We start from the raw sequence: 64,474 nt of genomic DNA, 5'->3' as shown, positions 1-64,474 counted from the left end.
ATGTTTGTGAGTTTTTTCTGAATGCGGGAATGTGTTATGGCGGCAATAGCGGCTCTAACTCCCTGCACTGATTGCCTACTTTTGATGAAGCCAAGTTGCGCGGGTGAAATCAGACTAGAGAGGCATGTCTGGAGTCGGTTGGCCATCAACTTAGTCAGGATTTTAAAATCCTGGTTGAGGAGTGAAATGGGTCTGTAGGAGCTAACTAGTGAGGGGTCTTTGCCAGGCTTCGCAAGTACTATGATTTTGGCTTCGTTAAAGCGGAGGGGCATTTCTCTGGAGTGGAGAATGTGGTTGTAAAGATTGGTAAGGGTCGGGGTTAGCTCATCGCTTAGCATCTTGTAGTACTCCGCTCCAAATCCATCTGGGCCAGGACTTTTATTATTGGGTAGGGATTTAATGGTGTCTTTAACCTCCTGTTCAGTAAATGGGCTATCTAATAGGTCTCTATCCTCCTGGGATAGGGTAGGTAGTTGGGCTTTCTCCAGGAAGGATAGGCCTGCCTGTGCATTATCCGGACCTTTAGTGTAGAGGGTTTTATAGAACGCCATGAATTCCGAGCATATTAGGGAGGGATCGGTTATCTTAGCTATTGTAGTGTTTATCACATTGACCCACGTTCGGGGCCTTTGTCCTTTAGCCAAATTGGCCAAAAGTTTGCCCGATTTATTGCCCCATCTGTGGAACTTATTCCGTTGGAAACCATAAGATGTCTGAGCATGTTCAGTGAGAAAAGTATCATATATTTGTTTGGCAGAGAGGTATATCTCTTTGTTAGAGACGGTATCATGTCGCTTGTAGTTCCTGTAAGCCGAGGTGAGTGTATTGCTTAGATCCTGCAGGCTAGTCTGGAATTTCTTTTTTTTTGAATGGATGTAGGACATGATGTGACCTCTAAGAACAGCCTTAGAGGCCCCCCAGAACAAAGGCGTATTAGGGTTTTGGGCTTCGTTGTCAGCAGAGTACAGCTGCCACATATGCCTTAGGTGTAATAAGAAATCGTGGGAATGGCGGAGGTATGCTGGGAACCGCCAGCATCTAGAGAAAATTTGAGGTAGGGAAAGCTGTAAGGTCATAGTTATTGGGGCGTGGTCTGAAATCACAATGTTGGTAATGGTTGTCTGAGATATTTTGGGAAGAATACTTGGGGAGGTGAAAAAGTAGTCAATGCGGGAGTGTGATGAGTGAGGGTGAGAGAAGAAGGAATAGTCCTTTACTGTGGGGTTGTGAATGCGCCATGGGTCTATTATGTCAAGTTGGGAGCAGAAGGAGGAGAGGAGATTCGTAGAGGAGCCAGCTTGAGTATTACATACCCCAGATCTGTCCATGGATGGATCGACGACCAGGTTGAAGTCACCTCCAATTATTAGCTTCCGACCTCCCCAAGATATGAGTTTCTCTAGGACGGCTGCAAAGAAAGAATGTTGTGAGACATTTGGTGCATATACGTTCAAGAGAGTATAGGTAGTATCATCAACCAGGATGTCTAGCAATATGAATCTACCCTCCGGGTCTAGAAATTTTCTTTGTACTGAATACTGTAAATTTTTGTGAAATAAAATTGCCACCCCCCTAGATTTATTACTATATGGTGCAGATATGCATTCCCCAATCCAGGGAGCACGGAGTGTATTGCGGGTATCATCTAGCCAGTGCGTCTCCTGGAGGAGAATGATATGGGGGGATAAGCGCTTTAAATGGGAGAGCACCTTTTTACGCTTTATGGGGTGGTTTAGCCCCTCTACGTTCCAAGAGACAATATTAATGGACGTAATTTGTGAGTCCTCTTCAGTAGTTAGTTGGGAGGATGAATGAAGTGGCATCTCAGCCTATACCTATGGACGGATGCATCACAATAGGAAATTGTAGGGTATATAGGGCCCCCCCCCTGTCCCAGCGAGCAGGGAGAGGGTAACCCTGGATAGGGCAGCAACCAGAGCACCGGCAGGCAGCATAACAAACAAACATATAAAGATTAACCAACAGCCTAAACATAACAGTATGTGTAGGAGTAAACAGTGCGTGTACAAACACTCCGCACATGCGGCCCGGACCTTAAGAAAAGGGGGGGATACATATCACAAGCGGAAATAGTTGTATGGATTAAAGGCAAAGTCAGGTGTCGGGGCGGGAGAAGTGGGATTTGGCTGCTTCAGGGTCTTCAAAGAAGAGCGGTTTGCCATTCTCATACACCCGCAGCTTGGCTGGGTAGAGTAGTGAAAACTTGACTTTAGTGTCAAATAGCTGCTTGCAGATGGGGGCAAACTCCCTGCGCTTGTTGGCAACCACGGTAGAAAAATCCTGAAAGATGAGCAAACGGTCTCCTTTATAGTTGACAGCGGCGGTTTTGTGATAATGATCCAGGAGCCTCACTTTGTCAGCGTAGTTTAGTAGTCTCATGATCACCGGGCGTGGGCGGCCAGAGGAGGGTTTTCGGTCTGGGCCGATCCTGTGCGCTCGCTCTATCGCCAGTGGGGTCCCCTTCAGGTCCAGGGCTAGTTGTTCTGGGAGCCAAGTGGATAGAAGATCTAGGAGTTCACACCCCCTGACCGCCTCTGGTATGCCAATGACCCGTAAGTTGTTCCGTCTACTGCGGTTTTCAAGATCATCTAATTTAGCGGCGAGACCGTTAAGTTCCTTTTGCTGGGATTCCACCGTTTGTTGTGCGGTATGGAGATCATCCTCTAGTGAGGATATTCTGTGTTCCGCCTCATCTAGGCGACCAGAGTGGTGTTGTAGTTGAGTCAAGGTGGATTCAATTGCCTCCTTTATACCTGCTAGTTTTTCGTCCAGCAGGGGGCCTAATACCGCTGCTATGTCAGTGGGTTTCATTTTAGGCATAGGGGTGTTAGACTTGGTTTTGCGTCTCCGCTGGGAAGCAGATCGGGATGTAGAGTGGTCAGAATCAGATGAGTTGCCACCTGTGGTACCTTCCTGAGAGGCCTGGACAGAACCAGTGGGGGTCATGGAAGCAGAGATCAGGAATTTTTTCATAGAAGGCTATATAGAAAAAGATAAAAAAGGTGGGATGCCAACAGTATGCAGGGAGCAGCTAAAGAGATATCCGGGCCTCACATCGGCGGCAGCGGGGGCAGCGGCAGTCACATGTTAAAGGAAAAGAGCCAAAACGGCGTAAATGGTTATCCTCAGTCCAGGTCAGTCCGTGCAGATCTACATGGCAGGGAGTGTCATCATGGTAGAGTAGATGGTGGTGGTGGTGGGGGGGGTGGCGGGAGACCGCGAGAGTCGCAGTAATGCAGTGGACTTAGGGGGAGAGCACCTATGCGGCGAATGCAGACAAGAGGCACACAAGTGGCATCCCAGACAGGCCACGATCCAGTGCAGGCAGGGTGCAATGTGCAGGGCTCACTGTCTGCCGCAGCAGTAGGGTACACTATAGTGTAGATGTTGGGTGCAGAGTTCCCAGGGGTGTCTGGCTGGACTTAGGGATAATGTCCAGGCTGCCAACAGTGTCCAGTATCGCGCACACACTAATGGGGGACTCTAATATGGGGGGACAAGTCCCAGCCCCATGTTATCTGTGTTGTTGTGGGATGGCTGCCGGGCTGCAGATGCAGGAAGGCTTAGAAGCCTAGTCAGGCCACGTCCCAGCTCCCAAGATCTTAATAATTGTCCCAGTTGTTATGCCCAGGTAAGCGGAGAGAGTGTTTCAACTATGCAGTGCAGCGTTGCAGGCGCCCGGGAGTTCACTGAGCCTGTGCTGCCGCCTGTGCCCCAACCAAGATGGCCGCCGGCAGACACAGGGCAGCAGCCGAGTCAGTGGGGGTGTGAGTGAGGAGTACCTGCTCTCGCCGCACCTGTCCAGGCTTAGAGGGGCTTCTGGACGTGCCTGAGAGTGTCTGGCCGGCCCCCTGGAGGTCCTGGTGAGGATCCGGCGGCGTCTCCCGGTCACGGAGCTCAAACTCCGGCCGCCGCCTGTAATCGAGGTCCCGGCTCCGGCGCCGCGAGCAGGCCGCAATCCGCGGAAACCTCTGAGAAGGTCTCCCGACTCCGCTGCCGCCCGCGGGTGATCACCGGAGGGGTGAGTAGGCGTGGGGGGTCCCCCAGTTGTCGGCTGGTCCAAGAGGGCTGCCCGGGTGTCCACCTTTGTGTGGATGTCAGCGGGAGCTCAGGCTGGGTGCTGCTAATCTAGATGGCTGCCAGGCCACGCCCATAGTGCTGCACTTGTTAATAAGTATACCCAGCTTCTCACTGTGTACTTTCCCTGGCAGATCTCATGGTTGGAAGAAGCAGCAGGTAAAGTTTGTGATGAACGTTCACACCCCCTCTCTACATGCCAGGGGGTAGGGATTGGATGTCTTAGACACTTTGGTACATTCTAGACCAGCAAGCAGTTTGTAATGGTGTGCTTCAATTGGACAACAAACAGTTTTTTTAACAATCTTTCCCCTTTGTACTCCTTAGCAGTTCATGTTGGGAGTTCAGCGCATAGAAACACTTCTGGTTTGTCTGCTTTCTGTAACTCCTCCTTCATTTTCAGTTAAAGTAACAGTAACAAGCTGCACTCACATTTTTTGTCTAGAAACAAATAACAGCAACATTTTAAATCTCACCCTCTTCTCTTAACCCTTTCGCTGCCGCATACCTCCTAACTGTCCCAATATTTGTGGGACAGTTCAATTTTTTAGAGTACTGTCCTACTCACAGGCTGCAGTGTTATGTAGTGTAGGGGCTGCAGTGTTATGTAGTGTAGGGGCCAGGGTTGGCAACAGAAATCTTGGGGCCTGGTACACTGAGATCTCTGCTCTCCAAGCCCCCCCCCACACACACACCGCACATCCAGATTTTTCTTACATTTAATGTGTTTTTCTTATTAAATTGTATGGTTCTCTGTGTTGCTGGATGTCATTTAACGCATTACTACTGGTAGCCGGACTGGTGACCAGACCGAGGGGAGTTACTGGATTGGGATCCATATAAGTTTCCTCCCAGGAACCCAGGTGGGCAGACAGCACTGTAATAAACCTAGGACTCCACTACTGCAGCCATGCTTACCGTTCCAGAGCCTCTCAGAGCCTTGGGGCCCCTCACAAGGTTGGGGCTTAGTATGAGTGTTCTCTTTGACCTCCTCTGTCCTGGTCGAGGAGGGGGGGATTGGGAGCTTAACCCTTTGCAGTCCAATTTTTTTTTTGCAATTCAAACAGTCTGGTTTAAAGTAATTGTAATTTCTGTTTTTTTTTTTTTAAATTCAAAGATGGTCCACATTGAATGTTAAATGATGTTAATGTTCTTATTTTAAAGTGGCTCACCACTGGATCTGCTACTAGCGCTGGGGCTGTAGAACCGGACTAGTCGTTGGACTTGAAAGGGTTAACGATGGCCATACACTAGAATAACCTGATCGATCGAACAAGCAATCCTATGTGCTTTAGAAGCACATACGATCTGCTTAGGACTGCAAGCAAAGCCAGCCAGTCATACGTGCAGCACGATGTGCGCACAATCGATCAATGAAACTGTGCAGATCAGCCAGATATCATTCTAGTCACAGTGTGTGGCCATCTAAAAGCCATACATATAATATAAAAGCCATTCCAGTAACTAACTATACATGGTTTCTCCCAGCTCACTGAATGGTATTATTAACCAGTCTAGAACACTACATGATAATAGTATTCAGAGATATTGGTTACATATATTTGCGCAAATTTATGTGTAAGCCTCTAAGCTGTCATCAAAGCTTCTCTGTATATTGGGGATCCCTAGCGCAATATCTAAGTGCAGGGTGCGGCACCCCAAAAAACAACACAAGCTAGAAAGCCCAGAGTATCACACCGGTGAAAATACTATAGTGTTAATAGGTAGGAAGCCAAAGCTATATATAGATAGCTTTGGTTGCCACTAGCTACATTCCAGTAACTGACTGATAGGATTTTTATGACAATCTATCACTGACCAAATAAAATGTTAGAAAATCATTTTGTGGCCAACGACAGAGACTGTAAATTACCTTTATGGCTAAGGAAAAGGCACTTGTCTTGCTGACTTCAGACTGCAGATACAATGGCGTTCAAACTTTAAGTTTGAACTCCATTGTATCTGCAGTCTGAAGTCAGCAAGACAAGTGCCTTTTCCTTAACCATATAGGTAATTTACAGTCTCTGTCGTTGGCCACAAAATGATTTTCTAACATTTTGTTTGGTCAGTGATAGATTGTCATAAAAATCCTATCAGTCAGTTACTGGAATGTAGCTAGTGGCAACCAAAGCTATCTATATATAGCTTTGGCTTCCTACCTATTAACACTATAGTATTTTCACCGGTGTGATACTCTGGGCTTTCTAGCTTGTGCTGTTTTTTGGGGTGCCGCACCCTGCACTTAGATATTGCGCTAGGGATCCCCAATATACAGAGAAGCTTTGATGACAGCTTAGAGGCTTACACATAAATTTGCGCAAATATTTGTAACCAATATCTCTGAATACTATTATCATGTAGTGTTCTAGACTGGTTAATAATACCATTCAGTGAGCTGGGAGAAACCATGTATAGTTAGTTACTGGAATGGCTTTTATATTATATGTATGGCTTTTAGATGGCCACACACTGTGACTAGAATGATATCTGGCCGATCTGCACAGTTTAATCGATCGATTGTGCGCACATCGTGCTGCACGTATGACTGGCCGGCTTTGCTTGCAGTCCTAAGCAGATCGTATGTGCTTCTAAAGCACATAGGATTGCTCGTTCGATCGATCAGGTTATTCTAGTGTATGGCCAGCTTTAACCCTTTCAAGTCCAACGACTGGTCCGGTTCAACAGCCCTAGCGCTAGTAGCAGATCCAGTGGTGAGCCACTTTAAAATAAGAACATTAACATCATTTAACATTCAATGTGGACCATCTTTGAATAAAAAAAAAAAAAAAAAACAGAAATTACAATTACTTTAAACCAGACTGTTTGAATTGCAAAAAAAATTGGACTGCAAAGGGTTAAGCTCCCAATCCCCCCCCTCCTCGACCAGGACAGAGGAGGTCAAAGAGAACACTCATACTAGGCCCCAACCTTGTGAGGGGCCCCGAGGCTCTGGAACGGTAAGCATGGCTGCAGTAGTGGAGTCCTAGGTTTACTACAGTGCTGTCTGCCCACCTGGGTTCCTGGGAGGAAACTTATATGGATCCCAATCCAGTAACTCCCCTCGGTCTGGTCACCAGTCCGGCTACCAGTAGTAATGCGTTAAATGACATCCAGCAACACAGAGAACCATACAATTTAATAAGAAAAACACATTAAATGTAAGAAAAATCTGGATGTGCGGTGTGGGGGGGGGGGGGGGGGGGGGGGGGGCTTGGAGAGCAGAGATCTCAGTGTACCAGGCCCCAAGATTTCTGTTGCCGACCCTGGCCCCTACACTACATAACACTGCAGCCCCTACACTACATAACACTGCAGCCTGTGAGTAGGACAATAAATTGAACTGTCCCACAAATATTGGGACAGTTAGGGGGTATGCGGCAGCGAAAGGGTTAAGAGAAGAGGGTGAGATTTAAAATGTTGCTGTTATTTGTTTCTAGACAAAAAATGTGAGTGCAGCTTGTTACTGTTACTTTAACTGAAAACGAAGGAGGCGTTACAGAAAGCAGACAAACCAGAAGTGTTTCTATGCGCTGAACTCCCAACATGAACTGCTAAGGAGTACAAAGGGGAAAGATTGTTAAGAAACAGTTTGTTGTCCAATTGAAGCACACCATTACAATCTGCTTGCTGGTCTAGAATGTACCGAAGTGTCTAAGACATCCAATCCCTACCCCCTGGCATGTAGAGAGGGGGTGTGAACGTTCATCACAAACTTTACCTGCTGCTTCTTCCAACCATGAGATCTGCCAGGGAAAGTACACAGTGAGAAGCTGGATATACTTATTAACAAGTGCAGCACTTTATGCAGCATTTGCCTACTTGGGTTACATATTATCAGCTTTGACCACTTCCACTGAACACAGACTACTTCCAGACAGAAGGTATAGTATCGATATTACGTTTTCCCACTATAGAAGCAGAAAGGTTTTTTTAGCGGGCAGGGAACACATACACACATAGGACCTGTTTCATAGTGTACATAAATAAAAAGATAATGTAACTTTGTATCTGTCAAATACCATGTTTCCATGCAAGGGAAGCAAATATACAAATAGTATATGCTTTTGTGCAGCATAAATACTGGCTGTATACATATATAAAGGTGCATACATGCGGTGTGATATTGGCTATGTATGATTTTGACTATGCAATTTCCCTGAAACTCCCAGGAGCCCAGAACCACACAATCGGTCTATATTTACTTGATATTTTGTCTACGGACAATTTTAACTATACTAGAACACTAGACTGTTTACATTATAGGTATATTCAAATAGTGTTGGATCCATTCCGACATTCATTTGTCGGAATGGATCCTACATCACCCATTCAATCTGCGAGCAAGCCTGATTATCGGATTTGGAAGCTGCGGCTCACCCGGGACCAGGTGAGCGATGGAATGAGGCGGGATGGCCCCAGGTTAGCTGCTCTTACCTGGCTCGGTGACAGGTTGAGTGAGCGACGGAGAAGGTGGCGGGAAGATGGCAGACGGCGCCAGGCAAGCCACCTCAATCTGACTTATTTAAAGTCGGATTGAGATTGTCGGAAACGTGGCCAAAACCTGTTGGATTTGGCCGCGTTTCTGACAAAAGCAGGTGGATCGGTGGCTATTCCGCCAATCCACCTGGTTTCCAACAGGTCAAAGCATTTTTCAATAAGGGCAGAAAATAACCTGCCCTTATTGAATAGGTCGGAACCCCTTACAGCCTTTTCAAGTCAGAAAATGCTGTCTTTCTGACAAGACAGCAGTTCCAACAGCAATTGAATATACCTAGGGTTAAAATTGGCTTGCCTGCACAGATAATTTTTTCTTTTGATGCTAATCCCACAGGGACACACATCGGCATCGCAAGCTGTATGCACACTGTTCAATTTGTGCTAACTTTTCTTCTGATTTTGACTATAAAGCTCAAATCGCACCGTGTGTTATTCTTAAGGTCCATACGCACTGGGCGATTTTGTTCAGGTGTATGGACAACAATGATGTGGAAAATTGCTGGGCTGAAAACCGCTCAGTGAATACACACTGAGTGATTTTCGCCCTTCTGAGTGATTTTCCCGGTGGAGGATGACTTTCCACAGGAGGACGTTATGGAAAGACGCCCACCCCGTCACTCATCTGCTGGTAATACTGCCGCCGGGGAGTCATTGGGGATCGCCGCCTGGAGAAGCGTAGTATAAATATAAACCACACCACCCTGCTCCCAGTGCTGCCTACTGTATTAGCACGGCGCCGGCTACGCTGACAACGTAGCTTAGCCAACGTTGAAAACGTAGCGTAGCTGGCCGCCGTGATAATACACAAGTGCCTTTTTTTTTTTCAAACTGCGTTGGGTCCCTCCTCAAGAACCAACACTGGGCCCAACCAGCCAGCAGGGTAATGCCACAGCCAGGGGGAGACTTTTTATACAAGTCGCCCCGGCCAAAGCATTACCCCCCTGACCGGTCAGCATGGGCAGGGATCCTGGGGAAGTGGGGACCCCCCCTCCAGAATTTTCCTGCCCATGCTGAAGCCCGAGGCTGCTCACGGTGGCCCTGGGCAGTGGCCACCAGGCTGATAAATGTGTAAAAGTAGAATAAACGATTGTGTATTGTTGTGGAACTACAAGTCCCAGCAAACCTGCACCGCATGCAGGGACTTGGAAAACCACAAGTCCCAGCATGCAGGGCATTAAAGGGCCCGCAGGGACTTGAAGTTCCACAACAGTACAAATAGTGAAAAAATACACACACACACACACACACATGGGCAGCAAGAGTTTATTACACACATAGCCCATTCAAACAATACTCAACTCTATGTTGACACAAAAAATCGGTCCCCTTGTCCAGTAGAATCCATGTGGGGTTCCTGTTGAAAAAAAACATACTCACCAGCCAGCGTCAGTGCTTCTCTGGGACCTCTGGAATGCTGTAGACACAAGACGGACTTGTGTTTACATGTGTGGCTCCAGCACACAGACCAGCAGTTAAACCCGCCCACCAGCCAATCATGTTCAGTCATCGGGATTTCTCCAAACAAGATACCCCTTTAATGCCCTGTATGCTGGGACTTGTGGTTCTCCAAGTTCCTGCATGCAGGGCAGGCTTGCTGGGACTTATAGTTCCATAACAATACACGCAGTAGTGGCGTAACTATAAATTTTGCTCCCCCAAACCAAAAAATTTGTGCCGCCCCCCCCCCCACTAACTATATATATATATATATATATATATATATATATATATATATATACACATACATACATACATATACACACACACACACACACACACACACAGGGATCCAGAAAAAATGACAGTGGGGGCACTACAATAAATAAATGGGGGGGCAGTTTCGTGCAGGTTCCTAGAAAAGTGTGTATGGTCTAATAAAACGGGTTGTGGACTCCAAGGAAATACTGTTCCCAGGAGCCACAAATTAATTTTCATCATTCCGGGTGCATGGGATACAGTTCTAGCTGGGGACAGATGGGTATATGCTGGGCAGAGAGAGGGAGACAGATGTGGGGAGAGGGGAGATAGATGTGTGATAAAGCCCAATCACGTGTAGATGTAGGTGGCTGGTACCTGAGACTCCGGACTCCTCTTCTGGCACTGCTCTGCTGGATCTTGCCGGCTTCACTCGCCTGCAATTCGGAGGGTGGAGGGACAAGGCTCCCCGGGAAACAATACCTCAAAACAACCCCACAAACCGGCCAGCACTCGCTAGGGCGATGATCAGAATATTTTATTTGGATTACTAGGAAGTGCAAAATCACCGTCACCACAGGGGAATTTATCAATGTAATAACAATAAAACAGGAGATCAATAACAGGTACACAACCTGTACATTACAGTTGTCAAGTATTACAGTAAGAACGTAAAGTGTCCCGCAATGAAAATATTGTGCGCAATGGGGCCTGTTGTAATACCCGTAGGCCACAAGTCGCATAATATACAACTTCAGCAATACCACTATTAACCTGGACACTATAGAGAGCAAGGGTCACACATCAACAGATTTGTAACTACACTTTGATAACGCTGTAAGACTATACAGTTAATACAAACAATAAGAAAATGTCCATAGATCCAGGAAGGACACTGAGGGGGAAATTTACCAATATGAAAAACCTAGTTTTTCGTATTGGTTGTTTCCCTACGACTGCATACGACTGTTTAAGTCGTATGCAAAGTCGTGTTCCGGAGGGGGATTTACAAAGCAGTCAGATACGACTGCTTTGTAACCCTCCGATGGTGTAATGATTCGTATTAGCGGCCGTATATACGGCCGCTAATACGAATTATTTCTAGCAGTCTGCACGGATCAAGTCAGATCCGTGCAGGCTGCAAGGTGTAAAAAAAAATAGAAAAATAAATAAATAAAAAAAAAACCGGCGTGGGGTCCCCCCCACAGCCATAACCAGCACCAGGCTGAAGGAGCCGGGGCCGGTAATTAAAAATCAGGGAACCCGACAAATAGGGGTTCCCCGATTTTTAACAACCAGCCCCAGGCTCCAGGTCCGGGGCTGGTTCCCAAAATACGGGGGACAAAATGAGTAGGGGTCCCCCGTATTTTAAGAACCAGCCCCAGGCACAACCAGCCGGCAGGGTAATGTCACAGCCGGGGGACACTTATAATATAAGGTCCCGCGGCCAAAACATTCTCCCTACCGACCAGTCAGCCTGGCCAGGGGCCCTGGGGGAGTGGGGACCCCCCCAATAAAGGGGTCCCCCCCCTCCAGGACTTACCTGACCAGGCTGAAGCCTGGTGCTGTCCCCGGTGACCCTGGAGCGGTGGTCACCGGGCTGATGGTATTGTGTAAAAAATAGATAAACCATTGTTTTTTACTGTGGCACTACAAGTGCCAGCAAGCCTCCCCAGCAAGCTGGGACTTGGAGAACCACAAGTCCCAGCCTGCTGGGCATTAAAGGGCCCGCTGGCACTTGTAGTTCTACAGTTAAAAAAATAGTGCACAAAACACACTGACACACTTTTAAAATAAAACTTTATTACACACAAAGCCCACACATACTGATACTTACCTATCTTCTTCCCATAGGTCGCCCTGATGTCCTGTGTCGTCTTCGGGATCCATGTCGACGTCCTTCTTCATGTCGACGTCGCTGTCGGCGATGGTGTCCCCGTCCGGATCCGAAGAAATCCATTTGGGAAGCTGTGGAAGGAAACCATACTCACCTGTCCCAGCGCGACGTAGTCCAGGTAAGGGTCTTTGCAAAAAAATAAACCGAAAACCCCGAAACCAAACCGGACACGACGGAGACACACGGTGTGTTTACATCGTGCGGCTCCGCCTCCCGAATGCCGCTATTGGCCGCCTTGCGGCCTAGCGGCCAATCAGGAGCCGCTAGGCCGCAAGGCGGCCAATAGCGGCATTCGGGAGGCGGAGCCGCACGATGTAAATAAACACACGTGCGTCTCCGTCAGAGTCCGGTTTGGTTTCGGGGTTTTCGGTTTATTTTTTTGCAAAGACCCTTACCTGGACTACGTCGCGCTGGGACAGGTGAGTATGGTTTCCTTCCACAGCTTCCCAAATGGATTTCTTCGGATCCGGACGGGGACACCATCGCCGACAGCGACGTCGACATGAAGAAGGACGTCGACATGGATCCCGAAGACGACACAGGACATCAGGGCGACCTATGGGAAGAAGATAGGTAAGTATCAGTATGTGTGGGCTTTGTGTGTAATAAAGTTTTATTTTAAAAGTGTGTCAGTGTGTTTTGTGCACTATTTTTTTAACTGTAGAACTACAAGTGCCAGCGGGCCCTTTAATGCCCAGCAGGCTGGGACTTGTGGTTCTCCAAGTCCCAGCTTGCTGGGGAGGCTTGCTGGCACTTGTAGTGCCACAGTAAAAAACAATGGTTTATCTATTTTTTACACAATACCATCAGCCCGGTGACCACCGCTCCAGGGTCACCGGGGACAGCACCAGGCTTCAGCCTGGTCAGGTAAGTCCTGGAGGGGGGGGACCCCTTTATTGGGGGGGTCCCCACTCCCCCAGGGCCCCTGGCCAGGCTGACTGGTCGGTAGGGAGAATGTTTTGGCCGCGGGACCTTATATTATAAGTGTCCCCCGGCTGTGACATTACCCTGCCGGCTGGTTGTGCCTGGGGCTGGTTCTTAAAATACGGGGGACCCCTACTCATTTTGTCCCCCGTATTTTGGGAACCAGCCCCGGACCTGGAGCCTGGGGCTGGTTGTTAAAAATCGGGGAACCCCTATTTGTCGGGCTCCCTGATTTTTAATTACCGGCCCCGGCTCCTTCAGCCTGGTGCTGGTTTCGGCTGTGGGGGGGACCCCACGCCGTTTTTTTTTTTAATTTATTTATTTTTTCTATTTTTTTACACTGCAGCCTGCACGGATCTGACTGATCCGTGCAGGCTAAAACGCAAATAGAACAGGAAAATGGTGTTCTATTTTCCTGTCGTATTTGCGTGGGTGTTTCACACCACTAAGCAGCCGTATTGTCAGTACGGCTGCTTAGTAAATCAGAAACCACCATTCTTTTGAATGGTGATTTCTGTCGTATCCTATCGATGGTGTAGACATTCGTATTTGTAACTACAAATACGAATGTTCCATCTTTAGGACTACGAATTGTTGTATTTTTGGGATTGTAAATCCCGAAAATACAAATTCGTAAAAAAAAGGTGTATTTCTCCCTACGAATACACCTTTTTTCTACGAATCCATTTTGGTAAATGTCCCCCTGAGTCCCTGGGGTTTGGCACTGAGCCAACGAATACAACTGTCCCAATGGTAGTCACTGGTTAAATGCGGCAGCGAATGGGTGAACACCACCCAATCGCAGGGGTTTAGGCTGCAAGGCAGAGGCAGGCTGTTCTGAATTAGTCCCTAATAGGGAAGGCACACGTGGTGCAATGGAAGGCAAGAAATCTCTGTCAAGTTAGGGAGCTGCGTTCCTTAGTGGCCTCTTTCTCCCCCCTTGTACCGGTCCCAGCCGGGTACCGTTAGATGCGACAGTGATTATCAACCGGCCAAGTGTGTGTGACGGGGTGCCTGGGTATTGGGCCCAAAGGGGTAGTGGCGCTAGGGTGGTAAGTTAGCCGGATGGTGGGCGCCAGTAAGGATAATGGCGCTGGGGACTGGCAAGCTGGTTGTACCTGGTGGTAGTGGGGTACTGCACTGGGGCTGGTGACCTGGCTGAGTGTATACCTGGTGACCGCATCCAGTTGCAGGCTCCTGCCCGTCTCGACCAGGAACTCCGCTCTCCCCACCGCGGGCGTCTCCACCGGACCTCGACCTCTTCACCGGGGACACTAGTGGGGGCGCTGCAGGCGCGGCGTTGCCCCACTCAGTGACTCCGCCGGCTCTCTGCTGTGGCGTGGCGTGCTGCCTCTCGGTCCTCTTCTCCTGCTGTCCGCACGGCGTCTCTCTTACCCGGCAGCGACGTCACTCTTCTGCACCCGGGTGTCAGCCGCCTCGCGATCTCTCTCCTCGGCTGCAGCAGCGCGCTTCCCCGGCTCCTGTTCTCACACGCTGTCGGGTCTCCTCTCTCACGCTGTTTCCGTCCGTCACCTCCTTCCTCTGGGCGTTCCCGTCTCCTCTTCGCGCCACCAGCCTTCTCCTCCCCTCTTGGTTCCCGCTCCGTCTTCTCTGAGTCCGGATTGGTGGACGGGCAACCCGGTCCTTGAATGGCCGTCCGCCATGTTGGTTGAGGGCACCGCTGCCCACCAATGTTAAACAAGCAAACCCCTGGCGGGGCTCCAAAACGGGGCACCTCCAAGTTCTGGGGTGCCACATGCCTCCCTGCTAGAAAAATGCCAGTCCGCAGGCATTATATCGGGGTTGGCAGTAGTCCAGTTCCAGTCTTTTGGTATAAAACAAAACATTTAAGGCCTGGGCCTTTCTGCATAACTAATACCCGTACATTCCGGTGAGGAAAGGTTAGGGCACAATTTGCAATATACAATAATACTGAAAGAAAGTGCTTTACATTCTATACCTCAAGGGTAAGATACCCTTGGTTGGGCGCTCCGATCTGCGTGGCTGTACCACCGGTGGACGGACCTCCGGGGAGTCGTGACCGGACACTGACGGGGGTCCCTCCGCCACAGGAGTGGGGGATACCCCTGGAAGGAAGGGTGCCGGGGCACTCATGAAGACTAACATATCAGTGGGGCTGTCCCAAGGCATGCCCCCCCAGGCCCCCTGCCCCTCCACCTCAGGCGAGACTCTCGATTCCGCTGGTACTTCGGCAGTGCAAAGCTTGAGCTGGTCCCTTGCCACCACGCTGATGGCTCCTCCAGGGGTCTTCCGGATCTCGTAGGTGTATCGGTCACCCGCGGGCGTCCTGACGACTGTGTACGGTTCATTCTCCCACATGGCGTCGAGTTTACTTGAGCGGTGATTCCGTTTCTTCCATACGGAGTCTCCTACTTTCAGGGGTGCGGGCCGGTTGTTAGCGTTGTAGTCCCTGCCTTGCCGGCGTTGGGCACTTTCCATCCGCTGAGTAACGACCTCTCTAGCAGCGTCAATCCTCTGCTGGTGCTCACGGACCCAGTCGGTCTGGGGTCGGATTGGTGGGCCTTCTCTCGGGGCCAGTTCCAGGTCTTGCGGCAGCTTGCCCTTGCGGCCGAACATTAAGTAGTACGGGGTGAAGCCGGTGGAACAGTGTTCGGCGTTATTGTATAGATACGCCAGTTCGGGAAGTAGGGTCGGCCACTTATTCCGATCTCCGGCTGACAGACTGCGGAGCATGCCGATGACGGTCTGGTTAGCCCGTTCGCAGAGCCCGTTCCCCTGGGGGTGGTAAGCCGTAGTCCGGATCTTTTGGCAGCCGTAGTAGGAGCATAACTCGTGGAAGAGTTGGGACTCGAAAGCGGGCCCCTGGTCCGTGAGAATGCAGTCGGGATAGCCATAGGGTCGTGCGAAATGCTTGAGGAACTGTTCCGCGGTGGTCTTGGCGGTGAGATCTCGGACCGGGACGACCACCAAGAATTTACTGTAGTGGTCGGTAATGGTCAAGGCATATTGATGGCCACTGGAGCTGGGTTCGAGCTTGACGTGGTCGAGAGCCACGATCTGTAGCAGGCGTTGGGTGGTTATGGAGTGCAAGGGGTCCCTCTGGGAAGCGTCAGGGGATCTCTTTAGGCTGCAGGGGACGCAGTCTCGACACCATGTCTCCACGTCTTCCCGCATACCCACCCAGAAATATCGGGTGCGCAGTATGGCTTCGGTCTTCTGCACCCCAAAATGGCCAGACTTGTCATGATACGCGGTCAGAAGCACTGGGGCCTGTCTTCTGGGGACAATTATTTGAACCACGGGGTGGTGCGTGCCGGGATCTACGCTGTCCCGAATCAGGATACCTTCTTCTTCCCGAAATCTGTCGCGGTGCCTCAACAGTTTCACAAGCTCAGGGTCAGCGTCTTTACGTTGGTGCCTGTCTAGCTGACGATGTTGGCGTAGTAGTACCAGGAGTTCTTTCAATACTGGGTCTTGGCGTTGGATCTTCTCCCAGTCGGCAGTGGGGGTGTCTAGCAGCCCACCTCTCTGGAGACGTGGCTCTGTGACGGACAGGGGGTCTGAGGTGACCACGTTCCTCGCTTTGTACGTCCCGAAGGAGGGCATCTCCACCTCTTCGCTCGGGTCCCCTTCTTCTTCTGGAGCGTCGATGACCGGCAACCTGGAGAGAGCATCGGCATTAGCGTTGGCCTTGCCACTGCGGTAGTGTGTCGTATACCGGTAGTTAGCGAGGCGCGACATCCACCGCTGTTCCAGGGCTCCCAGTTTGGCGTTCTGCAAGTGGACTAGCGGGTTGTTGTCGGTCATGACCACAAACGGGGTGGCAGCGAGGTAGTGCTTGAATTTTTCCGTCACGGCCCACACCAGGGCAAGCATCTCTAACTTGAAAGCGCTATAGTTTTCACAGTTTCTTTCGGTCTTGCGAAGGCCTCTGCTGGCGTATGCTATTACCCGTTCGTGCCCATTCTGGGTCTGGGAGAGCACAGCACCGAGCCCGCGGTTGCTGGCATCCGTGTAAAGCTGGAACGGCTTGTCGTAATCGGGGTAGGCCAATAATGGGGCGTCTATCAGGGATCTTTTCAGCTGGTCGAAGGCCTGCTGTTGGTCTTCTCCCCAGGTGACGGAGGCCGACCCTCTTCGTTCCTGGCCCGACTGGCCTCTCAACAGCTCGTGTAGGGGGGACGCTACCTTCGCAAAATTCTCAATGAATCTTCGGTAGTAGCCCACGAACCCCAGATAACTGCGGACCTCCCTGACGGTCTTGGGCGCTGGCCAGTCTCTGACGACAGTGATCTTCTCTGGATCGGGCATCACGCCTTCCGCGCTAACGACATGCCCGAGGTACTGTACTCTGGGCTTCAGCAGGTGACATTTGCTGGGTTTCAGCTTCAAACCGCTCTGTATCAGTCGTTTGAAGACCTCGTCCAGGTGCTGCAGGTGGTCGTCATAGCTCCTTGAGAAAATGATCACGTCGTCTAGATAGAGGAGCACCATTTCGAAGTTGTGCTGCCCAAGGCAGTGCTCCATCACACGCTGGAACGTGGCGGGGGCGTTACAGAGTCCGAAGGGCATTCTGTCGAACTCGAACAGGCCCATTGGCGTCGTGAAGGCCGTCTTCTCTCTGTCTTCTGGGGCCATCTGGACCTGCCAGTACCCGCTGGTCAGGTCAAGGGTCGAGAAGTATTCCGCCGTTTTCAGGGCCGTGAGCGACTCCTCGATCCTAGGGAGCGGATAGGCGTCCTTATGGGTTACGGCGTTCAGTTTGCGGTAGTCCACGCAGAAGCGTAGACTACCGTCCTTCTTTTTGACGATCACAAGGGGGGCCGCCCAGGGGCTATGGCTTTCTTTGATGACACCAGCCTCTTTCATTTCGGTGATCATGTTCCGGACGGGCTGGTACATGGCTGGTGGGAGGGGTCGGTGCCTTTCTTTGACCGGGGGAGCCGATCCTGTAGGGATGTGGTGGTATACCTTCTCTGCTTTACCGAAGTCGCTCGGGTGTTGACTGAACGCGGCAGCATTCCGTTCCACAACGCGGAGGACCCCCTCTCGCTTCTCGGCCGGAGTGTCCCCATCTCCGATCTGTATGGCTGCGTGCCAGGGGGATTCGCTGTCGTTTCTCTCTCCCTCCGTCACCCCTTGTTGAGCCGCCACGGCGCTTTGCCCCAAGATGTCCTGGAAGTCCACCCAGCTGATCCTGGCCACTTGACAATACTTGTATAGTCTGACTGCGTATGGGTGTGGATTCAGCAGCCTCACTGGTACTCTCCCTTGGACCACCTTCGCCAGGGTCCGGGCAACTGCGAAGGGCTGTCGACCGTCAGTATCGCAGGGTTCTATCAGGGCTTCGTAGTCCCTGCCTCCTGGGCCTGTCCTGGCCTTGCACCAGACGACTTGCTCTGAGTTTGGGTGCAGGAGGATCGGCCGGCGGTCTGCGATTCGGGCCTTCCCCACTTCTCCTTGCTCGTTGACGAACCTCTGCTGACCCGTGATCAGTCGCACTGTTTGCTGCAAAGCCCTCTTCTCTTGGGGGGGGCTGTTCTCATTTCCCACTGTAATGCTTCCACTACTTCGCCCGGGCAATTCTTTAGCACATTCATGCCCAGTATTATCGGCGGCAAGTATTCGTTGGAGTTGGTGGTGACCAAGAACCCCTGTTGGCCTAGGGTGGCTTTTCCCACTTGGACATCAGTTTCCCAATATCCTTGGAAGGTGATAGGCTGGCCGTTACTGGCTAGTAGGTGTAACCAGGTTGCGGGGGGAGACACGATGTCCTTCTGTGCCCAATGCTGTAGGAAGTCGGTGATCCTGATGGTGGACACCTGTGACCCTGTGTCCAACAGGGCTGTCATCTGTACCCCGTTCACTCTGATGCTCAGGTGGGGGCATTCCCCGACATATCGGGGCCACCATTCTGCTGGTGGTGTCGGACCGGTTAGTGCATCTCCTCCCGAGGGTCGGTCCCTTGCCTCGGGGTCCCCTCGTTTAAAGCCGTTTCTGGGCAATTTCTCTCGACGTGTCCGCTCAGCCGGCACCTCCGGCAGATCGGTCGCCCTTGCTGATCGAATTGGTCAGATGGTCTTCGGCCGGACTCGCGTGTGACTTCCCATCTTGGGCGATTCCTTGGGCCACGGTCTTGCCGCCATTCCCCTTGTCGACTTCTGCCTTGGTTTCTGTCTAAGTCTTCTAATTTCTGTGACATGCGCGTCATATTATTAGTTAGCTCGGACATCTGGCGAGTCAGCACGTCGAGCGGGCTTGGTTCTGCGGGGGCTTGTGCCTGTTGTGTAACGGGTCTACTTGGGTATAGGGTGTCCGTGATTTGCCCTTTTGGGGCCTGTTGGTAGACCTCTCCTTCTGCCGACTCCTCCTCTTCATCCCGGCCACTCTGGTTCATGCCCAGGATCTGTAGGGCGGTCTCTTTGAATTTGGCGAAGGAGCTGTCAGGTTGTTGCCGCCTCCACATACGTAATTGTGACTTGACTGCCTCCTCCCTCGCTCCTTCGATGAAAAGGTTGGTCAATGTTTCATCTGCTAGTTCTTTCGGTGTCTTTTCTCTCAGTTGTATGGCCTTCATGGCTTCCTGCAAGCTTAGCGCGTATTCCCGCAGAGGCTCGTTCGGCCGCTGCTTTCTTGAATACAGGCGGCTCTTCAAATCGGCTATCGTCTTTGATTCAAAGATCTCCCGCAGTTTTTCGAAGATTTGCTCTGCCGTTTCTTTTTCGTTGGCCTCCCACGTCCTTACTTCCCGTAGCGCTGGGCCTCTCAGTTGCCCCACCAGTATTTCTACGGCTTGTTTGTTGCCGAGCCGGTACAGCTGTGTCATGGAAAGTATCCGGTTTTTGAATTCTTTCAGCGTATGTGTCCCTGGGGTGTTGTTTCCTGAGTACGTCGGTACCCAGGGTGCGCCAAAGTAGTATGGCATGGTGATTGGTGCCGCTGGGTTCCCTTCCCCAGGTGACGCAGGGAGTCGTCTCCTCCTTCTGGTTGATGTGGGCACCTCCGATTGGTCCGAGTCCGACATCATTGAATCCTGTTCGCGGACGCCAAGTGTGATAAAGCCCAATCACGTGTAGATGTAGGTGGCTGGTACCTGAGACTCCGGACTCCTCTTCTGGCACTGCTCTGCTGGATCTTGCCGGCTTCACTCGCCTGCAATTCGGAGGGTGGAGGGACAAGGCTCCCCGGGAAACAATACCTCAAGACAACCCCACAAACCGGCCAGCACTCGCTAGGGCGATGATCAGAATATTTTATTTGGATTACTAGGAAGTGCAAAATCACCGTCACCACAGGGGAATTTATCAATGTAATAACAATAAAACAGGAGATCAATAACAGGTACACAACCTGTACATTACAGTTGTCAAGTATTACAGTAAGAACGTAAAGTGTCCCGCAATGAAAATATTGTGCGCAATGGGGCCTGTTGTAATACCCGTAGGCCACAAGTCGCACAATATACAACTTCAGCAATACCACTATTAACCTGGACACTGTAGAGAGCAAGGGTCACACATCAACAGATTTGTAACTACACTTTGATAACGCTGTAAGACTATACAGTTAATACAAACAATAAGAAAATGTCCATAGATCCAGGAAGGACACTGAGTCCCTGGGGTTTGGCACTGAGCCAACGAATACAACTGTCCCAATGGTAGTCACTGGTTAAATGCGGCAGCGAATGGGTGAACACCACCCAATCGCAGGGCTTTAGGCTGCAAGGCAGAGGCAGGCTGTTCTGAATTAGTCCCTAATAGGGAAGGCACACGTGGTGCAATGGAAGGCAAGAAATCTCTGTCAAGTTAGGGAGCTGCGTTCCTAAGTGGCCTCTTTCTCCCCCCTTGTACCGGTCCCAGCCGGGTACCGTTAGATGCGACAGTGATTATCAACCGGCCAAGTGTGTGTGACGGGGTGCCTGGGTATTGGGCCCAAAGGGGTAGTGGCGCTAGGGTGGTAAGTTAGCCGGATGGTGGGCGCCAGTAAGGATAATGGCGCTGGGGACTGGCAAGCTGGTTGTACCTGGTGGTAGTGGGGTACTGCACTGGGGCTGGTGACCTGGCTGAGTGTATACCTGGTGACCGCATCCAGTTGCAGGCTCCTGCCCGTCTCGACCAGGAACTCCGCTCTCCCCACCGCGGGCGTCTCCACCGGACCTCGATCTCTTCACCGGGGACACTAGTGGGGGCGCTGCAGGCGCGGCGTTGCCCCACTCAGTGACTCCGCCGGCTCTCTGCTGTGGCGTGGCGTGCTGCCTCTCGGTCCTCTTCTCCTGCTGTCCGCACGGCGTCTCTCTTACCCGGCAGCGACGTCACTCTTCTGCACCCGGGTGTCAGCCGCCTCGCGATCTCTCTCCTCGGCTGCAGCAGCGCGCTTCCCCGGCTCCTGTTCTCACACGCTGTCGGGTCTCCTCTCTCACGCTGTTTCCGTCCGTCACCTCCTTCCTCTGGGCGTTCCCGTCTCCTCTTCGCGCCACCAGCCTTCTCCTCCCCTCTTGGTTCCCGCTCCGTCTTCTCTGAGTCCGGATTGGTGGACGGGCAACCCGGTCCTTGAATGGCCGTCCGCCATGTTGGTTGAGGGCACCGCTGCCCACCAATGTTAAACAAGCAAACCCCTGGCGGGGCTCCAAAACGGGGCACCTCCAAGTTCTGGGGTGCCACAGATGCTGAGGAGTGCGCATGGGGCAGATGCTGGGTAGAGAGAGGGTGGTACAGATGTCGGGCAGGAAGAGGGGGACAGGTGATGGGCAGGGAGGTGGTACAGATGCTGGACAGAGAGAGGGGGAGAGATGCTGGGGATGGAGGGGGACAGACATTGGACAGAGAGAGGAAGACAGGTGCTGGGAAGAGGGAGGGGGGATGAATGGTGGGCAGAGAGAGGGGGTGGTTTGCAGGGAGTGGGGGGAGGGATGGTTGACAGGGAGAGGGGGAACGGATGGTGAGCAGAGAGAGGAGATGGATGGTGGGCAGACAGAGGCCGGATGGTGGACAGGGAGAAGGGGTACGGATGGTTGGCAGGGAGAGGAGGGGGGCAGATGCTGGGCAGGCATAGGGGGGAGAGAGAGGATATCCAGTGAGTCGTGGGCAGATACTGGGCAGGTAGAGTGGGGACAGATATTGGGCAGGTAGAGTGGGGACAGATATTGGGCAGGGAGTGGGTTAGGCACTGGGATGGAACGCAGGACTGGGGGGCGGGCATAGACGGACTACCTCATACATACATACATACATACATACACTGCCTCCCTGATATATACAGATACATACAGTACATACATACACTGCATCCCTCATACAACCATCCATACACTACCGACCTCATGCATGCATGCATGCATACATACATACATACATACATACATACATACACTGACTTCCTTATGCATACATACACTGCCTCCCTCATACATACATACATACATACACTGACTTCCTTATGCATACATAAATACATACACTGCCTCCCTCATACATACATACATACATACATACAACCATCCATACACTACCTACCTCATGCATGCATACATACATACATACACTGACTTCCTTATGCATACATACATACATACACTGCCTCCCTCATACATACATACATACATACACTGACTTCCTAATGCATACATACATACACTGCCTCAGAACTGCACCGTGGAAAGTGAAAGTAAAGTGACTGCTGCTGCCCTCCGATGTAAGCCCCGGCTCCTGAGTCCCGTCCAGCAGCAGCTGCTGCTTTCATCCCAGCCGGCGCTGCTGCCTGTCACACGCTGTGACACACTAGTTAGTATGCCGGGCGCCCACCGCAGGCGGCTCCCCCAAGCAGCTGCGGGGGCTGCCTTTATTGTAGCTACGCCCCTGAATACACAATAGTTTATTCTACTTTTACACATTTATCAGCCCGGTAGCCACCGGGGACAGCCCCGGGAGTCAGCATGGGCGGGAAAATTGCTGGTGCTGGTTCTTGAAATACAGGGGACCCCTGCTCATATTGTCCCCTGTATTTTGGGAACCAGGACTGGCCCTTGAGCCTGGTGCTGGTTTTATAAAATCCAGGGGACCCCTACTTGGTTTGCCCCCTGATTTTATGAAACCAGGACCGACTCTTTGAGCCCAGGCTGGTTATGCTCAGGAGGGGGGACTCCATGCCGTTTGTTTTTTTTATTCAAAAGGGCACTGAGAACTCACCTATTCACCAAATCGTACCCTTCCGCTGCATAAACTATTCCTGAGGCTGGTTCTCCGACCCCCTGCCTGCTTTCATCCTGCTATCAAGCCATCTCCCACTTCCTTGCACCTCATGTAATCTGTCTGTCTCCCCATCCTACTAGATTGTAAACTCCGCAGAGCAGGGCCCTCTTCCCTCCTGTTGTCATAGCCCTCTTCTCTTCACATTTCACTCACAGCTCTCCCATACTCAAACACTCAGTAACCATTTTGGTCCGCAGACTCATCTCCATCATTGGCCACAAGCCTCTAGTAATACGTTGATCAAGTCCTCACTAAATATATATATTCTAGCTGTTATGTGTATTGAACTGTGGCGCTCTTTACCTGTACTCTATTTTTTATATTTATTCAATGTAATGCTAAGTTTTGTCTCCCTGTACTGTTCCTTTGTACGGCGCTGCGAAACACTTGTGGCGCCCTATAAATAAAATTTTATAGATATTTTTTATATAATATATATAATTAGGAAAAGGGGGGATGAGAAAAATCGCTCTATAGTGTAGTATGTGGATTTCCACAGATATAAATATAAATATTGTGCGTACCGTTTTAAAGTACTTTTGTGCTTGTCAATATATGTGATGTTTGGATATCCTGTTCTTGCGGGTTACCAGGAAACTGCCTGGATAAGTTGGTTTAGCCTCTTCGGCCAGATTTCCCACAGTTTCAAACAAGGGTCCAAAACATCAGTGCCACGCAGTAGTGATAGAAAGAAACTCCAATTAAAATTTTTCAGTGGAGTTTAATAAAGTACAAAAAGTGAATTAAAATAAACAAACAGCTTACATAATAGCAGCAATAGAAGCAGGTTGCTCTCAACGCGTTTCGTCACTTATAGCCTAATTCCATAGGTTGGACTTCATGAGGAGAGTATATTTACATTAGCCAAAGAAGGTATACTTATAATGCAGTCAATTAAACCATCATACCAAATATGGGACTTCCGGGTTCCGTATTTAGCGCTTATTGCGCATGCGCTGGATTTTTTACAACCTCGCATGTATCTCCCGTCATGTAATCACGGGTCCTCAATATTTTTAGTGCGGCCAAAAAACTGTATCTACTATTATCTAATCCGGATATTTTTGGATAGATCAATGGAGTGATCACTGAATAGACGCTGTGCGTATGCGCACAGTGTCTATCTGCCCCCCACACACACACACACACACACCCCCCACCGCGGAACACTGCCAAAAAAGGAACCTTCCAGCGGTAAAAGGGACAGTTGGGAGGTATGTATTTCTACTTATATTCTTTGTGGAGTCTCCGAGCCTTATAGAGGTAACAGCTGGAAAGACTGGGGCTGGGTATTAGGTTTTGTCAGAAGTACAAAGCTATTCATTTATATTATATTCATTATTCATTTATATGACAATAATTCTTGAACTATCTTTATGTTTAATATAGTGACACCCTCTTATCATGTGGCTCCCTCTACTGGTACTATTGGGATTGATCCTAATATACAGATGGTATAGACAGAGTCAGATATTGAAAAATCTCACAGATAAATATGTCTTCATCACCGGTTGTGACTCTGGATTTGGGAACCTCCTGGCAAGAAATCTGGACAGACGTGGAATGAGGGTTCTGGCTGCCTGTCTGACGGAGACAGGGGCAGAAGAACTAAGGAAGGAGACTTCAGGAAGATTACAGACAGTCATTTTAGATGTAACTGACACAGAGAGTGTTAGTTATGCTGCCAAGTGGGTATCTACTATTGTTGGTGACAAAGGTTAGAATTTATTTATACATTTCAACTTCTATTTATGAAAAAAGTTAAATTGATAAAAAAATAAGATAAATGTACTGGGTCACTAACTTCAGGATCACACATGAATTTAATGTATTACAAAGATATATATACAGGTTGAGTATCCCTTATCCAAAATGCTCGAGACTGGAAATTTTTTGGATAACAGATGATTCCGTATTTCAGAACATTTTCATATTTCAATTACGAATAATGAGGTATCTTGCATGTACAGTGTGTTGTATAAACACATCAAACACATGAAATACACAGAAATATGTTTTATTTGTGCATGAAGCAAGGTTTGTGTATAATCTCAGACACTTAATATGAATGCCAAGCAATCATTTTCTTGCAGATATTTAGTGCCAGTTACAGATCATGTCCTCAGTAGTGCTGTTACAGATGTCCCCAGTAGTGCCAGTTACAGATCATGGCCCCAGTAGTGCTGTTACAGATGTCCCCAGTAGTACCAGTTACATATCATGGCCCCAGTAGTGCTGTTACAGATGTCCCCAGTAGTGCCAGTTACAGATCATGGCCCCAGTAGTGCCAGTTACAGATCATGGCCCCAGTAGTGCTGTTACAGATGTCCCCAGTAGTGCCAGTTACAGATCATGGCCCCAGTAGTGCTGTTACAGATCATGGCCCCAGTAGTGCCAGTTACAGATCATGGCCCCAGTAGTGCTGTTACAGATCATGGCCCCAGTAGTGCCAGTTACAGATCATGGCCCCAGTAGTGCCAGTTACAGATCATGGCCCCAGTAGTGCTGTTACAGATGTCACCAGTAGTGCCAGTTACAGATCATGGCCCCAGTAGTGCTGTTACAGATGTCCCCAGTAGTGCCAGTTACAGATCATGGCCCCAGTAGTGCTGTTACAGATCATGGCCCCAGTAGTGCCAGTTACAGATCATGGCCCCAGTAGTGCTGTTACAGATCATGGCCCCAGTAGTGCCAGTTACAGATCATGGCCCCAGTAGTGCTGTTACAGATCATGGCCCCAGTAGTGCCAGTTACAGATCATGGCCCCAGTAGTGCTGTTACAGATGTCACCAGTAGTGCCAGTTACAGATCATGGCCCCAGTAGTGCTGTTACAGATGTCCCCAGTAGTGCCAGTTACAGATCATGGCCCCAGAAGTGCTGTTACAGATGTCCCCAGTAGTGCCAGTTACAGATCATGGCCCCAGTAGTGCTGTTACAGATGTCACCAGTAGTGCTTTTAGTATTTATTTATTTTTTACTTTCTGGAATATATGGTTTTCAGATAACGGTTATTTGGATAAGGGATACTCAACCTGTATATAGTAATGTTTTGCAGCCATTAAGGAAAACCTACCGGTTCAGGACTATCCTCCGATGCACGCAGCATGTAGGCTGGCACAGTGGGAAGCTGATAAATCTTCTCGACAATGAGCTTGCCCTGGCATTGCCTTGCACTTCTGCATCCACCACATAAAGGGAGAGCACTAGGGGGAGCATCGGAGAATGAGCACTTGGTGTGAACCTCACTGCTCTTTTCCCACTACCAAAGTAATCTTTTGTTCATTTCTAACATTAATCAAATAAACCCCTTCTATGAATAGGATAAGGAAGTAGAAAAGCCCGGTAATCAGTAAAAAATAATTTTTTTTATATATTACTAAAAAACTGGTTGAATTTGCCCAACTATATCAAACCACAACATAAATTAGGAGTATGATAGTTGTGGTAAAACATCAGTGTGACTTAACAGATAAGCCTCTGCTTTAAACCTCTGAATATATTTTGGCTAATGGAACTGCATAAGTTAGGTCAATACTAAACAAATATAAATAAAAGTGATAGAATGGTTTACTGAGTCATGTATCAGCAACTTAATACATAAAAGCATATAGGCATGATGTTGTGAAACATCTGCACAATTACAAAGACCCTTAGAGACACCAGGAAAGATCTTCTGCCTTTAACAACTGCCTGATGTGACCTTAATTAGGATGCCACCAGGTCCTAAACCTTCATGCAGTTGAGGCTTATTTAATTGATAGGAGATCACAGAATACTGCTAGAGAAGTAATGCAAGTTTATTCCAATATGGTAATAACCGGATTCTCCAAAAGACATTAACGCAATTTCTCTTAGTAATGGATATTATTTTATGCAAGGCACATGTAGTTTTCCTTGCATAAACATTCTAAACAGCAACTACTAATAAAGTTACAAAAATAAAGTAAATTGGTTTCAGACAAGCCATGGATAATATATATATATATATATATATATATATATATATATATATATATATATATATATATACACAAAGATGCAGGCACTTAGCTGAGAGGATTTACTGCGAGCATGACCAGAGTATCAGCAACAAGATTCCATACCTCCCAACATTACCCTCTCCAGGAGGGACACATTGCTCTGTTTCTAGACTTCCCTCTTCATTTATTATTGCTAGCACCTGTTTTGAACAATGGTGTCTGAACACAGGTGATGGCAATCATAAATGAAGAGGGAAGTCCAGAAACAGAGCAATGTGTCCCTCCTGGAATGGGTCATGTTGGGTGGTATGATATTCCATTATTCCAGCAGCCAGAAAAAGAGGTTGAATGATTAACCACCCTGATGAAACTATCACCAGCAATCACTGTCCAAGATTATTTCAATGCAGCCACAGCTGAGCGGCTGAACATACAACACAGTGTCTTGACTACTTAGTAACCAGCAAACACTGTGACCACCGTGGGTCCTGGTTTCCTTGCAACCCAAGAACCATCAATTAGTGTGGCAGGTCAGATCCAGCAACCCACTCATCTGCCAACAGCCAGGACTAATATTGATGGGGAGTCTGCAGCTTAAAACACATGGCTATGGTTCAGTTGTTCAGCTGGGGGAAGATATGTGATCTGAGTGACTTAGGGCAGAGTGAGGCCTGTGATGTGTGTTCTGTGCAGCCCATCCCTTCTTCTTCTGCTTTAAAAGTAGTTTACTGGTCCTTTGGGGGGGGGAGGGGGTTTCACTCAAAGGGATCTTAGACTGCCTTTTTGCCATATTCAGCCTTATACATGCGGCCAACTTATGTTGTGCAAGAAGCAGTGGAACTGTGGAGATAGGAATGCTGTAGTGTGACTGTCATTTTAGCATTGAGGCATTTGAATGGCTATACAAGTTATTTAATTGTATGTCATATAAGACTACCTTGCTTTTGATTCATTTGGGAGATCCAAGTAGGGGGGAGATCTAGATGGGACGGGAGTTGTGGCAACACAATTTGCATCATCCCGGCGCTGCTATACGATTTGCTCCAAAACCATGGAAGGATTTGGTGCAAATCGTAGTTGTTCCTTGCACAGAGGTAGTTGTTCTCTGTGTAATAAAGGAGATGGAGATAGGTATTAGAACTAGCATTTTAAAGGGAAACCTATACTGTCACAACTGAAGGGCTGGATGAAGTCGTGTGGTGTGTAGCAACCGGAGACGGACCAAAGGAGGAAGGATTAAATTGTGCAGGTTTAATAATAGAATTCATAAATGGAACAATACACACTTGAATACTTTCTTTAAGTGGCAGTTAGTGGTAATAAGAATTGAGCCAGCACGGCACTTTGAAAGAAGAAAAAGTTCATTTAAACAATGACAGTTCAAGCACTGCGGACGGCAGGCTGGGGTCTTGAGGAATGAGGAAATCCGGAAAGAGAATGTACTTGATGGTAATGAGGGATCCTTGAAGACTGAAAGAAGATGGATGATGACAGAAGAATGGGAAGTTGCTTGGAAGCAGACGGCTTGAAGAGCTATAGGCCAGGAAGCTCAGGGATGCAGGCAGAGAACAGACTGTGGAGAGAACTGGCAGCGATGGGGTTAAGCTGAACCGAGACCAACACAGAGCACTGAAGCAAGGTACCAAGTCAGGAGAGGTGAGTCAGAGAGCCGGAGTCAGCTGGGAGCTGTGAACGCCTCTGGAGACTCTTTGTACTGACACTGAACAGGCCGAGGCAGATCCCCTATAAAACTCCCCGAAGTGGAAATTTTGAGAGTAGACAAGTGTGGAATGTTTATAGATCCATCTCTACCCTAGCTTCTGATGACAGAATTTTTATTTGTGTTAAATGGATATCTGTTTATGATATTTGGCTAATAGTCATATTTTCTTGTCCCTGCAGGTCTATGGGGACTAGTAAACAATGCAGGAATTAGTGTCCCAATTTGTGCCAATGAGTGGTTGAAGAAAGAAGATTTTTTAAAGATCCTCAATGTAAACCTGTTGGGGGTTGTTGATGTGACAATCCATCTCTTACCATTGATTCGGAAGGCCAAAGGACGAATCGTCAATGTAGCCAGTATTGCAGGAAGAATAAATATATGCCCTGGGGGATACTGCATATCCAAGTACGGTGTAGAGTCGTTTTCAGACAGTCTAAGGTTAGTGTCTCTAGTTCCTGTTATCGGCCTTTAATGTCTCCTGTTACCTTGTTTTATGTTCACAATCTTTCAACCTCTGAGTGTAGTCAGCATCCTCATACTGCATTACATCTGGCCCTTTAACTCATTACGTTTTTAGAGACACTGCCTCTTCCCTATATTGTAAACGGGACCCGGGTCGCTCAACCCAGGTTACCTGTTTACACTGCCCTTCTTTTAGTCCAGGTTGCTGGACTCAGGTTTTACCAAATGGCACTTTTACACCGCACAGAGATCCGGGTCGACCCGGCGACAACACGGGTCAGACCCGGGTTATTTGTGTAGTGTGAAAGGGGTATTTGTTTTATTCAATATTTCTGGATACATATTTTTTATGGAAATAATAGAGAATTACATACATGCTTCGTTGTACAGTCTATACCTATTTGGCTTCATTTTAATCTATAGTCTCCAATATATGCATGGAACATCATTTTACCTATACTTTTATAAGTGATACATGTGTATTTTCAGGCGTGAGATGCGACAGTTTCATGTGAAGGTATGCATTGTGGAGCCTGGGTTCTTCAGCACACAAATATCAAGCGGAGATTTGATACAAAGGGATATGAAGAGGATCTGGGAGAGACTTACAAAAGAAGTCAAAGAAAGTTACGGAGAGGAGTATTATAGAAAAGGTGAGAATAATGGAGTATAAGACAAAGGGCCTAATTCAGACCTGATCGCTAATGTGAGAATTTGCACATTAGAAAGCCACTGCCCATACAGAAAGAGAAAATGCCTTTTGCTAAATTGCAAGAGAATTGTGACTGTATCACTAATCGCTATCCACTCACAAATCCATACGCAATTCCCAAACCATTGAACAGTTTTTGAGCAAATGTGAGTTAATCTAAGGCTTCCACTACTCTGCTACTGAGACAGGCTGTGCAGTCTATCGATAATCAGCCAGGCTGCAAATTCACAGACCAGCAATCGGGTCTGAATAACCCGCAATGTTTGTATCTTATGCACTACCCAGGAGTGTAACTAGAAAATTCTGGGATCTATACCAAGCTTTTGAAGGGTGAAGACATATTTCAAGGGTACACCGCCTCTTCAGGATACCAACTCGGCAGTTACAGTAAAAGAGTGCAAGGAAATAAGTAGGATGCACTCTATGGGCGAGATGTATATTCCTTGAAAGTGATATGGAGGAGTGAAAGACCACCAACCAATCAGCTCCTACCTGTTATTTTTCAAACACAGCCTGTGACATGGCAGTTAGGAGCTAATTGGCTGGTGGTTTATCACTCTCTATTTTATCACTTTTCAAGCTTAGTACATCTGGCCCTGACATTGGCAGTATCAGAGAACCCAGTACTAAACAGTAATCAGGAAGCAAGAGGTAATGCAAGGGTTAGACCAGTGGCGTAACAATAACCCGCAGACCCCATGGTGGAGGGAAGTCACGGAGTAAGTGAGGGCACCTGGGGTCTGCGGAGCTATTGCTGCACTACACTACCGCCGGGACCTGCCTTACCCCCCCCTGCTTGCCACCAGTGCTGGGACCCGCAGATGTACTTGGGAAGGCAGTGGCACACACATACACCGCACATGAAGAGGAACTTGCTGTTCAGCCGCTGCAGCACTGTTTTTTCAGTCTACAATCCTCAGGTAAAAATAAATCCCTGGTAGCAGCCCCATTTTTGTGCGGGGAGGGGGCTCCAAAATCTATCTTGCCTCCGGGGGAATTCCATGAAGTTACGCCACTGAGTGATCATATTATATACCAGTGCTATTGTTGTCATAATTTAATACACTTGCCAAGAGGAGGGGTTTTCCGGGCAACCAGAAACCCCCCCTGCATTTACCTTTGCAAGCCTAGACCATTTAAATAAACTTCCGGGACAATTAATTTTCTGTAAGTTTTACTCAAAGTACAGTAGTCCCTAGGATTGTCGGTAGCTCACAACATTCGATTGGATGGCACCTCACCAATATTATTATCTGCCACTGGTTTTCAGTCTTTGCAGCAGGTCCTGATTGATTCCTTTCAGTTCATGAGCCGTCAGAAGTCATGAGACCATGTGAACAGCACAATACCATGGTTACTACCCAGTTATCAAATAGGCAAAGTAGGTGCCGCCTATCAGGGACCCGCAACAAAGGATCAAAATGATAATAACCATAGACATCAGAATCACATCACAGTTTCCAAACAGTAGACTGTTGGTTGAGAAAACTAAAACGTATTAGGGGATAATTTGCAAGGTGGGCCAGAGATTTTTGTAAGGAAAGTCCAGAGGGGCCTCCAAAGGGTTTAATTCAGCACTGGAAATACCATATGACCTATGATGGCACAAGGAGCAAGGGACAGAAAATGGGATTGAAAGTATACCCTGTCTTCACTCACCACGGGTTTCTAAAGGAATAGATGTTGGCATGTATAATAAAACAGCTAGCCCACTAACACTGCACCTGCCATCGCAGGTCACATGGTATCTCCCATGGTATTGTGCTGTTCACCTGGTGTGATGACATCAGAAGGTATATTAACTAAAGGGGATCTAGCCGCTATCCTCAAGTAGTTGTGGTACAAAATGTCTACCTCCAAAATGTCCACAGCAGAATTTCAACATGGCCTGAATGTTGACATTTGGAGTTGTCAACATGTGATTTTTTTTTGACATACACAATGTCACCATCGGCATTGCTTGAATTGTAAAGCGCAACGGAATATGCTGCGCTATATAAGAGACTGTAAATAAATAAATGTTGACATTGTCCACAATCAACATAGCATTTAAGGATAATTTCAAGCCTGACCCTCACTGCAGACTAATCCTAACACTAACATGGATGGTCAACATTGTCCGTGTCAATATGCACGGTGTCAACGATGTGAATGTAGACATTGTTAATGTCAGCATTTAGTATATACTGCCGATCTTAATGTGGCCATAAGACTACATACTCAGCAGATCACACTTTGGTGCAGATGATGATCCCCCTATTTAAAAGAAGGAGGCAGCAACTTTGCATATTGTAATTGATAGACTTCACATTGGTCTAAAACACCTACAAATATTAAGACAACTACTTTGCATTGAAATGTTAAGAGTTACTGTTCTATATCCCTCACTGACAACCATAAGAATCCTACGTTCACTCTGGTATAATATGTATTTTTTGTTTTATGTTTAGGTTTGGCCTCTGTTGATGGTTTACAACAAAGGTGTAACAAAAAGCTGTGGCTAGTCACAGACTGCATGGAGCACGCTCTGACTGCGGTTCATCCTTGGACACGTTACTCAGCAGGCTGGGATGCCAAACTCATCTTCTTACCTCTCTCCTACTTACCCACCGTACTCTCAGACTTCATCCTAACCATTGGTCACCCTAAACCAGCTCACGGAGAGTGATCTGTCTTCTGAAATGGTAAATTCTAAGGGTTCCGTACAGGAGCCCGATGCTTAGAATGCCAGCGGTCACATGACAGACAGCGGCATCCAACGCCTAGAATCCCAACACCTGGTGGGTAGGTATACTAACAATCTGCCAACCTAAAGGGCCCCCCCCCCCCTACATTAGTGAGATTTGGTCCGATTTGACCTGATTGTGATGGATCAGGCCGATAAATCGGACCAAACCTCATGTTTTGACATCCCGTCTGACCCAATGCGCGGTCCCGTGCGCATTTGGATCTGAGTCAGGAGGTCGGACGGGCTGCACATAAGATACTGTAAATCTTATGTGCAGCCCGGACCTGGGCTGGGGGATGCTGGGAGCCGGCAGTGGGAATGAAGAGTGGCAAGCCGGGGACTCACAGAAGCGGTGAGCGGACACTGGTGGGGGGGAGAAAGAGGGCTGTGTTCTCAGAGAGCCAGACAGGGAAGCCGAGAGCAGGGAGATGAGCTGCAGAAAAAACTCCATACAAATGAATAGGAGGCCGCTGATTGGCTGAAATCAGCAGACTCCCATTCATTTGTATGTGTATTTTCTTTCTGCTGCTCATCTTCTGGCTCCCCTGCCTGGCTCTCTGAAAACACAGCCGTCCAGCTCTCCCCGTCAGCGTCCGCTCACTGCTTCTGTGAGTCCCCAGCCAGCCACACTTCGTCCCCCCGCCCGGCTCCCCTCCGACGTCCGGCTCCCTGGGAGTTGCATGTGATAAATCGCATGCAATTTATCACATGCAAAACTTAGCAAGTGCCAAATAGTGTCATAGTCCTCCCAGGGAGCTGCCATGGAAATTATGCCCGAAATTAGGCCTAATCCATACCCTCTCTTCTTGCAGTCTAACCCCAACCCTCCTGCTTGTGCCTAAGCCTATACCCCCACCCCCCTCTGCTCACCTTAACCAGCCCCGGCATATATAAGTTTGGGATGTGGGTTGTTGGGATTCCATCATCGAGATTCTGACAAGTGTCGTGTTACCGGTGCTGGTCTTCTGACCACTAGTATCCTGTCTGTCGGGATGCCCACTACATCCCCAAGGGTTTACTTATTAGATGCTGATTAAGCATGGTGACATATATTATATAAATATCTAAAAAATATATAGAAAGTTCATGGGGTCTTCAAACAAGTCATTCATATTTCAAGTTAAATGAAAAACAGAATGATTGGAGATTTTGGAGGTATCTAATCAACTTGTACTGTATATAGAAATGTGGAAGGTTTAATCACTTGGTGTTCTATGCTACAATGAATTGTTATACTGTATATTTTACATAAAGTTTTTTTGCATATTAAAACTAGTTATGTTAACAATTTCTCCTAGACAAATATCTGAAAGAAGTTAGCAACAAACAAACTCCCTACTAAGAAGTTGTTTACCATCCACGTTTTATTTTTTATCTGTTTAAACCATGGATAGATGATCCGCAAATCATTGCAGACAGAAATATCTGCTCAGTGGGAGTTTCACATATATCCAAACAGAAGGGAATGGGTCATATGGTCGACTCAATGAAGGTCGACATACTGAAGTCCACAGGGCTTAGGTCAACACCTGAAATAGGTCGACATGACTACGGTCAGAAGGTTGACACAAGCATTAGGTCAACAATGGGAAGGTCCACAGTCAAACGGTAGACATGCATTTTCTTTCACTTTTTTTGTCCCAAAAGCCAACATGGACACTGTATAAGTGTAACACGTCCCCTCGCTGCGCTCGGCACACTATTATATTCTCCTGCCACTCCGTAGTGGATGTAGGGTACAAAAGACAGCCTGTCACCACAAGTCGGCTAAACAAAATGTGAAAAACTCATAGGGTCGATCCAGGGGCGTAAACAGAACTTAGTGGGCCCCATAGCAAAATTTGGAAAGGGCCCCCCCCCAGAGAGAGAATGTAAGGGAGAGAGAGAGACATAGTGATGGAGAGAGAAAAAAGAGAGTGTTAGGTAGAGGACGGAAAAGGGGGTGCTGCTTGCAAGGGAGGGGGGCATGCACATGCAGGTGAGAAGGGTGAGGGCAAAACTTTGATGTGCAGAAGGGGGGGAAGTAGGAGAAGTAGCATCTTTAGATCCCCTGCCGATGACCTCCATCCCCCCAAGCTAGATTTATTGGATATCCTATGTGCTCAGCTTTGGGATGGGCCATTTTCTTGTCCCCACCCACATACATTTGGTCACTTTCTATCTCCTCCATTCCACCTTAAACTGCAGGGCAGCCAATCACCGGCAAGGGACATTTAAAATTCAGCTGACGGGCACTGGCTCCCACACCACCATATTGGGAAGGTAGAGACTAGATCCCCTTCAGTTTTGTTTACAGGATGTGACATTCGGTTAGGGCGGAAGTTGTTATTTTTCTGTTTTGTATTTTATCTGTAATTCGCGTAGGTGTAGGTTATTTTGTTTTATTTTAGCTGCATATTCAAACGAAGCTCACAACAGATTTATATTTGCCCTCCAGGTATACGTGGACCCAGTGTATGATGGGAAAATGATCAAAACTGTAGAGGATCTAGGCGCTACCATATTGGGAAGCAGAGAGGGCTGGATACCTGTTGAGCTTGTGATGCTCAGACTCATGAGCATCTGTCTGCCGTCTACCCTGGTCCCTCCTGCCGCTACCTGAGCTGTGGATCAGAAGTGTGTGTCCAGGTGTTGGTGGGCGCTGGTACTTCCACTGCATGCACCCGCTAGATGGCCCCAACATGCGTGACTTCTATCGCCGTCGCTTGGATTCACATCTCAGGCTCAGCAGCGCCAGGCACTGAGGAGGAGGCTCCAGGTGTGTGCAGGGATCCAGCAAGTGCCTGCACAGTAACACATGACAATAGAGCAAGGCAGCTGCAGCACCCTCTAGTGTGGTGCTCTATGATGTAGTGCTGACCTGCTCTGTATCTCGCCTCAAAACTGCCAGCCACTATCTCCGTGTGCAGTGCCGCATTATCAATATTAAAAAAAATTGATATAACTTAAGATGGTGCAGGGGATTGTCTGCTGGGCCCCCAAACCCTCTAACCACGAGGTAAGAGGGTTTGGGCAGTTGCACCCCCTGCACCTTTCCTTGGTTACGCTACTGGGTCAACCGAATCCCAAACACACAGTATCTACATTTCAATGCAGCGGACAATAAATAATACACATGTATTAGAAACGTACAAAATGGCAGGTGTGGCTCCTCTCTTATAGAGAATTTTAAGAGAAATAAAAAGGAGATGTAACTCCCCCCCCCCCCCCCCCCCCTTTTTACATTCTAAAAGTGCCTCCACCCAAGCAGTAGCTTCATGCTTAACATCAAGGGCCTGCTTGGGAAGACCAATGCGTGAAATTATACCGTTGGAATATGATGCTGAAATATAAACGATTACTTTCACGACAACTTACACAGTTCAAGAAACCAAAGGTTTAGTTTATTTTCCCATTTTTACCTTTAGGTTCCCTTTTATCAGCAGCCCTTACTCCTTAGATGCATGAGTCACATAAACATAAATTCAAGGACATTGAAACATAATCAAGATATTCAATTAGGGACGAGAAATCATAAGGTGCAAAAAAGTAAATCTTTCACAGATTTTCCTATTTGTATATCCCCCCCCCCCCCAATCCCAGTTTACATGGTTTACTGGGATTTTGCTTCACATTGCAGATGAAGCAAAATCTCCGATAATGTTGCTTTCCCACTGCCTAAACGGGTAATGACCCGTTATTTTTAAACGGGTCTTCAAACTGGTAAGAGCCATAAAGACCCTTTCCCACTGTAGCTTTTAAACGGTAATTTACCGTTTAAAAGCCGGGATTTTTAAAAAAAACGGCGTGGCCCCCCCTCCCCCCCCCCGTAATCAGCACCAGGCTGAAGAGCCGGGGCTGGTATTAAAAAATCAGGAAACCTGACAAATAGGGGCTCCGCTGATTTTATAAAACCAGCCCCAGGCTCCAGGGCTGAGGCTGGTTCCCAAACAAAATGACTAGGGGTCCCCCGTATTTTAAGAACCAGCCCCATGCCCAATCAGCAGGGTAATGTCACACCCGGGGGAGACTTTTTATACAAGTCCCCCCCGGCCAAAGCATTCAGCCATGTGACTGGTCAGCCTGGCCAGGGGTCCTGGGGAAGTGGGGACCCCCCAATAAAGGCCCCCCCCCCCTTCAGGGCTTACCTGGCCAGGCTGAATCCTGGTGCTGTCCCCGATGACCCTGGATTGGTGGTCACCGGGCTGATTAAAGGCTGTAAAAAAAAAAGAAGAATAAACTATTGTCTTATACTGTGGAACTATAAATCCCAGCAAGCCTCCCCCGCATGCTGGGACTTGGAGAACAACAAGTCCCAGCATGCGGGGCATTAAAGGGCCCGCTGGCACTTGTAGTTCCACAGTACAAGAAATAGTTAAATAAACACACACTGACAACCAAGAACAATAAAAGTTTATTACATACATTACAAACACATACTGATACCTATCTTGAGCCCGTAGGTTGGTCCCTGGATCCGGGGCTCCAGGGCTGCAGGAAGAAATCCATAGGGGTACCTATGGAAGAAAATCCTCTCCCGGAAAGGGCAGCCAGAAAGTAGGTAAGTATGTATTAGATTCTGCTTGATCACAAAGTCACCAAAGAAAAACATGGCAGGCTAATGTCTGTTTCATTGCTGGAGGAGCACCCTTTTCAAGGGCACACAATCTCACTATGGAGGCCATTCAAATTGACTCGCAAAGCTGCAAAATTCTCAACTTTGCTAGTCAAGTAAATGCCATCTGCACGACCGATCGCCCGCACAGAGATTTTACCGCCATGTGAATGTATGTTTTGCATAAACATCCATTTGCACCATTTCTAAGGTGCTGGCAAATCTAAGACACTCGTAAAAGGTTATTAATTAAACTAGGTCATTTAGGGTTAGGAGTTCAATTTTGTAATTCACCTATTCATCAAAGCGTACCCTTCCACTGCATAAACTAGCTGGTTCTCCGACCCCTTGCCTGTTTACATCCTGCTATCTAGCCACCACCCACTTGCTTGCACCTCTTGGAATCTGTCTGTTTCCCCTTCCTACTAGATTGTAAGCTCCTCCGAGCAGGGCCCTCTTTCCTCCTGTTGTCAAAGCCCACTTCTCTTCACATTTCACTCACAGCTCTCCTATACTCAAACACTCAGTGACCATCTTCGTCTGCATACCCATCTCCATCATTGGCCTCAAGCCTCTAGTTCAGGGCTGGGCAACACCAGCCCTCCAGATGTTGATCAACTACACATCACAGGATGCTTTGCATTAGTTTTGCTATGTGGCCATGCTGAAACTGATGCAAGGCATGCTGGGATGTGTAGTTCATCAACATCTGGAGGGCCTGTTCTGCCCAGCCCTGCTCTAGTTGTATGTTGATTGAGTCCTCACTATTTATATTTGAGCTGTAATGTGTATTGAACTGTGGTGCTCTTTATTTGTACTCTACTTTTGTTATTTATTCAATGTTATGCCAAGTTTTGTCTCCCTGTATTGTTCCTTTGTACGGCGCTGCGAAACACTTGTGGCGCCTTATAAATAAAATTATAATAATAATTGGATAAAAACTGGTTGCACAATCAGCGACAAAGAGTGGTGGTAAAATGGGATACATTCCAGCTGGGGTAAGGTCCAAAGTGGAGTCCCACAAGGTTCAATATTGGGACCCACCTTGTTGAATATATTCATTATTGATATCTGAAGTGACATAGGCCCTTATTCTGATCGGTGCGGCCGGATCCGATTATGCGGCCAGGACCGTGCGTGCGAAACCCCGCCTTCCATACGGATCGCCAACTCCGTCCGTACGCGGTAAGAAGCTGTCCGAACGGACCGCACGTGTATTTTTCACGGAATACACCTCCTCCATCTAAGGGAACCTCCCCCATCATTCGATGGTCGCAGACCATCGAATGCAGGACCGAGTGCTCCACCAGCTCCCGCAACCTCAGACCACACGGACATTTTTCCGTGCAAAAGCAGGGATCTGGGCGGGCAGCTGACATCCGGCGATGTCATATGTCCGCCCCCTACACGTGCGTCACGCCCGCATTACCATACGTACGCCCAGCGTTTACATGGGAACGCCCATGAAACGCGGGGCGTATGCATATGGTAATGAGCCCAAATAGCCCTTCACGCCCCTCTCCACCCCCTATTCGGAGTGTTCACATATTATGCAGGATTTGGCCGTACGCCCCGCTCGCACATGCGCAGAGACGCCTCTGCACATGCGCAGACACAAAACATCGGCGGCACGAACGCACGCGGATATTACCGCACCGATCAGAATAAGGGCCATAGTGAGTAAAATTGCAATATTTGCGGACGACATGAAATTGAGTAAGGAAATGAACTCAGGAGAGGATGTGGAAACACTACAAAGTGACTTAAATAAACTGGAAAGGTGGGCTGAAAGGTGGAACATGCAGTTTAACATTGATAAATGTAAAGTAATTCATTATGGGAACAAAAATGAACAAGCTACTTATAGGCTAAATGGAGTTATTATAGGGAATTCTGCTGTAGAGAAGGACTTGGGGGTCAACATAGATGAAAAATTGGGTAATAGTGCACACTGCTCAAGCAGCAGCAAAAGCAAACCGGACACTGGCATGCATTAAGAGGGGAATGAATTCAAGGGATGGTAATGTGGTAGTGGCTTTACAAGGCATTGGTGAGACCACACTTGGAATATTGTGTTCAGTACTGGGCACCGCACCTTAAAAAATACATAAATGAATTGGAACAGGTACAGAGAAGGGCGACTAAGCTAGTAAAAGGTCTTGAATCCCTAGAATACAAAGATAGGTTAACCAGGCTGAATATGTTTTCACTGGAGAAACGGAGGTTGAGAGGTGATATGATTAGTATGTTCAAATACAGGATTGGGAATCTTATTGAACAGGGAGATGATTTGTTCACTAACAGGCCTATACTTAGGACACGCAGTCATGCACTGAGGCTCGAGGAAAATAAATTCCAAACTGAATTAAGAAGAGGATTCTTCACTATTAGAGCAGGAAAATTCTGGAACTCATTGCCGGTGGGGGTGGTTACAGCAACTGCTGTTAATGAATTTAGATATCAAAACTGGATGGATTTTTGGCCTCTAAGGGAATCCTATAGATATGACTTATTCAAGTCAGTAGTTACAAGTCAAATAGGTTGAACTCGATGGACTAATGTCTTTTTTCAGCCTTAATTACTATGCTACTATGTTACTATGTATGTTACTCTCTGGTGTCTCAGATTTGCAGCTACCTTGTACGGGATGAGGGTGGGCAGCTGACATCTGCTGACGTCAGCTGCCTGCCCCAGCACCCATGCCACAGGCGCATCACCATGGGAAGCCCAGCGTTTGCGTGGGGATGCCCATGAAACGCTGGGCGTTCCCATGGGCGCGACTGCAGTCTGTGGCTACATGCCCCCCTCCCTGCCCACACTGATCTGTGCAAACAGGCTACTGCATCCGCTACACCAGTCACCGCATCCGCTCGCATAGATAGCCTGCACATGCGCATAAGTGAATATGCGCATGTGCAGTCCATCAACATCGCTCACCATTGCAAATTCACAATGGTGAGGATGAATCAGAATGACCTCCTATGCACAATTCATGACCAGGGCACTCAACTAGCAGGTAACTAATTATTGTTATATCGAAAATAAGAAACAAGGGAACACTTTAGGAAAGCTAGCCACCGCAGGTGATGGCAATCATACATTACCAGGGAAGTCCAGGAACAGAGCATTTTCTCCCTGACGGAGAGGGTCAGGTAGGCAACCACAGTGCCGCCACTAGAAATTTTGTAGCACGGACTGACCTACAGTCCCCCCAGCGCACAGCGCCATACCTCCGGCCGGCTGCCGCCCCCCCCCCCGTACACTTCGCCTCTCCCGCACGCGCCCCCCGCACGCCCCCCCCCACACGACTACCCAGTCCCCATTACTTACCACCACCCACAGCGCATCGTCCTCCGGCTCCTTCAGTGTCCCCAGTGACAGTCAGGTCCGGCGCGCACACTGCACAGTGCAGCCTGTGTCTTAGGCTTGGCGCTCTGTAGGCTGCACTGTGTATTGTGTGTGCCCGGCTGCCGGGTGGGGGTGGCTGGGTGCGGGGGTCTGTGGGCAGCTGCCCAGGCCCCTCCAGAGCACAGATGTACCCAGGGCACAACCCTATCGGCGGCCCTGGGCAACCATGATATATATCATACCCTCCAACATGACCCATTCCATTAGGTACAAAAAGCTCTGCTTCAGGACTTCTTCTATAATTTAGGATTTCGTTCACCTTTGCTGGAACACCGTTATCATCACTGAACTAGTGACTGCAATTATCAATTATGAGGGAAGTCCAGAAACAGCGCATTTTGTACCTAATGGAATGGGTCATGTTGGAGTGTATGATATATGTAGGGGTGATGTGTCCTGAACTCCGTGAGCTGCTGGCTATGCCCCCAGCCCCTTTGCCTGCAGGAATAGATGCATGTGCACAGTGCCTATTCACAGTGGACAGGGGGGGGGGGGGGGGGGGGGGGGACTCCCAAACACCCCCCCCCCTAAAGCAATGTCCCCATAGTATGGAGCCTGAGATTTGCTCCCATTTTTACGTTAATAGACACATAAAAATAGATTGCTCCATAATTTAGTGGTAATCATGATTACTGTGTATAAAGGTCTTCATAAATTAACCCCTTAGAAGTAAATGGGGTCGGCCACATAAAATATCTCTCAATTTCCATTTATGACATTCAGCCTCTACTTGTCAATGTGAGTAATGAACAAGTGCCCTTATTCTGGTTCACTCCCAAAGGCAAATTCCTTCTCAAATATACAAAACTGTGTGCACTGCAGGTGGGGCAGATGTAACTTGTGCAGAGAGAATTAGATTTGGGTGGAGTTTTACTTTAGTGAGATCTATATTGCATTGTAAAAATAATGCAGCCAGTATTTACCCTGCACAGAAACAAAATAACTCACCCAAATCTAGTTCTCTCTGCACATGTTACATCTGCCCCCCTGCAGTGCACATGGTTTTGTCCATTTGAGAAGGAATTTGCCTCTGCGAGTGAATCAGAATAAGGGCCAAGATGTAATGTAGGTTCTTATAGGTCATAAGTCTGGCATGCCAAGGTCATAATAAAATGCAGTATTACAAAGGAAAGGCAGGGGAGTTTTCTTTTCCACCTCAGTAATGTGTTTTTACACAGATATAATATTGATAAAATCCATTTTCTCTTGTAAACATTTCCTGATACAGGCTTGGACACCTTGCCAAAAAATTATCATGCCAAATACCAAAAACACACACACACCAAACATGATCAAATAGCATTTTTCACACTCGCCAAGTTCGACCTTATCTGAACCCTGATTATGAAATCATCACGGAATAACAACTGAAACTTGTGCCCAGTGTGAGTTCTGCCAGTGCACAGGAATAACACAGAGTATCACTGACTGCTGTAGAAGAAGTGGTGAGTACCATTACCTTACCTTAATAATGAAGTATACCTTTCCATAGGGCCCGATTCAGACCTGCACCCAGGGCTGTAAAATCACAGCCCTGACGAATAGCGGACCACCGCACATGCACATAGTACGCTATGTGAATGCGCGTGCGCGAGCCGTCCGTACAAAGGCAGCCAGCAATAGCTAGCCTTCACCAGCTGCTTGCAGGGTGATTGACACCCTGCGGTCGTTTGTGGGCAGTAACCCTGCATTTTCTGGGCGTGCCCCAGAAAATGTAGGCATTCACCAGCAGTTGGGAGGGAAAGCTGCGTCCTCCTCCCCACAGCCATTGCAGCGCCGAGTATGTCCTGGCTTAAGGTGCCCACAGACACTACAATTATCGAATGCGTTTTGTACTTTTTAAGCACAAATTGCATCTTATGTACAATTATTGGATGGTGTTTATGTTCCCTGGAGCCCAATATTGTATGTCTAAAAAAGTACGTGCTGCATGTACTTTTTAGACTACATCTGAAATTTAACATTACAAACATGGGTTCATCACATGCATCCAAGTGCACATCTCATAGCAAGCTGGAAGAAAAATTGTATAGAACCATTGTACAGTCAAAAACGCATAGCACAGTACAATTGTAGCGTCTGTGGGCACCTTTACTCGCCACTGAGAACAGAGGGGGAAATCATTTGATGGTGATGTGAACCAATTTGCAGCTGGGCACATGGGTGGGAATTCAAGTGTGTGGGTCAGCGTGGGGTGGCATTTACCTGATCAGTTCTGAATCAGGCCCATAGACGTATAGAGAAAACTCTTTACACTAGTCTGTAATAGATCATAGAGATATCACTCTGCACATATTGTGATAGAGAGTGTTTTATGTAAGGATAAATACTTATGATGTAATATATTTGTGTGATGAAGGGTTAAATGCAGACTGTTAGTGCCATATAGGGAAACAACCAGCTACATGCATTAGATAATTCCTCTGTCAAAAAACACTTCTATAAAGTAAATTTACAAACATAGGGGATATTTTTCAAAGCTTGGAAAGAGATAAAATTGGAAGAGATAAAGTACTAGTCAACTAGCTTCTACTTATTACAAGACAAAAAGCATGTGCAGGATCCGACACAGGTACAATTGTGCTCATAAGTTTATGTAAGCTAGCAGAATTTGTGATTTTCTGGCCATTTGTCAGAGAATATGAATGATAACTCACAAACCTCTCTTTCGCTCATGGTTAGTGGTTGGGTGAAGCCATTTACTGTCAAACAACTGTTTTTACACTTTTTAAATCATAATGACAACAGAAACTACCCAAATGACCCTGATCAAAAGTTTACATACCTGGAGATTTTGGCCTGATAACATGCACACAGGTTGACACAAACGGGTTTGAATGGCTACTAAAGGTAACCATCCTCACCAGTGATCTGTTTGCTTGTAATCAGTGTGTGTGTGTATAAAAGGTCAGTGATTTCCTGGTCTCCTGAAAGACCCCTGCAACTGAGTTTGCCAATCAGCAGTGTGCAAACTCTAATTAAGAAGTGGAAAATGAGGGATTCTGTGGAAACCAAATCACGGTCTGGTAGACCAACAAAATTTCTGCCACAACTGCCACGAAAATTTTTGGGATGCAAAGAAAAATCCACAAATAACTTCAGCTGAAATACAGGACTCTCTGAATAAAAGTGGTGTGGTTCTTTCAAGATGCACAATAAGGAGGCATTTAAAGAAAAATGGATTGCATGGTCGAGTCGCCAGAAGAAAGCCATTACTATATGCAAATGCCACAAAGCATCCTGCTTACAATACTCCAAACAGCACAGAGACAAGCCTCAAAACTTCTGGAACAAAGGAATTTGGAGTGATGAGACCAAAATTGAACTTTTTGGCCACAACCATAAACGTTACATTTGGAGGAGTCAACAAGGCCTATGATGAAAGGTACATCATTCCTACTGTGAAACACATAGGTGGATCGCTGATGTTTTGGTATGTGTGAGCTACAAAGGCACTGGAAACTTGGTTAAAATTGATGGCAAGATGAATGCAGCATGTTATCAGAAAATACTGGAGGAAAATTTGCACTCATCAGCCTGTAAGCTACGCATGGGACGTAGTTGGACGTTTCAACATGGCAATGATCCAAAACACAAGGCCACGTTGACCTGTCATTGGCTACAGCAGAATAGTGAAGGTTCTGGAGTGGCCCTCTCAGTCTCCTGACCTCAATATCATTGAGCCACTCTGGGGAGATCTCACACGTGCAGTTCATGCAAGACAGCCCAAGAATTTACAGGAACTGGAGGCTTTTTGCCAAGAATGGGCAGCTTTACCATCTCATCCACAACTACCACAAAATACTTCAAGCTGTCATTGATGTTAAAGGGGGCAATACACGGTATTAAGAACTGGGGTATGTAAACTTTTGATCAGGGTCAACCACTAACCATGAGTGAAAGAAAAGTTTGTGAGCTATCATTCATATTCTCTGGTAAATGGCCAGAAAATCACAAATTCTGCTAGGGTATGTAATCTTATGAGCACAACTGTATGCCGCTCTGGGACTTTCCCCTCCGCTGCATTATGGACTACTCCCCCCCCCCCCCCCCTCCAGGCAATCATTTACCTGAGGCCCAGATGAGCAGACTATGGCTGCAGAGAAAGATATCAGAACAGCATTTCTGTCCATGCGCCCATGAACAGGAGCTTTGGGGCTGATTCTGGTTTACTCGGTAACCAAAAGTGTAATACTGAGTTATTATCAAGAACTTTAAAATATAAGTAAAAAAAATTGTGGGATTTGCATCACTGGGGGCAGGGACTAAAGATGTCTCCATCAGGCCCCGCCCCCAGAAGTGCTGCTGACAGTCTCCACTCCAGGGTTCTCCCGGAGAGAAGACTGTAAAAGTCGGCAGGTTTTTTCTCTGAATGGCCTTGCGCATATGAATCATATGCATGCACATTCATTCCATAACCGTCTGCCCTGCAAAATGCCCCTAAGGTTCTGAAATGCAACAAAGCACAGAACCATTTTCCATATTACTATTGACAAAGACTCTATATAATGTACATTTTACGTAATGCAATTATCCTTTAACCTATTTAGTATTACTATAACTAGGGGGGGGGGGCTAGGGGGTCACGTGCACCGGGCGCTGTCAGGTCCGGGAGACAGCCTGCGGGGTAGCGGGGTTCCAGGGACTGATGTAGCAGCCCGAATCCCGCTGCTGGGCCGCCGTATTGTAGCAGGAGGGCAAATACTGACCTCCTGCCGCCAAGAGATGAAGCGCTTCCCGACGGCGGAGCGGCAGGAGGTCACTATCTGTGCCCTCCTGCTGCCAAGTGAGGAACAGCACACAGCAGCACAGTTTGCAGGCTACAGCACCACCCGCTTAGCAGCCGGAGCTCCACAGCGCTGCTCGCTCCCGGTGACGTCATCACTCGGTGCCCCGGGAGCTTGTGCACGCTGTGTGGTAGCTCTGTCGTGAAGTCCGCTTCCACACAGCCGCTCAGTAACACCCACAGCCGGACAGCACTGCCACTCACACCAGAGAACAACTAGGTGTGTGAGATCACCGCCTGCCGAGATCACACGCACCTTTGACACCGCGGTTACCCCATACCTCCTAGGGGAAGCGGCGACGAGGGACCGAATTTCAACGTGGGACCATATACTGACTGCACAGCCTGTAAGTCAACAAGGGGCTCTGTGCACTGCAGGGAGTTCGGGACGCCAGCTCCCCGCACCACAGCGCTCCTTACCTTCCCCTTTCCCACTGAACATTTCAGAGACTTTGGTAACCCACGTCCACGGCCGGCCCCCCCACCACCCTCCCCTCACTCAGTCACGCCGTGTAACCCATTCATGTATGCTTTATCACGATTCTACAACATGTGCACAAAATAAACTTGTGGTTATATTCATTGAACTTTCTGTACCGCTTATTGTCAGTAGCGCACACAGGAGGGGTTTCTGAGTACCCAGAAACCCCCCCCCCCCCCCCCAGGAGTCTAAGGGCCTTAGGCTGAAAGCTGAGGGTCTCCTCTTTCCATTGGGTACACAAATTTTAAAAATCTGCCCTTGGGAACCGGAGATATCTGACTTCAAAACAGTGGTCCCCATCCAAGCCTGTTAATTGCTCTTCCCAGTCAGATATTTCAGGTTCTGTCTGACTTAGAGTTTTTCTGAGGATATATTCCAAAAGCTGGGACTCTCCCCCTTTGAAGGACACTAGTAGCTTGTCTCTACTGTTCCCAGAACCAGAGATATCAGCCTTCCAGCAGCTGATTACTGCTCCAGCTCCACACACCTGGTATGTAGTTTTATATACTCATTGGCAGATTGCTCTGCCTCCTGAATTCTGATCCCCTAGTCCCCAATACCATTTGGTAGGTGGGATTCTCTCGTTTTTAATTCCATTAAAATATAAGAAATCTATTTCCGGGAACTGGAGATATCTGCAGTCAAGCAAGCTGTCCTCCCACCAGAAAATTATGAATAATAAGCCCACTCCACTATACACCCCTCCTCTGCATATTAAACATCCTCTACCACCCTGGAAGTTATGTATCAGGGCCCTTTCATTCAGCCCATTGCCCCCTTCTCCCACCTCATCTCCCACCATCTGTGCTGTAAAGGGGTAATTAGTGGAAATTACTGATCCAGGCCCTACATGCTGAGCGGTTGATATAATACCCCCTACCACCCGCGGGACATCAAAGCTTCCCCCAATCCTACCGCTGGAGGATCGGTAGGGGCCCCAATACATTGCTATGCCCAGGGGTCTACACTGCTGTTATGTATGTATATGTGTGTGTGTGTATTATTTTAATATTATTATTATTATTTATATACATTTGGTCTATCTATAATACTTTAACTGACCCGGCATATACTGGGTCACCTAAGTGTCCATCTCCGTGCTTTGCTCCGCCCCTCTGGAAACCCCCTTCTGAAAATCCTGCGTTTGCCACTGATTGTATATACAAATTCATGTATGGTCAGCCTGTATACTGTCATCCCAGTACAAGGGGTACACTGCCACTTAGTGGCCAAGCCACATTGCATATCGCATCATCCACATCCCATTTAGGAGAGCGCAGGGCAATTATTCTTTCTACTTACACAGCAGCACTTGCCTTCCTATCCCCAGCGCTAGAAATCGCGCTTTATTCCTCCCTCCTTCCCTCATGCCTCATGACATGCTGTGATGAGGCATGTGCTGGAATGTGTACAGGGCATAACGGTGTGTGCTGTAATGTGTACTAGGCATAACGGTGTGTGCTATAATGTGAATTGATACTACTATGTGACCACACCACTTCTCCCCCCCCCAAAAAAAAACGCCCTTCGGCGCGCACTGTCCCTATATATAATAATATATGATATATTGTCTTGTTTGTTGGTTTAATATCACCCTTCTGCTGTCTGTAAGCATATATATATATATATATATATATTCAGACACTCATACCATGCACGCAGAGCATGAGATAGGAGGCGGCACTCAGTTGGATTTAAATAGGAATCTGTATTAGAAAGTGCATATTACAGCATGATTGCAGTGGTTTCCATGACGACGTTTCAAGATCTGGACGATCTTTTCATCAGGTCATATTGTGCAAAATAACAATAGCATGTGCAGGTAATGAACAAACAAACAGTCTCTTACCTCTCTGTGAGACATTTTATAGGTGAGTGTTGTAAGCAGTGTGTAGCTCCGATGGTGCGCCGTCAGGGCTTCCGGGAGGCTGGTCACCCAGGAACGCCCCGTGGGTGTTACCTCCGTTCTGTCACTGATAGCCACCCCTCGTGCCGGACGCTGTAGCGGTGTAGACAAGATTATTATTAACTGTGAAACGAGTGATACTGTAAGTGCAAACAAAATATTACAACAACCTGTGGGCAAACTCATAGTGACATAAACTTATCTATGTGACAAAATAGCAGTGAACAATAGGATAGGAGTAAAATTTTTAAATAAGACAAGGGACAATTTGTTGTATCGCCGGGGGATATCCGCAAGTTAGATCGGCTAAAGAAGGTCACAATCTGTCCAGCAAAGGGACTGTTGGACCTGACGTGTGTAGTCTACACATGGTCATATATATGTCAGTACTTTAAGACGCAGTGTTTTTGATCAACCGGGTGTGTCAACTTTTCAACCATGTCGATATTTGTGTCGACACACACTATGTAATTAACGAGTTTTATTGATCACTTATGGTTGTACTCATATTTATGGGTTATTAGCCATCTCTTGTAGTATTCCCCGTACTGTTCATTAGCGAAATAAGCATAGAAAAAGAAATAATGCAATAACAGGGAAATTGTTTCACTAGACCAGGGGTGGCCAACCGGTCAGAGGTAAAGAGCCGAAAAATATCGGTAGTCAAGCTAAAGAGCCGGCATCATGCGTGGCCGCCAAAAAAAGGGGTGTGGTCTATTTTGACCCCTTGGGTGGGTGTGATACAAATATGCCTCCAATAGTGCAGTGCCATATATACAAATGCCCCCAATATTGCCAGATACACATATGCCCCCCATGGTTCCGGGTATGCCCCCACGGTGCCAGAAAGCTGGTATGCCCCCACAGTGCCAAAAAGCGGTACTTGTGTATTTTGGCGGCGCCCACGATGAGGATCGCGTCCATCGTGTGTGAAAAATCGCGTCCATCGCGTCGCGTCGTGTGCATTAACATGGCACACGACGCGACCGACGCGATGGACGCGATTTCTCCATAGGCTTCAATGTTAAAATATTTAAACATTGAAATCGTGTCGGTCGCGTCGGTCTTGTGCCATTATAATGGCACAAGATAAGATGGACTTGATAAAGTCCATTTTACATGGAATAAAATGGGAAATGGGCCAATATGGCCCATTTCTCATTGTATATGTCCCTGTCATGTCCAAATATAACTGCCCCCCCATTGTGAGCGGCACCCCAGTATTGACGTCAACCCGAAGCGTGGCGAGCGCAGCGAGCCCGCGAGGGGCGGCGGTGCGCGTCCTCCGACCTTTTCATACCCCTACTATCCACGTCGGCGTGGAGTTGAGAATAGAATAGTGTGGCGAGCGCAGCGAGCCACCGAGCCCGAAGCGTGGCGAGCGGACGCGGACACCTGTGAAGCCCGCGTGGGGACGCGGATACCTGTGAAGGTATCCGCGTCCGCTCGCCACGCTTCGGGCTCGGTGGCTAGTACCACAATGTGGAACCTGGCAAGTACGTAAAAAATCCCCATACGGGATACCAGCACAAGATAAGACACACACTTACATTTACCACTACACATATAATATATATTATTATATGCCTATGTGGTTTAATGTACGTTGGCCAGACATGCCAGGACTTAAGAACACGCATGGCATTACATAGATCGTCTATCCGAGCAACTATCGAGGGCAAACAACCTAAGGGCATGGAACAGCCGGTCGCAAAGCACTTTAAGAACTTTGGACATTCTCTGGCATCACTCAGATGTAAAATTATCGATCATGTCCCCCCACTACCGAGAGGGGGTGACTGCTTAAAAAGACTTTCTCAGTGTGAGTCCAAATGGATTCACACTCTGAATACTCTCGCTCCGAAAGGACTGAACGAAAAGTTCACCTGGAATATATTCCTATCGTAAACCCTTTGGTCTAGTGCAGGGGTGGCCAACCCGCGGCTCTCCCCCTTGTAAGGTGCGGCTCCTGCTCCCACTGCTGCCCGACGCCCGTTCCCGTCCCCCTGCTGCCGGTTCCCCAAATCCATATTTCTTCTGAGGGGAGGAGAGCGAGCATCGCACATCTCTCCTACCCCTTACTGTGCATCCTTGTGACTCGGCCGTCCGCCAATTAAAGCTCGCAGGCCAGCAAAGACCGTCCAGATCTTGAAACGTCGTCATGGAAACCACTGCAATCATGCTGTAATATGCACTTTCTAATACAGATTCTTATTTAAATCCAACTGAGTGCCGCCTCCTATCTCATGCTCTGCGTGCATGGTATGAGTGTCTGAATATATAATGCTTTGGGAAGGCACCATGGTTCTCAACTTCCCATCCAGAGTTCCAATCAACCCCCTGCTGTCTATATATATATATATATATCTATATATATATATATAGATATATATAGATATATATATATATATATATATATATATATATATATATATATATATATATATATATACAGTTCCTGGCAGCGGCACTCAGCGTTTCAAGGCCGTCTGGCCTCTTTATCAAGGTGCAAAGGTGCATCTCTTTGCACCTTGATAAAGAGGCCAGACGGCCTTGAAACGTCCGCTTTAAGCCATTGCCTTTGGTGTGGTTATTTAACTGTCTGAGTGCCGCCGCCAGGAACTGTGTATACGTAGGGGACACCTACTTATGGAAGGCACCAGCTGTGTTATTTTTCTACTGTTTGTATCCTGATTGCCCAAGAGTGCCTCCTCCGTGCAATTCTATATATATATATATATTACAAAAATATTTTTTTTGGGGGGGGGGGGGGGGGGGGCACTAAATAAATGTCTTGCCCCGGGCACCAGAAACCCTAGTTTCGGCCCTGATTTTGTCATTTAATTACTGTTAACAATTGTTTTTTTTTTTAGTATGGCTTTGACAGCTCTCGATATATTTTACAGCAGGAATGATGTGGCTCCCTCTGCTGGCACTGCTGTGCTTGATCCTCCTGTACAGATGGTACAGGCAGCGTCAGATACTGGAGAACCTCTCAGATAAATATGTCTTTATCACTGGTTGTGATTCTGGATTTGGAAAACAATTAGCAGGACAGCTGGATAGGCTTGGACTGAAGGTTCTAGCTGCTTGCCTAACAGAGAGGGGGACTAATGAGTTAAAAAAGGAGACCTCCAGCAGACTGCAAACTGTGATCTTGGATGTTACTGACAGTCAAAGTGTAAGCTCTGCTGCCAAGTGGGTTAATAACATTGTTGGAGATAGAGGTAACATGTTAAACATTTATAAAAGCAGTGACAGCATGTTAATCTGTAGCAAAACAAAAAAAACAATTATTAAGATGTATAAATAAGAATGGGATCTTACTCTGCTATTTAATAGTATATCATATAGTAGAACATTAAGATACAAGTTGCTAGACATTGTGGAATTAAATCTATAATATACTGGAGGAAACATATCTTTCTCATGATAAAAATTAGCAATGAGCCCCTGTAGTAAGCAGATTTGGATTCCTGGATAACCAATGCAGTGGGACAGCAGAACATCTAAACCAGTGCTGTCCTCAAGTAACCCCAACAGTTCACATTTTCCAGGTCACCTGGCAGGTGTCCTTATTATTAATAACTGACACATTTTAAAAGAACGGGTTGAGCTACTTATTTCCCTTGTGGTTCTTTGTGGCGACATGGAAAACATAATCTGTTGGGGGGTGCTTGAGGTCCTTGGTTGGGAACCACTGATCTAAGGGCCTTATTCTAGTTCACTCTTTCTGACAAAATCTTTCTTAGATGGACAAAACCATGTGCACTGCAGGGAGGCAGATGTAAAATGTGCAGAGAGAATTAGATTTGGGTGAGTTATTTTGTTTCTGTGCAGGGAAAATACTGACTTTTATTTTTACACTGCAATATAGATCTCACTTTGAACTAAAACCCCACCCAAATCTAATTCTCTCTGCACAAGTAACATCTGCCCCACCTGCAGTGTACATGGTTTTGTCCATCTAAGAAGGATTTTGTCAGAAAGAGTGAACTAGAATAACCCCCTAAATTTCACAGATTGGGAACCACTGATGTAAGTTTCACAGTACTATGAACGGTCATGCAATAAGACTATTCAGATGCACCAAGCTTCAAAAAGTGGAGAGTGATAAACTACTAGCCAACTGGCTACTTACGGTCATGTAACAGACTGGGTTTGAAAAATGACAGTTATGGTGCCCATACACTTAGGCCACAGCCGCTGGGTCCTACCATTGCATGCTGCGATAGGACAGGATGGCAGGGTGACCGCATTTAAAGGTGAACTTATACATTTCAATGTTTGTGTTCACACAGTACAGTGGTGCCGCACTGAGTTACTTGAAATCTGGTCGCAGTGGCCGGATTCTGTTCTGCAGGATCCGGCTACACGGCTGTGATTTGTAGCTGCACTCTGGCATTATGTCATTCACCCTTATTGAGAGAATGCTCAGCTGTATATGTGTAACCTGTAATTCCCGTTATTCTAGTCTATTCACATTGCAACTGAATTACCAGCTGCTTCTCCCTGCACTGCACAAAGGGCCGCAGAGGGGAATAATCATTTGATGGTTAGACAGACACTATTGATGCTTTAAGGCCCATACACACTGGGTGATTTTGAGCTGAAAGCAGGGCAGTTTTGTTGCTTTCAGCAAAAAAGCCGCCCAGTGCGGACGGGCAGCGATGAGCGCTCCAGCATCATCGCCGGCAGCCACCGCTCATCTAATACCAGTAGATGAGCGACGGGGTGGACGACTTTCCATACCGTCCTGCTATGGAAAATCGTTCTCTCCCGGGAAAAGTCACTCAGGGGGTTATTCTAGTTCACTCCTTCTGGCAAATTCCTTCTTTAATGGACAAAACCATGTGCACTGCAGGGGGCAGATGTAAAATGTGCAGAGAGAATTAGATTTGGGTGAGTTATTTTGTTTCTGTGCAGGGAAAATACTGACTGCTTTATTTCTACACTGCAATATAGATGTCACTTTGAAGTAAAATCCCACCCAATTCTAACTCTCTCTGCACATCTGCCCCACCTGCAGTGCACATGGTTTTGTCAATTTTGAGACGGAATTTGCCAGAAGGAGTGAACCAGAATACCCCCCCCCCCCCCCAGTGTGTATGCACTTTTAGTATTGCCTGTCACCAATGTATTTAAGTATAGTGAAGTAGTAATCCCACCTACTGTTATGCTGGCTCCGCCCATTATGGAATTGCCTCTGCCCACATGAGGCCACTTCCAGAAACTTTCCAGGGCCACTTTTAGTCCACAATCCGCTCCTGACAGCAGGGTACCACCCCAAAACGCTGGCCACCTGTCAGTCAAGCTACACATTTTCTGACTCTGTTTCCTCTCTCGCATGCTCTATGCTACCATAACCATTTGCATAAGCAGTCGTTCGATGATCGCTCGAATGTGTGAATTCTCTAATTAACAGTCCATGCTGAATTAGGCCCCGAGGAAAATAGGCTTAGAAAACTTATTTAAAAAAAAATCTATTGTAATTCTAGACTTGTAAAGGTTTAATTTACTGTTTATGTTTTTTAAATGGCAGGTCTATGGGGACTGGTAAATAATGCTGGCATTTTAATCCCATTGGGTCCAAATGAATGGTTAAAGAAGGATGACTTTCGTAAAATCCTGGATGTCAATATCCTGGGGATGGTCGATATAACACTCAATCTGCTTCACCTAATCAGAAAAGCCAAAGGACGTATTGTAAATGTGTCTAGTATTGCTGGAAGGCTGTCATTATGTGGAGGTGGTTACAGTATATCAAAGTTTGGAGTGGAAGCTTTTTCAGATTGTCTGAGGTAACCAAATTATCTTGTGCATTTGCCAATATTCACTACTCATGATTTTCCAAATTCAGTTCTAACCCAGTGGTGCAAATTCAGATTTATAGCTTGGATCAGCTTTAGCCTTTACTGCAAGACATGATTTGCAACAACAGTACCGCACAAAGAGCTGCAGCAATGAAAGGCTCTAAATAAATCTAGTTGTGCAACTATTTACAGGCATGGCCCCATTGTAAAGTATATGTACAAAGGTTGTTGCTAGGGATGCCAATCCCGGGGCATTTTTTCAATCCCGGGAATCGGGATTGAAAAATGCTCAATCCCGGGATTGGCATTCCTAAAAGAAAACTGCCCCTGTCCCCCTTACTTTAGTGGAGCCATACTGCAGTGGAGCGGGGCAGGAGGTAGCGGAATGGAGTCAGATGGCAGCTGTGATGCCGGATGGAGGAGATTGCTGTGTGCAGCTGCGAGAGATCGGGCGTCAAGAGTGGGTAGAGATGCAGTAGAGGACCATCCTTAAGAAGCCAGGGCCCATATAGGCCAGAGGGCAGATGTTGATGTAGTTTCTACAGAGACAAACCAAGCACCCATGTTCAACTATGTTCCTTGTGCACCGGAAAACTGACCCACGATTGGATTAACAATGTACGAGGCTGGATTGAAAAGTAATGCCTTCATGGCTATACATTTTTTATTTGTGTACATGATATCTCACTTTATCCTCTATGTAATACACTATTCACTTTTCAACATAGTCCCCATCCATTTCCACACATGTGCGCCAACTCTAGTCGGGCAAACCCATCGGAGAAGCAAGCTGGTGGTTGTTGTTGACACCAGGACCGAGCGGCAGCTTTCATCGTGTCGTCAGAGTTGAAGTGTTGACCCTTACCCAAACTCCAATGTTTTGGGGCTATCACTCCCCTTTCTACACCTTAGAAATGGGCAGGACAAGGAGGCATAATGCTGCAAATCATGGATCCATGAGAATGACAGTTCAAATACAATGTGCTTCTATGAGAATTGCATTATTTTGTGCCTGCAGTCTTTTCAAAGACCAACGATTTACAGCATTATGCCACGAGGATGAAGGGTTTAATAGTGGCAAGAGCCCAATGCAAATCCCCTCTGTGCAAAATGATGGCAAGAATCCCTCATTAAAATTTCTTGTGCTGTATGCCAGTTACGCAGTTCAGTTCCAATGCACTTGTGCCTGAAATGCACACAACTCTGCCTATACTTGTGTACCCTCAATGATGGACCATGCGCAGTGGGAAAACACAAAATATACACTCCACAAATGGCATAGGTTTAATTCTGCATTTAAATGTTACCAACATATTTGTCGCTTTCCTGTTTTCTTTTCCTCTGTTTTTCTAGGCGTGAGCTCAAACCGTTTGGAGTAAATGTCTCCATCATCGCTCCTGATTTCTTTAGAACATTAATTCTGGATTCAGGACAACTCATAGAAAATGTCACAAATACTTGGAAGAATATACCCCAAAAATTGAGAAATGACTATGGGGAGAAATATTACCAAGACTGTAAGTAAATATTGCTTGCAATAGACGGCACTAAAGCAGTGCTCATCTGTACTAAGAGCCCAATTCATATTGGAATGCAGGGCTGCCTGCAGGATGATTGGCACCCTGTGGGCGTTTGGAGGAGGTAACGCTGCGTTTTCTGGGAGTGTTCTGGAAAATACAGGCGTTCCCTGGCTATTGGGAGGGAGGGCCGCTGACGTCATCATCCCTAGGAGTCTCTCTCCTGCTGTTTTATCCCATTCCCCGCCTGTTCCTCATCCCACATCACTCTCTCTCAGTGGCCTATGTATCTACTAAGCCTTGGATGAGACAAAGATAAAGGGCCTGATTCAGATTCATTACAAATTTGTTCTCAAAATAGGTAAAACCACGTGCACTGCAGGTGGGGCAGATGTAACATGTGCAGAGAAAGTTGGGTGGGGTGTGTTGAAACTGAAATCTAAATGACAGTGGAAAAATAATGCAGCCAATATTTACTCTGCACAGAAACAAATAGCTCACACAAATCTAAGTCTCTATATACGTTACATCTGCCCCACCTGCAGTGCACATGGGCCCTTATTCTGGATATATCCGCGTGCGTTCGGGCCGCCGATGTTTTGTATCTGCGCATGTGCAGAGGCGTCTCTGCGCATGTGCGAGCGGGGCGTACGGCCAAATCCCGCATGATATGTGAACACTCCGAATAGGGGGTGGAGAGGGGCGTGAAGGGCTGTTTGGGCTCATTACCATATGTTTACACCCTGCGTTTCATGGGCGTTCCCATGAAAACGCTGGGCATACGTATGGTAATGCGGCCGTGACGCATGTGTAGGGGCGGACATATGACATCGCCGGATGTCAGCTGCCCGCACAGATCCCTGCTTTTGCACGGAGAAATGCCCGTGTGGTCTGAGGTTGCGGGAGCTGGTGGAGCACTCGGTCTGCATTCAATGGTCTGCGACCATCTAATGATGGGGGAGGTTCCATGAGATGGATGTGGCGTATTCCGTTAAAAATACACGTGCGGTCCGTTCGGCCAGCTTCTTACCGCGTACGGACGGAGTTGGCGATCCGTATGGAAGGCGGGGTTCCGCACGCACGGTCCTGGCCGCAAAATCGGATCCAGCCGCACCGATCAGAAATAAGGCCCATGGTTTTGCCCATTTTGAGAACAAATTTGTACTGCAATCAGATCTAAATAAGGCCCAAAGTACCAACTTTTTTTATCTCGCTTTCCCCTTTCTGTCTGTGTCTTGCGCTTAAGTGTCCGCGAGCCCCGCGAGGGGACGCGGAATACGTGCCCGAAGCGTGTCGAGCCCCGCGAGGGGATACGGATTACTTTACATGTATTCCGCGTTGCCACGATTCGGGCTCGTATTCCGCGTGTGCTCGCCACGGTTCGGGCTCGGGGGCTCGCTGCGCTCGCCACACTATCTAAAATCAACTCCACGCCGACGTGGATAGTGGGGTATGAAAAGGTCGGAGGACACTTAGCGCGGCCCCTCTCCACGCTTCGGAATGGTGTGGATACTGGGGGTTACATCTCATTGTAAGCACCCATCACATCTCATGGCATGGGTGCTTGTACAATTAAAAATCGCATCGTATCGCACCCCATTTGCTGGCATGCGATGCTATGCAATATTTAATTGTACAAGCATCGCATACCACTAAATAAGGTATACGATGCCATGCGATGGGCGCCGTACTAGGAAACAAGTACCATATTTTCTTTAAGTGTGCCCCAACAGTCGAGTGCCCCAACACCCGAGTCCTCTCTTTTTCTTCGTTGTTTAAATAAATGAACTATTTTGACTTGTAGGCACACCACTAACCATAGCTATCAGCCAAAAATAGGTTGATAGCTATTGTCAATCACGCCACACTGCACATACCGCAGATTATTGCCTTACGGCAGACAGACCCAGTGCAGGATCAAACCTAATTTTCGTGTATAACTGCACAGAAAGTCTTCCACAACAGTAGGTCATAAATATGTTTCTTAGAATAAAGCAATCACAGTAGTAGGGTTTCACAGTTGCCCACAGCCAGTGTACAGAAGAACAGTGGGCCCTCCCGGTCCTGTCACTAAACGCACTCCCACCCGGCCTATCCTGGACCAAATATACCATAAACCCTATACCCAGTTAACCAGGTGGTGAGTTTGTCCCAACACACTCTGCACCTAAAAATCATTCTGTCCAACCTACTCAGCTGTGGCCCCATGACCTTCCTGCCACTTATGGGAATTGGGATTTTTAAAAATGTTTAATATTCCTGAATCCCAGACCTGGCCGCTGGGGGATAGTGACATTAACCCCTTCCCGCCGCAGCCTGTTTTTGCCTTCCTGACAGAGCCCTTTTTTTCAAATCTGACAGGTATCACTTAAGTGGGGATAACTTTTTTTTGCTTTTACTTATCCCAGTGATTTTGAGATTGTTTTCTCGGGACACATTGTACTTCAAGTTAGTGGTAAATTTGGGTCGATACAGTCTGTGTTTTTTTTGTGAAAAATACCAAAATGTCGTAAAAAAATGGAAAATTTAGCAATTTTCAAAATGTTAAATTTTCTGCTTGTGAGACAAATAATCATACCACTCAAAATAGTTAATAACTAACATAGACCATATGTCTACTTTATGTTTCCATCATTATTTCAACATCCTTTTAATTTTTTTGGACACTAGGAGGCTTACAATATGAATAGCAAATTCTCAAATTTTCAAGAAAATTTCAAACACTGATTTTTTTAGGGACCAGTTCAGTTCTGATGTGACTTTGAGGGACTTGTATGTGAGACACCCCCATAAATGATGCCATTTCAAAAACTGCACCCCTCACAGTATTCAAAACAGCATTTTGGAAGTTTGTTAACCCTTTAGGTGTTTCACAGGAATTAAAACAAAGTGTAGGTGAAATTTCAAAATTTCATTTTTTTTGCAGATTTTCAATTTTAATACATTTTTCTAAGGAACACAGTAGATTTTACTAGAGAAATGTGACTAAAAATTGATTCCCCCAATTCTTTTGTTTTCATAAATATCCTATATGTGGCCCTAGTGTGCACGTTGACCAAACCACAGGCTTCATAATAGAAGGAGCACCTACTTGATTTTGGAGCCTCCTTTTTATGAGATTATTTTTTAGGCACCATGTAGGTTTCTAGGCACCATAAGATGCTAAAAGTTAGGAACCTCCCCACAAGTGACCCCATTTTGCAAACTACACCCCTCAGGGAATTCATCTAGGGGTATAGTGTACATTTCAAACCCCCAGGGGTTTCACCAATTGTGGTACAACTGGGCAGTGAAAATGAAAAATTAAATTTTTTACACAAAAATGCAGTTCTGGCTCAAAATTTTTCATTTTCACAAGGAATGAAGGAGACAAAGCACCCCAAAATCTGTGCCCCAATTTCTCCCGAGTACGGCAATGCCTCACATGTGACCAAAAAATACCATTTGGGTGCATGGCAGGACTCAGAAGGGAAGGAGTGATATTTGGATTTTGCAGCACAGATTCTGGTAGAATGTTGGTGGGTGCTATGTCGCATTAGCAAGACCCCCGAAGCACCAATACAGTGGAACCCCCCCACAAGTGACCCCATTTTGCAAACTACACCCCTCAGGGAATTCATCTAGGGGTATAGTGTTCATTTCAAACCCCCAGGGGTTTCACCAATTGTGGTACAACTGGGCAGTGAAAATGAAAAATTAAATTTTTTACACAAAAATGCAGTTCTGGCTCAAAATTTTTCATTTTCACAAGGAATGAAGGAGACAAAGCACCCCAAAATATGTGCCCCAATTTCTCCCGAGTACGGCAATGCCTCACATGTGACCAAAAAATACCATTTGGGTGCATGGCAGGACTCAGAAGGGAAGGAGTGATATTTGGATTTTGCAGCTCAGATGCTGGTGGAATGTTGGTGGGTGCTATGTCGCATTAGCAAGACCCCCGAAGCACCAATACAGTGGAACCCCCCCACAAGTGACCACATTTTGCAAACTACACCCCTCAGGGAATTCATCTAGGGGTATAGTGTACATTTCAAACCCCCAGGGGTTTCACCAATTTTGATACAACTGGGCTGTGCAAATGAAAAATTACATTTTTTTACACAAAAATGTAGTTCTGGCTCAAAATTTTTCATTTTCACAAGGAATGAAGGAGACAAAGCACCCCAAAATCTGTGCCCCAATTTCTCCCGAGTACGGCAATGCCTCATGTGTGACCAAAAAATGGCAGGACTCAGAAGGGAAGGAGTGATATTTGGATTTTGCAGCACAGATTCTGGTGGAATGTTGGTGGGTGCTATGTCGCATTAGCAAGACCCCCAAAGCACCAATACAGTGGAACCCCCCCACAAGTGACCCCATTTTGCAAACTATACCCCTCAGGGAATTCATCTAGGGGTATAGTGTACATTTCAAACCCCCAGGGGTTTCACCAATTTTAGTACAACTGGGCTGTGAAAATGAAAAATTACATTTTTTTACACAAAAATGCAGTTCTGGCTCAAAATTTTTCATTTTCATAAGGTATGAAGGAGAAAAAGCACCCCAAAATCTGTGCCCCAATTTCTCCCGAGTATGGCAATGCCTCATATGTGACCAAAAAATACCAGTTGGGTGCATGGCAGGACTCAGAAGGGAAGGAGATTTTTGAATTTTGCAGCTCAGATTCTGGTGGAATGAATGGTGGGTGCTATGTGGCATTAGCAAGACCCCCGAAGCACGGTGAAATGATGAACCTAATAATCCATAGATGTGTGGTATATTTTAAAACACTCCTTTATACATAGGCCGGGTTTGTCGGGGCAAGTTTCACAGTGGAAAATAGTATCCTTTCTTATTCCCTTTTTATAGCAAACTTTGCACCTTTTTTGTGTCCTGCCCTTTTTTGCAGTGGAGGGGATTTCGTTAGGAAAATGCTGCCCTGGTACAATACGGGGGCCAGTACTAGAAGTACTGGGGCCCTCTGCCTGCTGGTTCCCAAATATTAGGCCCTTTATGACTTCCACTTGAAAGTGCATAAATGTCCCCCTCTGGCTGGTAGAACGGAATAGCACGTAAGCGTTATACAGTGCCATCTGGATGATATACACGGCCAGCTTCTTGTACCAGATTTTTGTTTTCCGCAGGGGACTGTACGGCTTCAGTACCTGATCTGAAAGATCCACTCCGCCCAGGTACTTATTGTAATCTAGGATACAATTAGGTTTTGAGGTGTGGGTACTGGTACCTCGTACAGGGACGGAGGTGGTACTGTCTCCATGAATTGTTGTCAGTATAAGGACATCCCTCTTGTCCTTATATTTGACCAACAACATATTTTCGGTGGATTGTGCCCTGCTTTCACCCCTTCTCAGTACTTGGGCAATGTGCGTTTTTGGGAGGCCTCTTTGGTTCTTGCGCACAGTACCGCAAGCTGCTGTACCTCTTGAACCAAGGGCCTTAAACAGGGAGATGCTAGTGTAAAAGTTATCCACATAGAGGTGATAACCTTTATCCAGGAAGGGGTGCACTAAATCCCAGACAATTTTTCCACTAACACCTACGAGGGAGGGGGGGCATTCTGGCGGTTCAATTCTTGAATCCTTCCCTTCATATACCCTAAACCTGTGGGTGTACCCTGAGGTGCTTTCACACAGTTTATACATTTTTATGCCATACCTTGCCCTCTTACTGGGAAGGTACTGGCGGAATTTAACCCTTCCTTTAAAATGTATAAGGGACTCGTCGATACAAATAAATTTTTCAGGGATGTACATCTCTGCAAATTTGGCACTGAAATGATCAATGACCGGCCTGACTTTGAATAGCTGGTCAAAGGTGGGATCATCTCTGGGTGGGCACTGTGCATTATCGTTGTAATGCAAAAATTTAAGGATTGTCTCAAAACGAGTCCGAGTCATGGCCATACGGTAAAGTGGGGTGCTGTACAGAACATCTGTACTCCAATATTGCCTAATTTCTGGCTTTTTTACTATGCCCATATGTAACACCAGACCCCAAAACGTCATCATCTCTACTGCATCTACAGGGGTCCACCTAGCAAATGATGACGTGGGGTTTTGAGCAATAAACTGCTGGGCATATAAATTACTTTGGTCCACCATTAAATTTATAAAATCATCAGAGAAAAATAATTTGAAAAAGTTAATTTCTCTGAGACCTGTTGAATCAAATTGGATTCCTGGGGTGGCCAAAAACTCAGGAACCTGGGGCTCAAAATTGTCTGGTGGTGGGGTCCATACGGGATCAATCATTTGGGGGGGGGTCTCAGCTGCTCTACGGGGGCGTCTTTGAGGGGGTCCCTCATCACTAGAGGAGGAAGATGAGGTTAAGACGAATCCTTCAAATTCCCCGCTTGCATCACTGGCTGTGTCAGAGTCAGAGGCAAGCATGGCATATGCCTCCTCCGCTGAATACATTCTTCTGGATGACTGGGATGACATTTGGGATGACATTTGGGATGCCATTTTTATTTTTGTGTTTCTGTAAGTGTAATGTTTCAACACGTGTATAGTGTAGGTGGGGTGCAAACTTTATTTCAACACGGGGGGTATGTAGTGTGTAGTGTGTATGTAGTGCAGAAAAAAAATACTTTATACAGGAATTTGATCCCAATAAAAAAAAAAAAAAATTGAAGGGGTTAAAAAAAAAAAAAAAAAGGTCCTGCGCCAAAAATTGAGCACAGATGTTGGTCAGTAACGTCCGTCACTGAACAGCGCTCAAAGGCAACAGGAATTTGATCCAAAAAAAAAAAAAAAATGATATCAACCCTGTGCCGAAAATGCTGATCAGTGATGTACGTCACTGATCAGCGCTCAGCGGCCACAGGACACCCACAAAAGCAACGTGGGTGTAAAAACAATTTAAAAAAAATAAACCACAGCACTCTCCAAAAAAAAAACTGCAGAAAAAAACTGCAGAAAAAAAATTATATCAACCCTGTGCCAAAAATGCTGTTCAGTGATGTACATCACTGATCAGCGCTCAGCGGCCACAGGACACCCACAAAAGCAACGTGGGTGTAAAAACAATTTAAAAAAAATAAACCACAGCACTCTCCAAAAAAAAAAAAAATTGAAAAAAACTGCAGAAAAAAAATTATATCAACCCTGTGCCAAAAATGCTGTTCAGTGATGTATGTCACTGATCAGCGCTCAGCGGCCACAGGACACCCACAAAAGCAACGTGGGTGTAAAAACAAAACCCCACTGCACTCTCCAAAAAAAAAAACCTGCAGATCAGTGATGCAGTGACCTGGACCCCCAAAAAGTTGCTGATCAGTTAATTTATACTGATCAGCACAAAAGGGGGGGCAGCAGTCAGTTGCACAGGCAGCACAAGCTTTGGTGCAACTGACAGGTATATATATATAAAAAAAAAAACCTGCACCCCCAAAAAGTTGCTGATCAGCACAGATATACTGATCAGCACAAAAGGGGGGGCAGCAGACACAAAATATAGCACTCTCTATCACTATCTCTCACTATCTCTGACTATCTGTCACTCTATGACACTGCAGCAGCAGCACACAGGAAGTGACAAGATCCAGGAAGCATCCAGCTGCTGGCAGCACACTACCAGCGGTGATCAGGTAAGTATCAGGCAAGGATCAGGTATGTATATCACGACAGATTGGCACGGTGACCGCTCTGCACGCAATTTCTAGACCGGAATGGCGTCTGCAGCGCAGTCACCGTTAGTTTAAATCACGCGCCATGGCTGTGATTGGTCCGTCGGTCCGACGGACCAATCACAGCCTTGGGGGCAGGTGGGGTGAGGTGTGGTCATCACCGGTGACCCCCTCACGCCCCCTCACACCCGGCGGTGATTGACACCTGTGTTACCGAGCGTCATATTCGCCGGTAACACAGGAAAACGCTGCGATTGGCTGTTCACATTGAACAGCCAATCACAGCGATCGCCGACGGGGGGGAGGCATCGCCGCCCCCCCTGGGCATGCAGGGACATGTCTGCTGTCAGGGACAGCAGACATGTTTAAACTGTCCCCGCGTCTATAGACGCGGGGACAGTTTAAAGTCATGACGTATATATACGTCATGTGTCGGGAAGTACATCCCGGCCATGACGTATATATACGTCAAATGTCGGGAAGGGGTTAAAGCAATGTATTGCTGATGCATGGGGGCCATTACTCGCAAAAGAAACAGGCATTCTTTCTATGTATACAAATTTGCTTTTTGGGGTCAACATTGTAGAGGCAGCTAGCTGTGATTGGTAGGAATCTGGGATACTTTTCTTTGATCTTTAATAAGCCAATTGCCAATGCAGTTACTTTTGGGGACAAGCTGCTAGCATTTCTACTACTGACCACATTTAAAACCACTATCATCCTCCATTATTGCTCACAGGTTTTGCTTCTGTTTGCGATCCTCCATAGTATACTGTATATCCTGTCAATTGATAGCATACTACGGAGTGTATGGTTTACAAAGACATACTGTAGCTGCCAGACTTCTTGAAATATATCACTGACCTGCCACTCATCTAACCAATGTATTTTCTCTGCACAGATTGCAAATTTATCAATCAGATCTGTTCAGTGAGCAGCGCCAAACTCACAACTGTCACAGACTGCATGGAGCATGCACTTACTGCAGTACACCCATGGACACGATATTCTGCTGGCCCATATGCCAAATTCTTCTACATGCCTCTATCGTATCTTCCAACGTGTGTGGCAGATTACATGCTTAGTTAATACATTTCCAAATATACCTTAATATAACAAATGAGTCAGATGGATAAAGTACACATTTTCAAACATTGTTTTAAATAGCTATATTTAATGCAGTTTGGATGTAAGTATATGAAAATGTTGTTAACAATTACTGAACATGAAAAAAAAAAAATGACAAACTACATGTCTGCCATGGCTAGTTGGAGGGTGAGGAACTCTTGTTTAGAATATTCCAGTCACCAAGATTAAAATATATCCATAATTCACTTTTAGCAGTGTTTTGTGAATAGCATCGATACCCTGCTGTTATTAAGAGATTTAT

The 64,474-nt window shown here is 47.0% G+C and overlaps 2 protein-coding genes across 3 annotated transcripts in view; both read left to right on the top strand.

The window, feature by feature from the left end:
* Positions 1-7,597: 7,597 nt before the first annotated feature.
* Positions 7,598-33,273, top strand: LOC146057710 (retinol dehydrogenase 7-like). The gene is made up of 5 exons (XM_083169302.1): positions 7,598-7,979; positions 24,733-25,060; positions 29,227-29,485; positions 29,999-30,162; positions 32,672-33,273. Exons 2-5 carry the CDS (start codon positions 24,748-24,750, stop codon positions 32,887-32,889), a joined length of 954 nt encoding a protein of 317 aa, XP_083025428.1. The 5' UTR covers positions 7,598-7,979; positions 24,733-24,747; the 3' UTR covers positions 32,890-33,273.
* An 8,966-nt stretch (positions 33,274-42,239) lies between these two features.
* Positions 42,240-64,474, top strand: part of LOC146057711 (retinol dehydrogenase 16-like) — a 22,267-nt gene continuing 32 nt past the window's right edge. The window contains exons 1-5 of one of the 2 annotated variants that reach the window (XM_083169303.1): positions 42,240-42,396; positions 51,031-51,351; positions 53,667-53,925; positions 55,291-55,454; positions 63,986-64,474. The exon at positions 63,986-64,474 is cut by the window's right edge and continues 32 nt beyond it. In XM_083169303.1, the coding sequence (XP_083025429.1) occupies positions 51,036-51,351; positions 53,667-53,925; positions 55,291-55,454; positions 63,986-64,173 (927 nt within the window). In that variant the 5' untranslated portion in view covers positions 42,240-42,396; positions 51,031-51,035 and the 3' untranslated portion in view covers positions 64,174-64,474. Of the gene's footprint in view, positions 42,397-51,012; positions 51,352-53,666; positions 53,926-55,290; positions 55,455-63,985 lie in introns of those variants that run through there. The other variant, XM_083169304.1, reaches the window with a different exon arrangement.

Source organism: Crinia signifera, chromosome 2 (genome assembly GCF_055691185.1).
Source record: "Crinia signifera chromosome 2, ASM5569118v1, whole genome shotgun sequence".
NCBI lineage: Eukaryota > Metazoa > Chordata > Amphibia > Anura > Myobatrachidae > Crinia > Crinia signifera.
This window is presented reverse-complemented; position numbering and strand designations above follow the sequence as displayed.

Coding starts and splice junctions, on each gene's coding strand:
- LOC146057710 (XM_083169302.1), top strand. CDS start 24,748: ATGTGGCTCCCTCTACTGGTACTATTGGGATTGATCCTAATATACAGA. Junction 25,061..29,226: donor TACTATTGTTGGTGACAAAG/GTTAGAATTTAT, acceptor TTGTCCCTGCAG/GTCTATGGGGACTAGTAAAC. Junction 29,486..29,998: donor TCGTTTTCAGACAGTCTAAG/GTTAGTGTCTCT, acceptor GTGTATTTTCAG/GCGTGAGATGCGACAGTTTC.